General features: G+C 41.0%; 3 protein-coding genes across 6 annotated transcripts in view; 1 reads left to right on the top strand and 2 right to left on the bottom strand.

Annotated features, from left to right (window-relative positions):
- Positions 1–10,549, bottom strand: part of CRY1 (cryptochrome circadian regulator 1) — a 46,910-nt gene extending 36,361 nt beyond the window's left edge. Inside the window, exon 1 of the mRNA XM_042468837.1 lies at positions 10,216–10,549. Coding sequence (XP_042324771.1) covers positions 10,216–10,373 — 158 coding nt within the window. The 5' untranslated portion in view covers positions 10,374–10,549. The remainder of the gene's footprint in view (positions 1–10,215) is intronic.
- Positions 10,550–23,204: 12,655 nt separating this feature from the next.
- MTERF2 (mitochondrial transcription termination factor 2) lies at positions 23,205–35,678 on the top strand. Of its 3 annotated transcripts, XM_042468682.1 has the most exons (3): positions 23,205–23,390; positions 32,045–32,101; positions 34,181–35,678. In XM_042468682.1, exon 3 carries the CDS (start codon positions 34,216–34,218, stop codon positions 35,395–35,397), a length of 1,182 nt encoding a protein of 393 aa, XP_042324616.1. In that variant the 5' UTR covers positions 23,205–23,390; positions 32,045–32,101; positions 34,181–34,215; the 3' UTR covers positions 35,398–35,678. The 3 variants fall into 3 exon arrangements, with proteins under 3 accessions (XP_042324616.1, XP_042324614.1, XP_042324615.1); XM_042468680.1 differs by lacking the exon at positions 32,045–32,101 and having other exon boundaries at positions 23,254–23,390; XM_042468681.1 differs by lacking the exons at positions 23,205–23,390; positions 32,045–32,101 and adding an exon at positions 33,072–33,599.
- Positions 35,679–38,065: 2,387 nt separating this feature from the next.
- TMEM263 (transmembrane protein 263) lies at positions 38,066–50,245 on the bottom strand. 2 transcript variants are annotated; one of them, XM_042468683.1, is made up of 3 exons: positions 50,113–50,245; positions 40,740–40,806; positions 38,066–39,883 (listed from the first exon to the last, which is right to left on the bottom strand). In XM_042468683.1, exons 2-3 carry the CDS (start codon positions 40,798–40,800, stop codon positions 39,597–39,599), a joined length of 348 nt encoding a protein of 115 aa, XP_042324617.1. In that variant the 5' UTR covers positions 40,801–40,806; positions 50,113–50,245; the 3' UTR covers positions 38,066–39,596. The 2 variants fall into 2 exon arrangements, with proteins under 2 accessions (XP_042324617.1, XP_042324618.1); XM_042468684.1 differs by having other exon boundaries at positions 50,104–50,230.
- Between the last annotated feature and the right edge of the window lie 21,844 nt (positions 50,246–72,089).

Below are 72,089 nucleotides of genomic sequence, written 5' to 3'. Positions count from 1 at the left end.
TTCATGCAAAATGCTGTGTGGCTGTTCTCCCACAGCCAAAATCTAAAAATCCTCTTTTAGCACGACTCCATTTCTTCCTGCAGGGTTCCTGGCCATTGATTCCTTGTTCAGTTGTATCTCCCACACTATTTAACATATATACAAAACTGAAAGGACAAGTTGTCCGGAGTTTATGAGACTTGGGCTACCAGTATGCTGAAGACATTCAATTCTAGTTCTCCTTTCCACATAAATCCCATGAAGCTGCTTCAGATCTAAGCCAGTATCTGTCTTTTTAAAAGATTGGATGTGAGTCAACAAACTGAAACTTAATCCAAAGAAGGGAGAAGTGTTTTTTGTCTGCTGAAAGGCAAACCAGGGTATAGGGACTCAACCTGTGCTGGATGGCACAGGTTTGTAGTCTGGGTGCAGTCCTGCACTCCAACGTAAATGATGCTGCTTAGGGTTCTGCAGTGGCCAGAGTGTTTTCACACACTTAAAGTTCGTGTGACAATGGCACACTTTCCTGGAGATGACCCATCTGGCCATGGTGTCACAGCTTAGTTACAGCCTGTTTGGATTACTGCAACACACTCTACATAGTGCTTGACTTTTCAAAGTGCTCAGAAACTTCAGTTGTTTCAAAAGGGATATATGCAGATCAGAGTTAGTTATAGAAAACATATGACTGTATTTCTACAAGACCTCCAACTACTACTCATTTGTGGGCTCAGTTTGAAGTGCTGATTATTACCTGCATTGTCCTTTATGGCTTGGGTCCAGATTGTCTGAAGGACCATATCCACCCATACATGAATGCCTGAGTTTCAGTTCTTGAAGAGTAGGTTTCTTTCAGGCCTGCTACATCTACAGGCACCTCTGGTGGGAACATGGAAGATGGGCTTCTTCATGGCTGCTCCCAGGCTCTGAAACTCCCTTCTAAGGGAGGGCTGGCCGACAACATCCTTGTTGTCCTTCGACAGATAGCAGATGATGTTTTCATTCCGATAGGTGTTTGGGAACTGACTGTTTATAAGGAAAGGGCTTTTAATGATATGCTGTGTTCTTTGAGGCCTTGCCTTTTTATTAGTATGTTTCTAATTTTTTTTTGTAACTCTGCAACTAATCAAATTTTAACAATAACTTTTTTGTATATTTTTATCAATATGTGTTTTTATATGTACAGTATTGCCTTTAGTTTCTGTAAGTCACCTTGAATACAAGTTGTGGGGAATGAGCAGGATATAAATAATAATAAATAAACTTTTTATTTGTATCCCGCTCCTTCCCAAGATCAGGGAAGGAGCGGGATACAATAATACAGACTTATTGTATACTTTAATCTAGGACATGGGTTTTCTAGATAGCTCTTGATCAGTTTGTTTCTGCCCACCATTACAGAAAGAGCATCAACTCACAGGTATTTTGGGACTGAAGTTTGTGCCACGAACTAAGAGACTAAAGGCCACTGAGAGCTGCATTTTTCAGCCTCTTAAGAAGAACATCATAGCAAGGAATAAAATAATCTGAGCCCATTGGTCAGTGAAAGTATAAATGATGTAATGCATGCTTGCTTCCTCCTCTTGCAGTTTTATTTTTTATATATATTGTATGTGTAACATTGTGAGCTTGTGAGTGAATTTCCTATATTTAGTGTCTACACAGTACAATTTGAGAGAAGGGTTTATAGCTGTTCAAAAACTACCGAACAAAACAACCACAAAAACAAAAAACCACACAACCACAAACCAAATAGCATAGAAGAACATAGGAGAAAAAAAGTTGGTTGATATTTGGTACAGAATTTACTACACAGAATCATAGAGTTGGAAGAGACCCCAAGGACCACCCAGTTCAACCCTCTGCCATGCAGGAATCCACAATCCAAGCACCCCCAACAGATGGCCATCCAGCCCCTGTTTGAAAATCTCCAAAGGAGACTCTACCACATTCTGAGGAAGTGTGTTCCACTGCTGAACAGCTCTTACTGTCAGGAAGTTCTTCCTAATGTTGAGGTGGAACATCTTCTCCTGTAGTATGCATCCATTGCTCCATGTCCTAGTCTTTGGAGCACGAGATAACAAGCTTGCTCCATCATCAACATGACATCCTTTCAAATATTTAAAGAGGGATATTCAATCACCTCTTAACCTTCTCATTTCCAGGCTAAACATACCCAGCTCCCTAAGCTGCTCCTCATAGGTTATGGTTTCCAGACCCTTCACTATTTTGGTGGCCCTCTTCTGGAGACACTCCAGTTTGTCAACATCCTTTTTGAATTGTGGTGCCCAGAACTGGACACTATTCCAGGTGAGGCATGATCAATGCAGAACACAGAGGCACTATTACTTCACTTAATCTAGACACTATACTTCTATTGATGAAGCACAAAATCATATTGGCCTTTTTAGCTGCCACATCACACTATTGACTCATGTTCAACTTGTAGTCTACTAGGACACCTAGATTCCTTTCACAGAGTATCTCTGAACCCAAATTTATGCCACAGATTTAAAATATGAATTAAAAGGAAGCTCACAAGCAACCTAATTCTGGGAGACTTCAAGTCAGACATTTTTTGCTTGTTGCAATTGTTGGGCAAATGGGAGTTGTATACCTTTGCTGCTCTACCAGTGGATCCAGACGTACCTTCTATTCACCACTGCCATAAAGCCCTTTAGTAAAGTGTGTTAAGATTATTTGATCATCTCAATCCGTCTATCCATACCCTAACCTTCTCCACAAATGTGCTGCTTTGTGTAACCCTGCAAAAAAAAATGAAGCAAAGTGAACACTAAGGAGATGACTTTCAGGAAGGCTTCAAAATGGCTTTTTCAAATCCCTGTCTAGCACTCCCTTCGTAGTCTTTTAAGCCCCAGATGAATGTCTTTTTATTCACAGAGGTCTTTTAAATAAACTTTAAGTAAAATTGTTTCAGTGTTGTTTTTGACCTGAGCAGCTAACTACTTTGTCTTTGCTAGAAGGAATGTTATTCAGTCTTTATTGCTTACTGTTTTGAATTATTTTAAAGTATTTTTTAACATGGTATTGGTCTTACCTTTTCCACCATAGGCTACTCAGAGTATAATGATGGACATCCACATTTTAATAAAGAATGCTGAAAATAATATTTTTCAAAGATTAGAATATAAGTGAAAGTCACATAAATATGTTTATTGCATGGCTCATTACCATGTGCATGAGCCCCATTCATTTAAATGGGGCTCAAGCATAGGTGGAATTCCCTTTACATGAGGGGGGAATGTCCGGAACAGATCCCCCGCATAAAGGAAGGGTAGACTGTACTTGATATTGCTACTGCTAGTTGACTAGGTTTACTCAGCAAGATTTGTTCAGAGGAGGTTTGTCATTGCCTTCCTGAGTCTGAGAGTATGTGACTTCCCCAAGGGCCAGTGGGTTTTATTGCTGACCTGGGAATCGAACTATGGGCTTAAGAGTAGTAGTCCAACACTCAAACCACCACACCACGTGGCTTACCACCACAAAACTATATCTTATCTCAGAAAGATGGCTGGATGCTGCAATGAGGGTGATCTTGAAGTTACAATAGCAGGGCAGATGTCAGGACTAACAAAACTGAAGCACATGAAGAAACAGCACAATACTTAGAGGTAGGTGCAGAGTATAAGGTGGACAATATTGGACAACAGTGGGTAAACACAGTAGTCAGTTCCAAAATTGATTTTGAAACCCCCAATACAGTGCTGTGATGTATGGGAGATGGATATCTGAGCCATGGTGGAGACAAGGACATACTGTATATACTCATGTATAAGTCTAGAAATTTTAGTCAAAAAAGTGACCCTAAAAAACTAGGTCAACTTATCCATGGGTCAATGTAAATACTATACTTTAACTTATTTAAAAAGGGAACCATCCCCTGGTGAAAGGCAAGAATGCAATCTGTTCTGGAAGTAATGACCTCCCTCTACTTTCTCTTCCATACAGCCTTTTCTGTTAGCCAAAATAGTTATGCCTGCCAAATTTTGTAAGTTCTTTGACATGGTTTTCCTTTGCTTCATCATTTAGATCTTGTGTTGCATGTCCTTACATTTTACTCTCGACTTATCCAAGGGTCATAGCAAAATCCATAATTTTGCCCCCAGAACCTGCCCTCGACTTATACATGAGGTCAAGTTATAGTCAAATATATATGGTATTTCAACACTTATGGTGCCAAGGAGTGATTAGATGGCTATGCTCCAGACATTTGTGATAATGATGGTATCTGTCTCTGTACAAAAGGGAGTAAGACAGATAGGATCTTAGAGGCTCCGCCCATTCAGGTTCATAGTGCTACTGATCATAGTATAATACTGAGATATAGGGGAAGTCATCTCTATAGTGATCTCTGCAAGAGAGATGAAAACTCACACAGGAGTGCTTCCAACAGAAAGAAGATTAGTGGGATGTCTGAAAGGACACATTAGTAAAAAGAAACCCAAGCCAGATGAAGCATATTAAACATTAAGATCTGAGCAATGCTGCAGGCTGGTGGTCTACCTTCATTCTTTACTGCAAGGCTCTCAGTGCCAAGGTTTCCTACAGTCGGCATAGAAGCAGCTGTCACCAGAGGAGTTTTTGACACAGGCAGGTCATGACACTTCTTATCCTTTGGCATTTATCTTTATATTTCTTCTTTGTATTATTTTCTTTGAAATATTAAGTATGAGTTCCCTTTTTTCAACATGAAGATGGTACAATAGGAGAAAGATTATCCTGGAGTCAGAGCTAGGTGTAGAGTTCCATGTCAAGGAAGCCACAAGCACTACAGGGACAGAATATATTCTCTCCTATGGGGCTGCAACTAGGGCAGAGATGGAAAAGGTCAATGCCACTAATTAAGTCATCAGTAGCAATGTGGATACCAATAATGAGTTCACTAGCAATCAAGTGGATTCTTGGACTACTTGTGCTGAAGAAGTAATTCTTGTAGTCCAGTTTGTTTTGGGCTGCATGATCAGCATCTTGGAGGGATACCTCCCAGCAATGAAGATACAGATGAGAAGTGTAATCCTTCAGACCCTCAGAATAAAGCTATAGGAGATCTAACAAGCTCAATTATGTTTCTTTCCCAAACAATATACACAAAAGGAATGTCCACTACAGGGAAATACAGTTGTCCCTCCTCATTCTGTATATACTGTATATACTCATGTATATACTCATTGTATACTGTATATACTCATGTATAAGTCTAGAAAATGTAGTCAGAAAAACTGACCCCAAAAACCTGGGTCGACTTATCCATGGGTCAAAGTGAGTACTGAACTTTAAGTCTTATTTAAAAAAAGAACCATCCCCTGGAAGAACTGACCCGCCCCCCATTCTCTCATCCATCCAGCTTTTAGTATGAGCACACACAGTTATACTTGCTGAATTTTTTAAAAGTTGTTTGGCATTGTTTTCCTTAGCTTCATCTTTCAGATCCTTTGTTATATGCCCCTATATTTTACCCTCAGGTTACCCTTAGGCCATATCAAAATCCATAATTTTGGCCCCCAAACTTTCCCTCGACTTATACATGAGGCCAACTTATAGTCGAGTATATACAGTATATGTCCGCCTGATTTTCAGGTATCCTCTGAACTGAGCCTCACTCTATTCAGTAGGTTCCCCAAATATCTGTGTAGCATTGAGGGCTGGAAGGACTATGTGAGGGAGAGGAAGCCAACTTCCACCACTCCAGCTCTACCTCTATTTCCCCCTATTTTTCCAGCTTTACCCCTATTTTCCCACAAACTGTAAGTTGAGAAACGTATGCCCCAAAATTTACCCTAAAATCAGGGGTTGACTTGTATATGGGCTGAGTTGGACTGGAGGGCAGTTAACAACAACAACAACAAACTGTAACCGTGCTCATAAAGCTCCTTTAAAAAGCAGCCCTGATGCCCCACTCTCCATGCCTCGACAGTGATTGGTGAAAGAGGTGTGAGGCACCAGTGTGTGCGTGTGTGGTGATTCCCTTCTCAATCCCATCTCCAGACCTTTCCTTCTCCTCCTCACATTTCCCCTCGATTTGCAGTCCAATCTCCAAAACTTTCTTTCTCCTCCTCCTTGCATTTCCCCATTTTCCCTTCATCTTCAAGCCGATTTTAAAACCTTTGCTTCTCCTCCTTTTCCTCCACCTTGCATTTCTCTATTTAAGGTCATGTCATTAAGGTTCTGATCTAATATTTTATCCAATGGCACTGCAATGGGTTTCCCAAATTCAAAATATGACTACCACCATCAGGTAAGTCTAACATCTAGATTGGATAACAAATGGGGACAGTTATAACTGTTGTTTACTAAGATGGTATGATTTTTAATGAATGCACTCATACCCGCTGTCAGGTTTGTTTTGGTAAATGTCTTCCCATTTTGGTTGTATGAAAAGATAGATTTTTTAAAACTGGAGTAAAAACTCTACAGAAAAGCAACTCTGAGAGTCAAGAAAGCTATGTGGATCTCCAGCATTACTTTTATCAGGATAAAACAAAGTAGTGCTGAACAATAAAGCCTGATTGTTATTTTGTGACTTTTTGTTGATTCTAATGCCCAACTATAAATTTTAGGAGAGAGATACTGATAACTCTTAGGAACTCTTAGCAGGGATGAAGGGTCATTGCTGACAAGTCAAAATAGCTTGAAACTATAACATTAAAAATGTAATGCATTTCAAGGCTATGGATTTCACATGAATAATACTGCTCTTGAAAATTTAATTGCCAATCTCTGACCTGTTGAATCCTTTATGCAATCAATTGACTAGCATTTTAGTACTACAGAATCAAAAAGCCAAAGTACTTCATGATTACCTTCATCTACTCATTCTAACCATTTAAAACTATAAGGATAAAAGCATATAAAAGCTTATAAAGCACTACTAAGATCATAAAAATTAAGATAACCCAATAATGCAGAGCATTCAAGCTTACACACGTTCAACGTACAGAGACTGCTCTAGTTCCCAGGACCATCTTAGTGTCATCTTATTCCTGGGATACAGGCTCTTTTCCTACCACATAAACTTTTTCCTAATGGCCTCTGGGCCCTGCTTCACCCGGTCCATACATATTCTTAGAAAAGGGAAGAAAAAGAGTGGAGTGTTTGCTTTCCAGTACACTTATAAATGGTCTTTAATAAGGGAGAAAGAACAGGAAATGTCAAGACGCCCCGTTTTCAGAAAGAAAGTTGGTGATACTCGCAGACCTACCCTGCTCCTAATCAGCAACCCCTCCCCATCTACAGCCATCTAGGCATCAACCATCCCACTCCTTCCACAACACCATAGCAACACATATGTTCACACTTTCCATGCAAACACCCAAGTAAAATATGCACACACAAATCTGACAATACCCTCCCCCCCAGAATTTCACCCTTCTTTCCTGAGTCCTTTTCAAGCTTATTAGGCAATGGTAAGTGCATATTTCAAACATGTGGTTTGGTAGTTGGGCCTCACACAAACCTATGCCTTCCACTCCTTTCTCTAGGAAAAATTATGTGCAGTATTTTGCAACCAGCCAGACAGCCTCAGCAGTCTTCTTTAGTACTCCCCAGAGCAGATGCTCAAATTTTGAAGACTGTCAATGGCCACTAAAAGGACTGGAAACCCCAATGTAATGTCAAGAACAGTCACATTTTACCGGTAACCACTTTACATATTGCTGAGGAATTCAGTCTCTCTTTCTAGTAAATCAAAAAATTTCATTTGAATAACTCCCTCGAAAATTATAGCTAGACACTGAAAACAAAATGTAAAGAAGCCTTAAAACAAAAATCTGCCACAGACTGAAATTAGGAAGGATCTCCTGCCTCTTGTGTTCTGATCCTCTTCTTTTTTTATCCTTTGGCAAGTTAAGGAAGTGCAGTCAAAAGCAAAGTTATACAATGATAAGCTTGAGTCAACTTTAAAGCTTTAATATCATGAACACTGTGTAACAAGTGCTCAAGGAATAGGGCCAAGAGAAAGGAGGGCAGTGATGCCATGTGACAAGTCTGACTAGCAATTATACATGACATGTCAGTAGGACAACTATAGATAAAACTCATGCAAGAGCTTAACATGCATTTCCCACACATCTCATTGCAACAGGCCCAACACATGTGTCATTTTAAGCATCCTTACTTGCATTTCCTTGCATTCATAGCCTAGTGCTACTATATTTTCTCCAAGATTCTTTCACTGCATCCTCTTTATTCCTTCAAAGTTTTTAAATCTTAAATAGGTTTCACATTAATGACAACATTCTTTATGAGCTTAAATCCAGACACCAAAGGGCCCCAGCAGAAAGATTTTCTAGCTATCATGACTAGGAAACTGCTACCGAACATACATGAGAATGCACAGTTCATGCTAAGCAAATCAGAAGAAGGGTCTGCTCCTGCCAAACTGGGAGCCAGGCATTCTTGAAGAAATTAATAACCTCTTATGTATGTTAAACACTATAAAGATCACTTCAATTGCCTAGAAACTGCATTGAGGCCACTCACCTATCTACTACCCCAATACTGTCTGTACTGATTAGCTCTCTAAGGTCCAGAAGGCATTGCAGAAATAACCCAGTTTGAGACCACTTTAACTGCCCTGGCTAAGTGCTAGGGAATCCTGGGAATTGTAGTTTTCTGAGACATTTAGCTTCCTCTGTCTGAGAGCTCTGGTGCCACAATAAACTATAATTCCCAGGATTCCATAGCACTTAGCCAGGGCAGTGAAATTGGTCTCAAACTCAAACATTTCTGCAGTGTGTTTTGGACCGAAGATTTCAGGCAGGAATCTGCCAATCCTGGAAGTGAAGGGAATAAAACGTGGGGCTTTATGTACATCAAGCAAGTACTTTTTAAAACTAGGCTCCAACCCTCCACTTGGATACCAGCTCCCAACGTTACAGAAGTCTACAATTCTTCACTCAGCAACATAAATCATTCGTATAGTTTACACTGCCCAAGTGTTCAGTATTCATTTGGTAATAAACACAACCAGATCCAGACAGGAAACGCCAAAACTTTATTCTATGAGCAGCTTCTAGCAAGTGCCTTTCGCTCAGACATTGGAAAATGAGTTTGGTGCTGACTCTGAAGCATCCAAGCGAAGTGAGCTCTTGCTGATTTTTGCACAGCAGCAGAAGGGATTGTGACTCTAATGCTTCTGTGCTGTGCCTCAGGAAGAGGCTGGAAAGGGTCCAACTGAGAACAAGCCATAGCAAGAAAAAGGGGATGGGTCGGTCAGCAGCATGACCGTATATATAACCAGCTGATGACTAAGTGTCTCTGGCACAGCGAGGGGAGTGGCCTGAAACAAAGATCTCATCCTTGAAGTCCCTCCGTCTCAACCAAGATCCAGAAACCCTTGGGACCTGTGGCTAATATTGCTTGCCCAAATGCACTCAGGGACAACTGACTCTGCATCCACACTGCAGAAATAATCCGATTTGACACTTTTAAATGCCATGTCTCAATGCTATGGAATTCTGGGAGGCTAACTGAAAGAAAGAAATTGGCAGCATGAGCTTTTGTAGATTACAGTCTACTTCCTCAGATGCATTTAGTGGAGTGGAAACCAGGGACTGTAGAAACCAATGACATATATATGTATGTTTGTCCCTGGTTTGCACTCCACTAAATGCATCTGAGGAAGTAAACTTAAGCCTGCGAAGGCTCTAACTAGGGACAATGGAAACCAATGGCATATATATTTCAGTCCCTGGCTTCCACTCCACTAAATGCACCTGAGTAAGTAGACTGTTGTCTAAGGAAAGCTCATGCTGAACATTTCTTCCTTTCAGTGAGTCTCAAAGGTGCTAGAACGCCTCTCTCTATATATATTATATCATTATAAAACATCTGAGGAAGTAGACGCTGAAGTCTATGAAGGCTTATCCTGCCAACTTCTTCCTTTCAGTGAGTCTCAAAGGTGCTGCAATACTCAATCTAGAGAGACTGACCCGGCTATACCTTTGCATTCAGCAGCAACAAATGCCACTTCTAGGCTTGGTTACGGAGTGCCTGCATCGCTATTGTATAACCAGGCTGCCAGCGCGCATGCGCAGAGGGCCCTCGGCTGCATCCAGGAGTGGAGGAATAACCCGGTTTGGTACCGCTTTAACTCGATGTCTGGGCCCACAACGAACTCCAACTCCCAGAATTCCATAGCAAAGACCCAGACAACGAGTTAAAGCGGTACCAAACCGGGTTATCTGCCCAGTCTGGACGCAGACTGAGGCAACTCACCTCCAGCGGTTGATGCCCACGTTGGAAGAGCCGGCGAACCAAGGGTCGAGGATGTAGACGCAGCGGACGGAGTCTGCTCCTTGGATGACCTCCCTGAGGGCCGGGTTGTCGTGGAGCCGGAGCCCTTTGCGGAACCAGTGCACCGCGTTCACCCCCATCGCGACCCAGACCCCAAAGCCCACACCAGGTCCGGAAAGGTCGACTAGGATCCGGTGGGAGCAGCGGCGGGGGAGGCAGTCGGAGGGAACCGCATCCCGGGCTCCGCTGGGTTATTTGTTTGTTCCTCTTCAGTCGCTGCTATTGCTGCGCGCGCACCCAGAGGAGAGAAGGAAGGAAGAAGCCGGGCTGGCGCGCGTGGGTGGGCCCCGCCTCGCCTTCCTCCCAAAGGCAACGCCGCCCGCCCTGTGACTAGTCTACGCAGCAACTTCGGCACAGACTCCGCCCCCAGGCCCCGCCCCTCCGTCCCGATTGGCTCCCCGCCAGCCACGTGACCGGCATGGACGTGGTTTCCCTTCTCCTCACGTTTCTGAAATGTGTTTTCTGAGGGAATCCAAACACTTGTACTGTATAGCCCCGTGATATAGTCTGTAGACTCACATATAGTATGTAGAATTATATAGTATGGAATCATTGAGGTGGAAGAGACCACAAGGGCCACCTTTGAGGCTAGAAAGAAAGAAGTAGACAGCGCGAGCTTTCCTAGATCTGTCTACTTCCATACATGCTTTATAGTAATATAATATAATGTATAGAGTTATCTTGTGGCACCTTTGAGACTCACTGGAAGAAAGAAATGGCAGCATGAGCTTTCCTTAGACTTCAGTCTACTTCCTCTGATGCTTTATAAGTAATATAATGTATAGTAGAGAGATCATGTAGCACCTTTGAAACTAACAGAAGGAAAGAAGTTGGCGCTGTACATACAAACAATAAAATAGATACAGTAAACCTGCCCATGGCGTACTTCAGTCTAGGAAAGCTCATGCTGCCAACTCCTTTATTTCTAGTTAGTCTCAAAGGTGCTATAAGACGACCTCTCTGCATACTTAAAAGAAAGAAATTGGCAGTGTGAGTTTTTGAATTCACAGAATCCTAGAGCTGGAAGAGACCACAAGGGCCACCCAGTCTCACTCCCTGCCATGCAGGAACTCTCAATCAAAGCCTATCCGACAGATGGCCATCCAGCCTCTGTTTAAAGACCTCCAAGGAGGGGGACTCCTTCCTATCTACTCTATGCATCTGAGGAAGTAGACCGAAGTCTACAAGAGCTCACGTTGCTTTCTTTTCAGTATGTAGAGAGATCTTTGTAGCACCTTTGAGACTAACTAAAAAGAAAGAAGCATGAGCTTTCCTAATCTTAAATCTGAGGAAGTAGAACTGAAGAAGTCTGCTTCCTCAGATGCTTTTTACAGATGTATCTGAGGAAATAGTGAAGTCTACAAAAGCTCAGGCTGCCAACTTCTTTCTTTTCCGTATGTAGACAGGTCTTATAGCACCTTTGAGACCGACTGAAATAGAGGAGTTGGCAGCATGAGCTTTCCTAGACTTCAGTCTACTTCCTCAGATGCAAGTCTCTTTCTTTCAGTGAGTCTCAAAAGTGCCACAAGATCTCTCTACATACTGGTTCTACAGACTAACACTGCTATGTCTTTGAATTCTTTCAGTTAGTCTCAATGGTGCTACAAGATGGCTCAACGAACTGTTTGTGAGGGAGTTGAGAGGTTCCACAGAACACTATGGAGGGGGAGAGATAACAAGAACCATAAGCTTTGATACATAAATGAACCGTGGCTCTTTATGGGATTGTTTACAAACGAGAAACGGAGGAGAACAACTACTGGGCGGCGGTTGGGCGGGAACTAAGGCCCTCTTAAGCCACGCCCCCCGTCTGCGAGCGCCAGGGACCCGGATGAGCACGGGGCTTCAGTGGAGGTTTTGAGCGCGCGCGCGTGCGTGTTACTCCTTTGATATTAAAAAAGAGGAGGAACGGACTTGGCTGACTGAGCCGGACGCGCGCGCGCACAGGGAAAGAATTCCTCTGGTAGAGGGAGCGAAGTGCGCGCATGCGCGCAGATGTGCGCACGCTATAAGTACAGTTAGAAGCTTAATATCTCTGCCTGTTGACTCGCTACGCAGCTCTTGAGGGCTCGCGCTGAAGCGGTTATGCAACGGAACCGCGTGAGGGCTTTTCTTCAGGCCAGCTCCTGTGTGGGCGCCATTTTCTCACTATTCCGCCTTTCTCCCAACACAGGACTCAAGGCGGCCAACAACAAGCATAAAACAATACAATTTAAAAAAACAGTGCAAGGATATTATATATACAGTATATATATTAAAAAAACAATGTTAACAGTCCATACTTTACAGTGCATATCCCTAAGTAAATAAATAACTATCAGACCAGATGGAATTCAAACACAGAGCTGTGTTAGTCTGGGAAACCAGGACGCAGAGGGTTCTTTTGTAGCGCCTTTAGGGCCCAAACACACTGCAGAAATAACCCAGTTCGAGACCGCTTTAACTGCACTGGCTCAAATGCTAGGGAATTCTGGGTACTGTAGTTTTGTGAGACATTTGGCCTCCTCTGTCAGAGAGCTCTGAAGCCACTATATAAACTACAATTCCCAGGATTCCCACTGAGCCAGGGCAGTTATAGCGGTCTCAAACTGGATTATTTCCACAGTGTGTTTTGGACTTTGAAGAACCAGGTAGAGGCATTTTTCGGGGTGGAGAATCCAGAGACAGGGCTAGGGCTGCATCCAACCGCACTGCTGAAATAATCTGGTTTGAACCCACACTTTAGCTGTCATGGATCACTGCTGTGGAATTCTGGGAATTGTAGTTTGTGTCAAAGCCATGGTGCTCTTCAAGGCTGATAGTTTTTTAGCCCCTTTAATTCTAATGAAAATGTTCAATCCAATCTCTACCTTTCGCTTTCAACCAATTACAGTATTAGCAATTATTATTCAATTTATTAGCATTTATTATTCAGCTGTAATTATTATTAGATATCTGGCATAGCGTAGTCGTTTGAACTTTGGACTACGATTCTGAAGGCCAGGATTCAAATCCCAGCTTGGCCGTGGAAACCAGTGGGTCACACACTCTCAGCCTCATAGGATGGCAATGGCAACACACACACCCTGAAGTAATCTTGTCAAGAAAACCCCATGATAAGTTTGCCATAAGTCAGAAACAACATGAAGGCACACAACAACAATTATTAGCATGCATGAGTTTTTGAAAGATGACAGCTAAGAGCAGCTCTTCCGCACTAATCCAGCAATACTATTGTCTCAGAAGCTTCCCTGACAAAATTTAAAGGGTAGCCCTTTATGTGGTTTACTTCAGATTAAACATAACGGATCACACTTGAAAAATAAATATGGCATTTGGGTTTTGGCACGCAGTCCTTAAAGGTACAGAGCCTCTCACAAAACAGGTGGCCAGTCCTAAGAGGGTTACATTGCAGCTGCCTGCCTGTGCCACTAGCAGATGCTCATAACATAAAAGAGTGCAGTTCCTCACGTAGGCCTTATATCTTCAAGCAACAGCACTTAAATTATACCAAAAGCATCTGAGAAAGTAGTCTATGAAAACTCATGCTGTCAATGTCTTTCTTTCAGTTAGTCTCCAAGGTGCTACAAGATCTCCCTGCATACTGATTCTACAGACTAACACGGCTATGTCTTTGAATTCTACCACTTAAATTTGAGTTTGAGTGTAGAGAAATCTGGGACTGTATAGCTGTGACATTGCATGATAAAAGAGTGGAACAAGAAGCAACCAGGGAGAACCCTGTCATCGCTTAGGTCCCAAACACACTGCAGAAATAATTTTTATTTATTTATTTATTTATTTATTTATATCCCGCTCTTTTCCCAGGACTGGGACTCAGAGCGGCTTCACAGCAATTAAAAAACAAACAAACAAACAAAAAGTACAATTAAAACATTTTAAAAATAAATAGATAAATGACATGCATTAAACAGAATGATTAAACTAGTCCAGCAGTTTGAGACTGCTTCAGCTGCCCTGGTTCAATGCTAGGAAATTCTGGGAACTGTAATTTTGTGAGACATTTAGCCTTCTCTGTCAGAGAGCTCTGGTACCACAATAAACTACAGTTCCCAGAATTCCGTAGCACTGAGCCAGGGCAAGTCTCAAACTGGATTATTTCCACAGTGTGTTTGGGACCTTAGCCTGCAATTTTATAACCAGGTACTGGGAAAAGGTCCTTTTGAAATCAGTGTGCCTTACCTCTGAATAAACATGTATATGATCACTGTGTGATGAGATTAATAGGAAGCAGCAACATGTACAGTACAAGCAGTTTTAGACTGTTGTGCTATAAAATCAAGAAAGCTACCCTGCAATAAAAATTAATTTTTAAAAACATCTTTCGTTTGATAATTAGGCATATTTCAGAGCCATCCCTAATATGGCTCTGGGATTGTCTTTAATTGTGAATTTTTATTTTTATAATATTTTATTATTATACTTTTGCTGTAATCCGCCTTGATTCCCTTGGGAAAAGGCGGAATATAAATAAATAAATAAATAAATAAATAAATAAATAATAATTATTATTATTAAAATATACATTTATCTAAAACATGTTCCCTGCTAGTCTTAAAATAAAAATATCTTCCTTTTTAACAGGTTGCAACACTCGCAGTAAATTTGCCTTTTATAGCATTCAGATTTAATTGATCTCTGTCCTTTGGGAGATTTACTCCTGTACACAACGTTTACTTTCTAAAATGTAAATATGAAATAAAGATAGCCAGGCCTAGCTGTCTCACAGTGCAAACATCATGAAACGTTTTAATCTCTAGAGCGGCACTGTAATACTTTGATTTTAATTTTTAAATTATGGTTTTTTGGCATTATTGTTTTTTAAATGAGTCTTCTGAGTACTTAAACTCTAACACACACACACACATATATATATATATCAGACTTTCACAAATGTCCTGGTTTTAAGATGCCACAAGACTGAATCTGGGAGTGTGCGTTTGTTCGTTCTACAGCAGACTAACTAACCTCTGGAAGTTATTTCTGGTTCTGATATTTATTTATTTATTTATTTATTTATTTTCTCCATTTGTACCTAGTATTGCAAATATTTTTTTCTGGTAAACTGTATTGATTTGCAGCCAGTTTCTGGGGTTGTTACTTCTCTCCACACAATGAAAAGCTCACCACCTAATTTCTACAGTTTTCTGCCAAAGGGAGGAAGCCACATTTTTTTCAGATTAATTGGCAACCCTTGTTTGTAAGCCATTTTCCTCCAATGGGGTTAAAGAACATTTTAGCCTTGAGGCAAACATATGAAATAGGTTAGGTCTGGAAAAGGTCAAGACAGAATTGCCCTTCCTATATCAGTAATACAATTTACGGAGAGTAACATGCTGTCACTTGACAGTTATATTTTCCATTGATCTTCACACCTTTAGGCTGATTTGATATAATAATCTTTCCAGATGACAAGGGGGAAAAACACAGACGTGTATGCACTAAATTAGTTTTAGCAGCACAATATTCTGTCATGGAGAGCCAGCATGGTGCAGTGGTTTGAATGTTGGACTACGAGTCTGGAGACCAGGGTTCGATTCCCAACTCAGTCAGGAAACCCACTGGCTGATCTTGGGCAAGTCACATGCTCCCAGGCTCTGTGGAAAACAATGGCAAACCTCCTCTGGATAAATTTTGCCAAGAAAACCCCATAATAGCTTTGCCTTAGGGTCACCACTCGTCAGAAACTACTTGAATGCACACAACACACAAAAACACATGTATTCTGTCATTGAGAAAAAGGAATATGCAGCCTGGTCCTGGGAGAACCCAGATCTTAGTGCACATTTCCCCTAGAGAAGCAGTGGAGAGCCTTTGACCCTCCAGATATTTTGTACTTCAGTGGCCACAAGAGCAATCCAGCATGGCCAGTAATAAGGGCAATGGATCGTGGGGAGTTTTAGTCCAAACCATCTGGAAGGGATACCCTGCTCTAGAGATATGTTCTAGATGATTGTACCTGAAACACATAGCAGGCTGACAGTCTTTATGAGCATCTTAACAGGCCACAGCACTTACACAATATTCAAAGCGCTATTTGATCTACAGCTCCCAAAGTAGAGCTGCCTCAGGCTTAGGAAAATAATTTCTCCCTGAACTGGAAAGGGAGAGAAGTGGAGCAGATGGCTGATCGTTGGCTGAAAAAGAAGGATTTATTCAAGCTCTTATGAAGCCATGATTACTGTCTGCTGAGATTTCTATTTGTGTTGGCTCACGTTTGCAGGAGGAGCATTCTTGGTTTCTCTTGTCTATATGTCAGTCTCTCCGACCCCCATCCTGGATCCACTAAATTCTTACCATTGCTACCTGCCTGTACAACTACAAAGCCCAGTTACAGTTTTGTTACCGTTACTGTTTCTCATGTGGTTAAATATTTTATACACACATTCTCTAAATATAGGCATCTAAAATGCATTTTCATGTGAAGTAATTTGAAAGTGTGCATCAGTTCATTTGTGTACAGCATCTTTAGGCCAGTGTCTACCCAACTACTAGTAGAGATGCTTCCTACCTCATTCAGTATGTGAATTTTCATCATGTAACAGTATGCTTGGGAGTTGTCATGTTTTCATTTTGCTTCTGAAAAACTGTGTCATACTGAGATATAGTACAATTTTTAAATAAGTGCAATCTGACAACTAGATTACATTTTATTGGTGCATTTATCAGAAATATACCTTGTGCTTTTCTCTCTATCATAAAAAACACAATAGTGAGGCAACAATGACATTCAAATGTAATGAAACAACAAAAGCAGCATTAAATAACCCTTTATAGGGATGCCAGGAGGGGCCCACAGTCCTCTTCCTATCTTCTTTCCACTACCACCAGCCAGTTAACAACCTCCTTAAATAGGAGAAAGATAAGGAATCGGGATAACACAGACATTCCTTCTCCAAAGACTGAGGTCATGCATGACATTGAGTGCTGGACTGAATAGATAACTGACTTTTTCTTGCTACCAGGAAAGGTTGATGCTAACAGGAAGTACCTGCTGTGACAAAGAACATTAGACTGGGCAAGGCTATCCTGTGTTTTCATTCATTCATCTATTTGTCATCAGAATTGGATTGCACCTTGTCATCTCTAGCCACACAGAAGATAAATACATATAATACAAGTGAAAGCAAAATATTTGACAAACAGACACATTTCCCAGATGACATTTACTTTAAGAAATTAATCTGTATAACAGCTCAGAGCTATTGTGAACGCAAGTTTTTGATCTCAGCAGCTTCTGTACCAGTTCAGCAGTGAATATGCTCTACATTTTACTCTGAGCTCTTCAGAGTGTTCAGTGCTTTTTAGGATTGACTTCAATTCCTTACATAATTTCAAACCTGGAAGAGATGCACTGACATGGAAGCCCCCATCTCCTACTGGATGCATTGCCATAGGCACAGTGTTAATCTTATGATAATATGTGAAGGGAGTTGTCTCTTGGGATTTGTGTATTATGATAATGGATTATTGGTTTTGACAGAATGGACCACTTGCCTGGTTTGGGGTAAAGCCATCTTGGAATGTATACTGAATAACTTCTTTTTGTGAGCCTTGCCTGGGCTGATAGCAGTTCCAAGAGGCTTTAGACTTAGAAAGTAAACAGCTTGTCTTTCAGAGTGCTGGGTTGGCTTGGGTTTTATGGGACGTAAATCCTGTCTGATCTTGGAAGCTAAGCAGAGTCAGACCTGGTTAGTACTTGGATGGGAGACTGCAACTGAATTCTAGATACTGTATGTTATATTTCAGTGGTAGGAACTGGCAAAACCAACTCTGAATATTCCTTGCCTAAGAAAACCCTATGACATCCATGGGGTCACCATAAGTCAACAGAAAGCACATATACACGTGAAAGATGCTGCTAGGAATCTGGGGCTACCTGTGTACTTCATTTTGCATCCTCTTGAATCCCTGTGTAAAACCTGTTAATTTGTAATTAAATTTGTTGTTGTGTATCTTCAAGTTGTTTCCAACTTATGGCAACCCCAAGGTGACCCTATCACGGGTTTTCTTGGCAAGATTTGTTCAGAGGAGGTTTGCTATTGCCTTCCCTGATGCTGAGGGAGTGTGACTTAACCAAGGTCACCCAGTGGGTTTCCATCAAGCTGAGACTCAAGCCCTGGTTGTCTCCAGTTCAGAGTCATATCCAACACTCAAACCATTACATCACACGGGTGCTTTGTAATTAAATAGATTGTTTGTTGCAAAGATATCACAAATCTTTATACGTTTCCTTTCCACAGGAAATTGATCCTGCAAAAATTTCCCCATATTCTAAAGAGCTCCCTCCCTCCGTCCCTCCGTCCCTTCTTTCTTTTCTTCCCCTACCCTTCTTCCCTTCTTTCTTTCCATCTCCATTTCTTCGCTTCTTTTATTCTTTCTTTCTTTCTTTCTTTCTTTTTTACTTCCAGAGGAGGAGGAGGAGGATGGGGAAAGAATTGTCCTCCTCCTCTGCTGAGTTGTTCACCTTTAAGCGGCCTGGGGGTTTTGCCAGGAGGGCAGCCTTGCCGCTTGGACGACTCGGCAGAGGAGGAGGAAGACAACGTGGTGGATGGGCGTCCTTGTCTCTTTCCCCCATCCTCTTTTGTCTCTTTCCCCATTGCTGGGAGGGCAGCCTTGTGAGGAGGAGGAGGGGGAGGACGGGAGACAGAGTGGAGGATGCCTGACCACCATGTTGTCCTCTTCCTCCTCTGCCAATTCGTTTGTTTTTGAGTGGCCTTGGGGTTTTGCCAGGGGGCAAACCTCCTAAGCTGCTCAAAAGCGAACGACTCAGCAGAGGAGGAGGACAATGTGGTGGTTGGGCATCCTCTCTTTCTCCCGTCCTCCCCCTCACTCACCAGAAGAAGCCCCCAAGGCTCTCTTGTGATCTCTTGCTGTCTGCTCTCTCTCTCTCTCTTTCTTTCTCTCTGCCCTGCCGGCTGTCTCCTCTGCTTGCCTGCAAAAAGCTCCTCCATCTGGGCCTGCCTGGCCAGTGGGGTGAGAGGAGCTGTAAGCCTGCCCCCAGCAAAAGCTCCCCTGGGAAGCAGAGGCAAACTCTGGGGGAAGAGTCCATTGCTCCCATCCTCCAAAGCCCCATGCGATCAGGTGAGGATTCCCCTCTTCCTTACAATGGGGCCCCGGGCCTCTAGAAATCCTTTGGCGGGCTGCATCCGGCCCCCGAGCCGCATCTTGTGCATCCCTGGTTTAGAGAAATGCCTAAGCAGAATGCATGCAAGTGAAGCAACACTTGAAATCAGTACAGAAACAGGACATATTTATAAAGGCTACTGTATAGACACAATATATAAACACAGAATGGTTCCCCATTGGCAAGGGAATCAGGCAAAGACTGCATGTTATCACTCTATCTATTCTATTTATACACAGAACATATCATAAAGAGAACAGGTTTAGACTCCAAGGATGGGGGTGTGAAAAGTGGGGGAAGGAACATCACTAGCTTAGGCTATGCAGATGATGCCATATTATTTGCAGAAAACAGTAATGGCTTGGAATGTATAATGAGGAAAGTTAAGGAAGAAAGTACAAAAGCAGGGCTACAGTTGAATATTAAGAAAACAAAAATAATGACCACATCTGAAATGCATTTATTTTCTTCTTATCCGCTTTCTTCAGTGTCCATCTTTCACATCTGTACATGGTGATGAGAAATACAATGGCTTGTAGATTCTAACTTTAGTGCTGTGTTGTATATCTTTACCTTCAGGATCTTTCCTAGTTCTTTCATAGCTGCCTTCCCCATTCCTAGTCTTCTTCTGATTTCTTGACTGCAGTCTCTGTTCTGATCAATATTTTATCATAGGTATAGGAACTCTTTTAGTATTTTGATTTCCTCATTGTCTATGTTGAATTTATTTAGCTCTTTTGTGGTAGTTATTTTATTTTATGCTCCACACTAAGCCTGCCTTTGCATTTCCTTTCTTGATCTTTCTTAGTAGTTGTTCCAAATCTATGATGTTTTTTGCTAGTGTTATGGTGTTGTCTTCATATCTATTGATATTCCTTCCTCCTATCTTCACTCGTCTTTCTTCTGTGTCCAAGCCTGCTTTTCTAACATCATAAATACTAGCTTGAAACATCATAAATACTGAACAAGATGTCAGTTAACTTGCCTGAACTGAGGAAGCCAGAGCCCCAAATCTGCAAGATCTAAGCAGGGCTGTTAATAAAAAGGTCTCTTGGGAGTCTCTCTTAGTGTAAGTCAAATCCAATGTGAAAACAAACGACAACAACAAAAATGAAGTAGTAGCAGCAACCACCCCACAACAAAGGAAAATTCCTCATTAGCTGCAAAAAATGTTTATGTTAGAATCCAGTATTTCATGAAGATGAGTGGAAGAAATACAACAGAAAGGATGAAGTGGATAGGAATTAATATCTGATTTTCAGTTTTGCATAAATTCTATTAAAGTTGGAATAAGCAAGGAGCATCATGATGGAAGTGGTCACAAAATAAAATACAGTGTGCCCTTGGCTTACGCGGGGAACCGTTCTGCCCCCCCCCCCCACGTAAGCCAAATACCTCTCATGCTCAAGCCCCATTCAGGTGAATGTGGTGGTGCGGTGGTGAGCGCATGCCATGGGTGCACACCCCATTCATCTGAATGGGACATGCCGCCCCTTGTGCCCCACGTGCTCTTACATGACTCTGCACATAAGCTCAAAGCCGCGTATAGCGCGCCCGCATATAACGTGGGCGCACTGTATTTAAAAAACATTTTAGAAATAGGCACAATTGGTTATGCAAGCGTCTATCAATTTAGAACCAATTTTTAGACATAACTGACCAACAGCAGACAAAACTCTTGAACGTGTATACCAAGCAAGTATGTTAAGGTGTTCCTCTAACAGAACATGATGCCATTATGATAAAGAAAGGAGAGGGGAAAAAATCAAAGCACAACATGTCTTCAAAAGCTGAGAGTACAATGCACCCTATAATTTGCTAATCATATGGTGGCTGTTATGACGTTATTGCAAGGTTGTATCAAAGTTGCATATTTACTTTTAATTGCATGCTTCCACACTTTACTATGCTTGTGTTCTTTTTTAAGTGTACCCCCACTGTAGTCTCCTGCATTTGCCAAACAATTTGCTTTTATAATAATTAGAATCTATATTTGTTGTACAATATTAACACAGTCATGTTATTGATTATATTTGGCCTAAACTGCTAAAAAACTTTTCGCCTCCATTTTAAATCTGGAAGTTTTATATGAAAATGCAGGGTTTTGTATTCAGAAAGGAAACTCTTGTTATTTATTTTAACTTAACCCAGGAGTGAGAATAAAGCAAATGGAGTTAGATCATCATGGTTGGCCCTCAATATCTGTGAAGCATCAGAAGACAGCAAGCCCACATTGTCCCCAATGGCTGCACGTGCACGTGGCCGCACTGCCATTAGGGACATCTCTCGTTGTTCCATGGCAGTATGTGCATGCGACTGCACTGCCATTAAGTTCTGTTGTCCTCAGTGGTGGCATGGATGTGTACATGCACTGCCATTTGGAGACAACGTGGGCTTGATTATCCACAGATTTTGGTACCTGTGGAACTGGTCCCCCACAAATACCGAGGTCTGACTGTAATTGGTTCAAATCACACCACTGCTAACTCCAGCCTGCAATACTCCAGCCTGTCAGCAGGCCTCTAATGGGCTGCAGGAGACTGTGGAAATGCTGCTCTGCTAATAGGTGGCATCAGGCAGGGACGTAGCCAAGGGGGGGGATTCTTGGGGTCCAGACCCCCCTTCCGTTAGATAAAATGAATGGTGCGTGCTGCCGCGCCGCCACACCCAAGCCCCATTATAATGGTGGCACTTAGTCTGGACCCCCCCCTTCCCAAAATCCTGGCTACGTCCCTGCATCAGGTATAGATGTACCACCAATTGGCCTGAAATTATTCCATGGCTGTATTGTGTGTTTGCAGCATATTGAGTGCTGCCTTGTATTCATAAGATCCCCTTCATTCTCCTGTGACCCACAAAAGGTTCAAGAACTACCCCTGCCTTGCAAGGGTGGATTATCAATGGTGCAATCAAAGCAAGTCACTCCAAGGCCTTCAGTGGCTAGGGACTCCATGTTATAAATTTCATAGAGTTTTCTTAGTCATAGTCAGAGGTGGTTTTGCCAGTTCTTTGCTCCATCCTCAATATGACATCCTTTTAAATACCTAAAACAGGCTATCATATCACCTCTTAACCTTCTCTTCTCCAGGCTAAACACACCCAATTCCGTAAGGTTTCCAGACCCTTCACAATTTTGGTAGCCCTCCATCATCATCATCATCATCATCATCATCTGCCTGCTTTATTTTAATAATTTATTTTAATAATTTAATTGTATTGTTTTTATTGCAGGTGGGCGGGTTTGTGGGATATTGTATTTTAATGTTCTTTTAATGTTGTCAGACGCCGCAATCTAATTGGAGGTGGGATATAAATAAAATATTATTACTATAATAATAATAATAATAATAATAATTAATATCCCACTCTTCTCCCAAGACTGGGACTCAGGGTGGCTTACAACATTTAAAAAAATGCCATACAGTTAAAAACATACAAAAACAATACATTATTAAGTTTTATTTATAAAGCGCAGTAAAATGTACGTAGCGCTGTACATGACATACAATCAATTTTTAAGAATGAATAAAATAAAATAAGCCTGCCAGTGGCATACATTCTAGGTGAAACAATTTAGAAACCAATGCATATTATTAACACATATAAAATGCAAAACAGTAGGACAGAGCAGTGTGTGTCCAGCTTGTCCACATCCTTTTGGAACTGTGGGGCCCAGAATGGAGACAGTATTCCAGGTGAGGCCTGAGCAAAGCAGATGGTTTCTTCCACTACCATTAGCTCCCCCTTCCTTGGTCTCTGAGTTGGTACAGCCCAGAAGCCTGGCTAAAATTAGGGCGGGATCCAAAATGGTCGCTGCCTCTAGGACTGTCTGCACTGGAGAGGAAGGCAAGGTCCAAGAGCAACTGGGGAGGGAAAGGCTTGAAGACAGCACACAACCACAGCCTTGCAGCTAAGTACTGTAGTCATCAGTGCCCCTTACTTGAGCTCTGTCTGTTTCCATATGCAGTATGTAAGTATACACATATACAGTAATTCCTTTCCTCTTTCTTTCCCCTATATGCATTGCAGTCAGTTGAACCTAATTAGTCTCCATTAAATAATTCTTCAGGGCTGATTGGCCCAGTGTGATCCCCAAACTTTGGTCCGCCAGGAGTTTTGGACTTCAACTCCCAGAAGCCCCAGGCAGCTTGGCCAACAGTCAGGGATTCTGGGAGCTGGAGTCCACACCAAAACAACCCCCACACATCTCGGGGAACCAACGTTTGGGAACCAAATCTGGAGGTATAATAAAAGTTATATTATTAAATAATGTTATTTTATTAAATATATTATGTTAAAGTTATATTATTAAATTATTGGATGGCCCTTGTGGTCCCTTCTCTTGCAACTCTATGAGACTGCGACTGTAACTGTGATTAAAGTTACAATTTATTTTCCGGCCATTGTGTTGTAGAAAACCAGAATTTTATTTTATAAAGAGTAAGGAGACCTGGAGATTGGAAAGGGAAAAAATGGTGTATTTTGCTGCAGCTGTTCCCAGTAGGAAATTCATCCAAATTGCTGGGACCCAGATTCCCAAAAGAATTGGCCCTTTATAGCTCCTTGAACAAAGAAAACTACAAATCACATTTCATTGCTTACATATGAAATAAACATTTACACCCCTGTATATTCATTGGATGTACAAATATTACACTTAACATACGTCTCTATCCTTCGTGAGATATCCATCAATCACATTGTGATCTCTATGTTTGGTTTCTCTGACCCCAGACTGTCTATGCAGTACTTCCTTTTATTTGGGTCAAAATCTTAAATTAGGAGCCATTTCCAAATTGTTTTACATCCCAGAAGAGACATGACCTGAATTCCATCATCCTGGCCACCTTTGCTCTCCATATATCTTTCAGTACTATAATTTTCAACTCCTGAGCATAGTAAAATTCTCAGTTCTGACCAATCTACTTCAATTGACCAATGTACAACAATAATTTATTTTCTGGTCATTGATCAGCATATAAATAATGAGTACAATATTTAAAACAAGGAACAAGGTTAATCTCTGCCAGCTGACATCAATTGTTATTAACATAGTTTTTGTGGGTTTTTCAGGCTACTTGGCCATGTTCTAGAAGAGTTTATTCCTGACGTTTCGCTGGCATCTGTGACAAACATCTGTGGCAAATGCCAGCAAAACGTCAGGAATAGACTCTTGTAGAACATGGCCACATAGATTGAAAAAAACCCCACAAAAAAAACTATGGCTGCCGGCCATGAAAGCCTTCGACTTCAAATTGTTATTAACCATTGAGTTCTGACTATCCAAGAGATAGCGTAAATAAAGACCATCATAGAATCATAGAATCATAGAGTTGGAAGAGACCACTAGGGCCATCCAGTCCAACCCCCTGCCATGCAGGAAATCCAAATCAAAGCATCCCTGACAGATGGCCATCCAGCCTCTGTTTAAAGACCTCCAAGGAAGGAGACGCTATCACCCTCCGAGGGAGTGCATTCCGCTGTCGAACAGCCCTTACTGTCAGGAAGTTCCTCCTAATGTTCAGGTGGAATCTCTTTTCCTGCAGCTTGCATCCATTGTTCCGGGTCCTGTTCTCTGGAGCAGCAGAAAACAAGCTTGCTCCCTCCTCAATATGACATCCCTTCAAATATTTAAACAGGGCGATCATATCACCTCTTAACCTTCTTTTCTCCAGGCTAAACATCCCCAGCTCCCTAAGTCGTTCCTCATAGGGCATGGTTTCCAGGCCTTTCACCATTTTTGTCGCCCTCCTTTGGACACGCTCCAGTTTCTCAATGTCCTTTCTGAATTGTGGCGCCCAGAACTGGACACAATATTCTAGGTGGGGCCTGACCAAAGCAGAATACAGTGGCACTATTACTTCTCTTGATCTAGACACTATACTTCTATTGATGCAGCCTAAAATAGCATTGGCCTTTTTAGCTGCCGCATCACACTGTTCACTCATGTTCAACTTGTGGTCTACTTGGACTCCTAGATCCCTTTCACACGTAGTTTCATTCAGCCAGGTGTCACCCATCCTATATCTGTGCATTTTATTTTTCCGCCCTAAGTGCAATACCTTACATTTCTCCGTGTTGAATTTCATTTTGTTAGCTTTGGCCCAGCTTTCTAGTCTATTCAGGTCATTTTGAATCTTGATCCTGTCCTCTGGGGTATTAGCTATTCCCCCTAATTTGGTATCATCTGCAAATTTGATAAGTATGCTTCCAATTCTGTCATCCAGGTCATTGATAAAGATGTTGAATAGCACTGGGCCCAGGACAGAGCCCTGTGGGACCCCACTGGTCACTTTTCTCCAGGATGAAAAGGAGCCATTGTTGAGCACCCTTTGGGTTCGGCCGGTCAACCAATTACAGATCCATTTAACAGTTCCTTTGTCTAGCCCACATTTTACAAGCATGTTTGCAAGAATGTCATGGGGAACTTTGTCAAAGGCCTTACTGAAATCAAGATATACTATATCCACAGCATTCCCTTCATCTACCAAGCTGGTAATTTTATCAAAGAAAGAGATCAGGTTTGTCTGGCATGACTTGTTTCTCTGAAACCCATGTTGGCTTTTTGTGATTATGGCATTGCCTTCTAGATGTTCACAGACTCTCTGTTTAATGATCTGCTCCAGAATCTTTCCTAGTACTGATGTCAGACTAACTGGACGATAATTGTTGGGATCCTCTTTTTTCCCCTTTTTGAAGATGGGGACAAAGTTTGCCCTCCGCCAGTCTGCTGGGATCTCTCCTGTTTTCCAGGAGTTTTCAAAGATTATTGCCAATGGCTCCGATATTACTTTTGCCAGTTCTTTTAATACCCTTGGATGGAGTTCATCTGGTCCCGGAGACTTAAATTCATTTAGATTAATAAGGTGTTCCTCTACTATCTCTTTACTTATTCTGTACTGAAATGCCCCTATCCTGTCCTGGACCAAAACACACTGCAGAAACAATCCACTTTGGGACTGCTTTAATTGCCCTGACTCAGTGCTAGGGAATCCTGGGAATTGTAGCTTGTTGTGGCCCCAGAGCTCTGACAGAGAAGGCTCAGTGTCCCACAGAACTACACTTTCTAGAACTCCCTAGCATTGTCAGGGCAGTTAAAGTGGTCTGAAAGTGGATTATTTCTGCTGTGTGTTTTGGACCTTCGTTTAAAAGGGGTTAATCATCTCTTGGTGAATGTCCTTATAAAACTGACAGTACAAAAGTACATGAGCTGTTGTTTCTCTAGTGCCAGCATCACAAGGACAGAATTTTAATTCATAGGGAATTTCCCCATATTTCCTTTCCAGTTCTGATGTTGGGGGAACATTGAATCGAGCTAATGCAACTCAAATATATATCTATATCAATATATATACACACATATGTACATATACATATGCAGATCACTAATCTAATAAATCAAGAAGCTGTAATTACATTTTTTATTTACTTAGTTATTTACTTATGTAATATCTTACTTTTCTTTCACTGTGATTGTAAACACACTGCAGAAATAATCCAGTTCCAAAGTTTCCTCCATTTTAAGCAAGACCAAGAAGCATGAATTTACATTTCTAAGAATGTTTTTAGTTTTTTATTTGGTCATGTCCTCCGTTTCCCCCGGATGTCCTCCATTTTGCAGTACCTTGTCCTCCTCCATGGTTAGGACCTGTAAATCCAAAACACACTGCAGAAATAATCCAGTTTGAGACCACTTTAACTTCCCTGGCTTGGTGCTAGGGAATCCTGGGAATTTTAGTTGTTGTGGCACCAGAGCTCTCTGACAGGGAATGCTAAATGTCTCACAAAAACTACAGTTCCCAAAATTCCATAGCAATAACAACAACAACAACAACAACAACAATAGGATTTATTTATATGCTGCCCAGTCACTGGGAATCCGGGCTGCTTACAACAGAGGGGATAATAGATGCCCTCAGGCTTACAATCTAAAAAAGACATGACACAAAAGGAGAAGGGAATGGTGGTGTGGAAGGGGATCAGGTCCAGAATTCTTCTCTCCCTCTGAGGCCTGGACCAAGGCAGATGGAATAGCATTGAGCCAGGGCACTTAAAAGCAGTGATAACTGGATTATTTCTGCAGTGTGTTTTGGACCTAGATATCCTAACCGTAAAGGAGGACAAGGCACCACAAAAATAAAAAGCTAAAATACTCATAGAATTGTAAATTAATTCTTTCATTCATTTACGGTATTTATATCCCCCTCTTCAGCCCTAAAGGCTCTCAAATTCATGCTTCTTAGTCCTGCCCAAAATGAAGGACATTATGAAATTCCTCCTGGACAGAAGATTGAAATTGATATCATGTCCTGGAAAAGGAGAGTGTCTGGTCACCCTGAATTTATAGTGATTTATGCATATATATTTAACTCTAAAATTAACAGATTAACTTTGACAAATATTCCTTGTTTGAAGGTGTGGCTCAGTATTTCAGCCTTAGGACTAATGCTTTTAAAAAACACAATAAAAATAACCTTAAGATGGTAAACCTGTATTTGGGTTTTCTTGGCAAGTTTCATTAGAGGGGTTTGTATTGCTCTTCATTAGCAATGCAAAAAGAAACTTCCTTTTAGATCCAGGCTGATGAAGAAGTTTGCATCATGTATTTTGTGCATTTTGGTTGGTCCAATAAAGCTATCCATTGTACCACGTTTTTGTGGATTTAGGATGCCATTTTATTTCATTGTAAGCAGTAGGTGGGCCATATTCATGAAAAGTTAAGCCAAAATATAGTGGACTCTTGGTATCCATTGGGGTTTGGTTCAGAAGCACACACACTCCTCTGTGGATAGCAAAATCTGTGGACGCTCAAGTCCCCTTAAATGCAATGGCATAGAAAATAGTGTCCCTTTTATAAAATGACAAAATTTCAGGGTTTGCCTTTTGAAATATATTTATTAAATATTATCAAGCCATGGATGACTGAATCTGTGGATAAAGAATCCGTGGATTTGGAGGACTGGCTGTAAATAGATTTATTCTAAACAGGTCACAAGAATTCTTCCTCTTTTTGACACTGAAACAAACTAAACCTTGACAAGTATCCCTTGTTGAAAGGGGAGGCTCAATATTTGAGCCTTAGGACTAACACTTAAAAAAACACAACCCCCCCCCCCAAAAAAAAAACCACAGAAGGTTGACTTTATAACTCCATCCTATTCTGTTCCAAAAAACCAGATGCCACCATAAATGTAGAAGCTGTTGAGACGCTACAGTGCCCCTTTTTGTCACTGAACATCTGCACTTCCAGTAAGTTTTGCTGGCGTAATAATAGGGAGATTGCTCCTGTTGAATATTTGCCTCTTGTTCTCTTAAAGATACCTAGGGGGTCATTCCCACATACAGTATAGTCTGAATCTCAATCCGGCTCCACTCCATGTTGATAATCGAATTAAAAATAAAAGGTCCGCCGTTCCTGTTATAAAGCAGGTCTTGACTGGGAGCGAAATTGCTTTATTTTGCCCGGAAAGTCATTCCCATTTGTGCCCCTCATCTGTCAATCATCACAGCAGACAGCAGCACAGGGAGGCAGGCAGCAGTGGGGCAAGCGGCGGCGATGCGGGGAGCCAGGCAGCACCGGGGCAAGCCGAGGCCTGGTTCAGAGGAATCAGGGCTGGGGGTCTCTCCTTACAACTAGTTGCTTTGCCAATATATTGCACTTGTGATTAGTTCTATATACAGTCGGCCCTTTTTATATGTGGATTTTTTTACATGGATTCAAGCATCTATGGTTTGAAAATGTTAAAAAAAATAGTATAAATTTCAAATATCAAACCTTGATTTTCCATTTTTTTATAAGGGACGCCATTTTGCTATGCCATTATATTTAATGGGACTTGAGCATCCACGAATTTTGTTATACATGAGGGATCTTGGAACCAAACCCCAGCGTATAACAGGGGTCCACTGTGTGTATATGTATGTATGTGTGTGTGTGTGTGTGTGTGTATATATATATATATATGTGTGTGTGTGTGTGTGTGTGTGTGTGTGTATATATATATTTTAAAAAAAAAACCCAAAAGGCACCCCTGGGGCGTGTGGGTGCCATCTCTGGGGAGGAATGGGACACACATACTCCTCTGCCATTTGTCCCTCCCCTCAGAAAGAATTGATTCTGATCTGGCGTTCCCACTGGTAGGGATCACGTCAGAATCAATTTTTCCCAAAAGAACCTCTAAAAAACTGCTATCAAAATAACCTGGGCTTTTTGTGTTTACTCTGCTTTATTCCCACTGGAATCGATCCGATGAGGATCAGAATCAATTTCCAGTGGGAACTAGAGGCATATAGATCAAATTAAGATGCTGAGCTTATCATAGTGGGAACGAGCCCCTAGTAGGCTTTTTCAGAGGAAAAAAGTTGCAGCTCTCCTTAAAACTAGGATTCCTCCTTTCCCTGCCAAAATCATGTGAAGCTGGCTGGCATAATTCTTCAGGAGTGTTGACATAAATGTGTGGATGCTTAGAAGAGGGTGTGGGCAGCATTTAAGATTTCTGGAGCCAGGTGTTTGTGCAGTGGTACAGTAACATAAATAGTAGTGAAAGATACTTCTAACCCCATGTTTAGCAGCTCAGGCATTGCTTTTCGTTTCTAGAGCAGATCTCTGAAGGGTTTATTCAGACGGTGAAAATAATACAGGTAGAATCTGTGTTGAATCTTTGTTGCCCACCTGCATTTCTAATTCATCCAGTTAAATTGTGAGGGGGCTGGCAAAACCCCCACTTAACCCCAGATAATCGATGTTGGCGTTTTTCTATATTTTTCTAAACATTTGCATTCTCAGTTGTGTGCATAACCAATACGAATAAACCAGGGAAAAACTGGGGTAAACCTCTACATGCCTTGAATGCATGCTTTCGAATGCATCACATTATCAACTCTATCTTTATTTGAGTGCTGATGTGTGAGCAACCAAAGCCAGAACGCATGACTGAGATTATTTGCATCGTTGTGCTAAAAAGTACAGCGTATGAATAGCCTATTAATCTTTTTCAGACGTATGCAGACATACTTAAGTTAAAGCTCCATTTTACAAATGCTTTTATGCCCCCAGTCCCCCTTGCCCTCTGTCTAGCTGGATGGTTTTTAGCAGCATTAGCACTGGGAGGATGGTGCGGGACGGCAGGAGACTTACGGTATCAGGGACACACTGTGTCCAATAAACAATAAAATAAAGGTTGAGCTGAGAAAAATGGGATTCCATTCTAATCATTCCTACAGCTCTATGTTCCTACCTACAACAGGCATGGTAAACAGCAGCTGCTGCCACAATCCATTTCTGAGCATGCACGAAGAGCAAAACAGAGAAAAGGGGAGAGTAGATAAGCTTGCTTAACCAACTGTCCCCAGCATCTTAAAAAAGCATGGCTGCAATTCTATTCTGCAGTCTACGTTGCATAACTTTATGCATACTTAGCAACATAGTGAATTATGAAGATGTGTCTTAGAACAGTAGCAAGAGTGTTCTGATGCGTATCAGTACTTCCTTGTCAGTGTTCTGATGCACATCAGGAGCACATCAGACCCAATTTGCAACAGTCATTTCCCTGACTCCCTTAGATACTATCAGCATAACAGCTCCTTGTTGAATATGGATGTTGTGAAACTGTTTAATTTTATTTCCCACAGATGCTAGTCTCCTTAAGTAGAAGTAAGTCCCATACTGAATTCCCGCCCCCAACTCTATGAGTTTGGACACCAAGTTTGGAAATTGGAAGAAAAGTGGAGGGTGCTGAAACAAAGCTATCCCTGGATGCATTTTGGAAGATCTTTTTAAATGGTCTTTAAAAGCTTTGAAATGCTTTTATTGAACTATGTAAGGCTTGGCTGACCTAATGATTTCATTTCACATGTGCATATTGTTAGTTTTGGTCAGGGAGAACCTTTGCTGAAGCATGTTGGGGTTTCTCTTTTCTGTGCTGTATGGAACTATCCCTCTGCTTTCTGTATTTCTGTCTCAGGTACCGAATTTTCTGTTAAAGAAATTATGTCCAGGAACACATCTATTTAATTCATAGAGACGTACCTGTAATTGCACAGTTTCCCATTCAACTCCCACCTCTAGTATTTCAGCAGATATTTAGTTCACATTGTTGTTAAACAGGTGGAAGTCAGAAATCTTTGCTATCAGCTGCAAGTGACCCAGAGATCTACCAGTAGATGCCAGTTTACCTTTTATTCACCCTGGCTCCTTGTCTTAAGGGTTAGACTAGGGATAGGAATTGTGCAAGCCATGGGGGTTCAAGGTAGCCCATAGGAGTCCCATTGATTCTCCAAGTCCCCTCCCAAAAAAGCCTTTCCAAACCAAAACAATGGATCACAAAGCTGAAAAAACAGTCCCAGTACTTCTGTGTGCCATCTGTCATTTTCCTTCTTTTTCCTCGAACAATAAAACCAACCAACCCCAAATAGCTTCAAAAAGCAACTGAAAGTGATGCTTTTGGTCATTCCAAAGCAGTGGTCACGATGGCATTCACCAGCCTTCTTCAGTGCCCACTCCTGAGTTAAACCCCCTGCCTCTCAGCCGCTGCTCCAAATAGTCTTAGAAGGCTTGTTGAGAACAATTTTCTCTCTTTCTCTCCATCTGTCTATCTGCCTGTATTTGTTTTCCCTCTGACTCAGGCGTCATCTGCAGGAGCTGGTGCTTGGATTATGTCTGGCTTCATAGGAGTTGCCTTGGTAGGTGTCTTTGCAATATATGGGCTTCTCTAGACCATAAGTTTGTGGGCAGCAAATGATATCTATGATCCTCATCATCATGCCATCCCAACTGCAGATAGCTTGGGATGGGAGGATTTGAGACCAACATTTTAGTCTTCTACTGCTAGACTAGCACCTGTCACTGCAAACAGGTTCCTTTGGCTAAATCCCAGGTCCGATCAAACCGCTCTCTGCATTGCTAGGATGACTGATGATACAAAAAACAAACAAAAAACCACAGGGGGGCTGAGGTAGAAGGGAAGCCTGCTAGTACAGTTGTGGATTTGCTTATTCACAGATTTGATTAATATGTTCTTTCTAGATTCTAGGTCCTCCAGATCAACTCTGCAACGTCTGCAGAAATCATGCTGGAGAACCTAGAGATTCCTAGAGAGAACACTTCTCTAGGCATTTGTAGCTCTTCCAGTGCAATTCTATGGTCAATGTCTGGCAGATTTTGACTATAGAGGTGCACTGGAGGAATTGTAAATCCCCAGAGAAGTATTCTTTCATGTAACAAAAAATAGTGTTTTTAATTTGCAGTTTTCCCACTTTCATCAGGGTCTTATGCCCCTAACCTCGGTGAATGTGGATGGCTCATTGTACAGTACAGCATCTTTCCTGATGAGCCCCCCCCCCCCCCCGGTTGAGAAGGCCAACACTTATTGAATGTGCTTTTGACGAGGCAGAAGCTTTATTCCTTTTGCCACAGATGCATTTGGCATATCTCAAAGTGGACCAGCTGTTCCTTTGACAGTGGGAAGGCTGAGAGCTAACAAAATACAGTGGACCCCTGTTATACGCTGGGGTTTGGTTCCAAGATCCCCCATGTATAACAAAATCCGTGGATGCTCAAGTCCCATTAAATATAATGACATAGCAAAATGGTGTCCCTTATAAAAAATGGAAAAATCAAGGTTTGATATTTGAAATTTATACTTTTTTTGAACATTTTCAAAATGTGTATACTTGAATCCGTCTATTAAAAAACATGTATAAGGGCTGACTGTATGAAGATGTAGGTGTAAAAATGGTAACCTGAGAGGATGAAACAGCTTTCAGAATCCTGTATACAGAGAAAGGCAGGATATACATTAAAATAAAATAGTTTGTTTGCGAAGGGAGATCTGCCAGACTGCCAAGATAAATACCTTTCCTTTTGACAGTGTTGATACAGCAGGAAGGGTTACCACTACTGTACTTCCTTCCCGTTCATGCCTAGGTTCTGTTGCTTAACTTATCTGGTTGCTGAACCATGGATGAGTTTACTTATGCCACACATGAGGTCACTGAGAAGACATGTGGGACTCAAGAAGTTATGGAGTAGGAGATACAGGCTGGACAAGAAGTCACCCAGTTCCTTATTGATTAGTTGAGTTATGCTCCTTGTGGCAAAATGAAACACATCTGCTGCTGTTGACTACTAACACATTTTCTGCTAGTGCTCGATGCTTATCTAATCTGAATGAAACAGAAGGTGAGGAATTCTTCACAATGCATCCATATAGAGGGATTTGCATAACAATTGCCAGAAAGGGAAGCTTGATTCTATTCTAAAAAAATCAGGTTGAACAGGAGCAGGGATATGTCAATTTCTGCTAAAAATGAAAAAGTGTTTCTTAAAGCAACATGGGCTGCTTTTAGACATGTCTTTTATTGTAGAATTCCCCTGCCTCATTTGTATAATTGCATGGAGCAGGGTTACCCCCTTGGGCTTCTAGCCCTCCTGAATTTCCCACTTCCCCCCTGCCTTTTTCCTTTCAATAAACTCTGTTGTGAAAAGAATTGAATAGTTGCACAATGTCTTTTGACCGATAGTGTTCAAATAATAATAATAAGCCATCCATCTACAACAGGTGGGGATTTTTTAGCCTTTTAGGTGTTCTTGGACTGCAAAACACAGCAGCCATAACCAGCACAATCATTGGTGGGGAATGCTAGGAGTTGTAGTTCAGCAACACCAGGATTCTTATCCTGGAGCTAGAAGCACCCAGACTGGATATTTTGTTTTCTTGCATTTGCTTAACATTACATTCTTAATATGTTTTGTTGTTACAGGCCTTTTCCAATATAATGCTGAACCACAAAGTGAAATGGCTAATGCTCCTTCAAATTTATGTATGAATTTCTTGGCAAGATTTCAGCCCATCATATTAATGCCAGGCCTTTCAGCCTTAGAGAAACACAGAAAGAATGGAAGGTTTTTACAGCATTTCAGATATGCAACTCATTTCATTTCAGGAAAGGAGAACAAAGCCACTGTAGAAAGTCTGTCTGAGTTATCTGTGGATATCAAGAAGATCCGTAGGCTGAAGCCATGGGTGCTCTCAAAAGAGCTGACATATGTCAAAGAAACGGCTAAGATTTTACAAAAAATGGGAGCTGATGAGAGTTCTGTAGCATATATTTTTGAATGCTGTCCTGAGGGGATCCTTTGCAGTCCTACAGATGTGAGCTGTCAAAGAGACCTGTGGTTGTCTGTCTGTCAAAATGAAAAACGATTAGTTGAATTAATAAAACGGTTCCCAGACTCTTTTTTTACAGTTGGACACTATGAAAACCAGAAAGCCAATGTTGAATTCTTTAAAGACCTGGGACTAAGGAATATAATTATCAGTAGGCTTCTAACAAGTGCATCAAATATTTTTCATAATCCTGTTGCAAAGAACAAGCAGATGGTAGAAACCTTGCAGAGTATCTACTTAAGGCTAGGAGGTTCACAGGAGAATATGAAGAACTGGCTACTAAAATTACTGAGTCAAAATCCATTTATTCTGTTAAATATCTCTTCCACTATCCAAGAAAACTTGGAGTTCCTTCAGAAGAACAAATTTACTGATTCAGAAGTTTTAAGTCTTGTGTCCAAGCTGAAGGGTTTTATTGTTCAGCTTCACCCTGCCACTATGCAGAACAGCCTGTTATTTTCAAAGAACATTTTCAAGTGCACTGATCAAGAATTAAAAGAACTAATATTAAAATGTCCTGCCCTTCTTTACCATTCAGTTCCAGTCCTGGAAGACAGACTGAAGGAACTACTGAAGGCTGGAATTTCTGTAGACCAAATTAAAGAAACACCTGCAGTATTAGAACTGTCAACAGAAATAGTACAATACAGGATTAAAAAATTAAACGCCATAGGATTCAGTTTAAAAACTGGCACTCTGGAATACCTGAATGGAACAAAAAAGGATTTTGAAACTACTTACGGAAAGATACAAGCAAAAAGTGAGAGACCTATATTTAATCCTGTTGCTCCTTTACATATTGATGATTAAATTCCAGAACCTGCTTAAATAATGCTGTAGGGAAGGGAGGAGGCAGAAAAAGGCAATTGATTCACCTTTTACACCTGAAGTAAATTGGACATAATGGTAACTCAGTGGTTTTTTATTCAGACATGCTTCCTTCATTCTAAATATTTTTTATGAACAATATGTAATGGAATTACAAGCTTCCTCACCTAACTGGAAACCAGCAAGAGCTCTATTGTATTGTCCTGAGCAGTATTGCTGATACTGAATGTATACCAAACAGAAAAATAAAGCAGCTAGAACATTTTGTTTTATTTCATTTAAAACAGCATCTTCTGGCAATACTTGGCTTCTATAACCATTTTCCTATTAGGATTGTCACATTCCTTAGTATACTGGAGCAGGAGTGGTCTTTCAAATGCAAGGGATTTCAGCTGTTGTTAAGGGCCTATACAGGCAGGCCAAAATAAAGCTACTTCGGGTCACTTTGGAGGAGTGCTGTCCGCATGCATCATTTAAACAGCACACCTCCAAAGTGACCCGAAGCAGCTTTATTTTGGCCTGTCTGTATGGGGCCTATTGTCTATATGGGGCCTAAGTCATCCTGAAGGTTTCCAGCTTTTGTAGTTGCAGATTTTAAACAGTGAACAAAACCACAAGCAAGTCCACCACTTTATTGCTTGACTGTGATAGTGCTATGATTCTAAGCACTAAGTTTTTTGGTGTATGTTCACATCCTGGATATCAGGTTCTGCATATCTAAGGGGCTACTAGTAGTTTTTTCTTGGCTATATATTTGTGTGTTGAGACATGTAAGTGTATCATTTTTAATCATTTGGGTTGGGATAGATTTTAATGAATGTGTGTATAGTATGTACAGTTGGCCCACCATATCGATGGATTTGAATATCCACAGCTTGAAAATATCTTAATGGGACTTGAACATCCATGGCTTTTGATATCCAGGGCGGTGGGGATCTGGAACCAAACCCAGTGGATACCAAGGGCCCACTACAATTTTGAATCAGTAATTTGGGTGGAGCCTGTCACAGTTTCCACATTTTTCAAAACAACAACCCCAAACTTTACTTCAACATCTGTAATTCAGCCTTAAGACAACATTAGGCCACCTGCATTTACATTTATGTTCTTCTCTTTTTCAACAATATTTATGACTACAGTCTTATGTACTGTGGGAACAGAGCATGTCCAAACAGACCTGTTTAAGTATTTGAAGGGGTGTAATACTGAGGATGGAGCATGCTTATTTGCTGCTGCTCCACAGAATAGGACCCATAGCAATGGATTTGAACTAGAGGAAGAGATTCCAGCTATAAAAGCATTAGGAAGAACTTCCTGACAGTAAGAGCTGTTTGGCAGTGGAACATACTCCCTCGGAGAGTGGTGGAGTCTCCTTCTTTGGAGGTTTTTAAACAGAGGCTGGATGGCCATCTGTCGGGGAGTGCTTTGATTGTGAGTTCCTGCATAGCAGAATGGGTTTGGAATGAATGGTCCTTGTGGTCTCTTCCAACTCTGATTCTAGGTTCTAGGATGTGGTGAGAAACTTTTTGCTTTCCCAGTGTTGTTGTACTCTACGTCTCAGACAGGATGGACTCATCAGGATGATGGGAGCTGCTGTCGGAAAACAACAGGTAAATCTGTAACAGCATTTCTTGTGTTACCTTTAAACTAACTGGCATGGAGACAACATAAATTGAGGGGGAAGCCAATTTTACAACTTCTCATTTATACAGTTTAAGAGTAACTTTAGTGGCACTGTGCACCTTAAAATAGTAATTAATTCCTACAATAATGTTAAATCTAAATTATAAATACAAACTACAATTAAAATCAATTGTTCTTTCCAAAGGACGGTTAGGGAACTTTGGAAAGGACAGTTAGGGAATGTGTTTCTAATAAAAGAGTAAAATGCTCTTGTTTTAATATATGCTATGAGGAATCTAAAATATCATGAGAAATGGTTGAATAACAAAATTATGTGAATATTCACATGCTGGTCAAGGCACATTATATTACAAGCTCTTAGTTACATTCATGCCCTTATTTCAGCCCTTTAGTGCCTGATTTAATGGTGGGCTGGAATCCATAAAAGCTTATGCCAAATAAAACTAGTTAGTCTTTAAGTGGCTACAAGACTCTTATTTTTTTCTGTAACAGTCTAACACTGCTACCTTTCTCTTCAAACAAAATAAAATACCTTACTCAAATAATAGGAGTGACAAAATTAGAGTGCTGGGGTGGTTTAAAAACTTGTCTTCTATTTCATCTTTTACAAAAGATTACATAGAAAAAGTCATAAATAAAAGGGTGCTGTTATGAGCATATAAAGCTGTCTTGTCTTGGTGTGTCTAGCCCAGTATTTTCTACTGGCAACAGCTTTTCAAGGCCTTGAGCATAGTTTTCATGCTTGCTACCTAATATCTTTTCTAAACTAGAGACAGGCACCTCAGACCTAACAAATGCGTAACATGTTCTTTTGCCAGTGAATTATGATTTTACCTTAGCAACTGACATAGAAGTAGCAACACTACAATCACTTGTATCAGATTGCCTAATTTACAAAACTTTAGTAGTAATCCTAGACAAATTATACCTTTTAGTAATAAGTTTTACAAAATGATGCCCCCCATTGATTTATTGTTTATAATCAAAATCAATCTGACCAAACACATTTTTCTTCCCTTTTATTTTAACACACACATTTTAGGAAATACTGCATACAGAATATTCATGTGAACTTCAGCCATCTTTTACAAAGTACAAAAATGCTACAAAGTCAACAAGAACATGCTGAAGAGCTTCCGAATGAAATCTCTAAAGGCATAAATCCATTTATTCCACAGTATATCCCTCTAATTTCAGCAGGACTACTTTGGAGTTAATGGATTGTAGATCTGAGGCAAGAGAGGATATTATACTTCACATCTTGCTCAAAAAACCTTGGAAATGTATGTGTTAAACTGAGTTTTATGCATTTCACCTAGTTATCTTAAAAAAATCATCATTGTCAGTTGGGTTGCATTTTGTTTTTTTCAAAGCCTATTAAATGAATGGAAAGTTCTTCATGTTCTCATACTGAAAATGATAAGAAGTCTAATTCCTTAACCGCTGCTACTTCACAGTCTCTAAATATTCAGCACCTAACAATGAAACAGATGATGTGCAAGAACAGCACTTGCTGCTTTATGCCCTGTGTTCAAGGAACAGATTTTAGTCATTTCTTTTGTGAGGTGGGTGGGGGAATAACCCACAAAGAAGTATTTTTACTCTATATAGTACAGACTGTAAATTTGGACTTATATTTCACTTTATGCAACCAAACAGCACAAGGGACTTTCATTTTGCAGGTGAGAAGGAGATAACAATAAGCTACACCTGAGATTTAGCAGTCTTTCTTCAGTTGGTACCAACAGGTTTTTGTTTTTTGTTAGTGTAAAGCTTCTTCATAGACTGCATTGAAATGAGGGACATTACAAAATCCTTATAGATTCACTAAGTAAAAATAGATTGTTTCTCACTATAAGGCATGAATGATTTGTTGATATATGTCTTTATACACACACACACACACACACTTTATGACAGCAGTCACCATTCAAAGAATTAGTGTATAAAAATATTTTCAAAAAGCAAAGCTATATGAAGACCTTTCAGGCAGTTCAATGATTCCTTGTCCAAGATAATACAGAAGCCAAAGACTTGTACTTAGAACATCAATATATTTATAGTACTGCAGAGGCTACCAACTACTGGTGCAATCTACTCAAAACATAAGCACTCTAATATTCAACAGATTTCAAAGGGAGAGTTAACCATGTATTTAAAATGCCTCCCGTTGGAACCACTAGGACTTCAAAGTGCTTAATCTTTTGCTTTATTACTTTTTCCATTTTTATTTCACATTTTTAGTTTCTAGACTGCAAAAAGTTCTACAGTGAATTATTATTTAAACAGGAGCCATCCCTTCAGATCTGTGCACTTGATTACATGTGTTTCAAGTGTAACATTTCACCAGATGACTGCTTGAAAAAAAATGTTTTAGACACTTTGAAACAAAGCTGCTTCTGTCCCTTTGAGGTGAAAGTTACTCATACAGCTTTCTAGATATGTCTTGCAACCTGTGGCTTTGTAGCAGTCCAAAGATTTGCAGATTTCAAAGCCATGCAGGCAATGTCCTTGACAAACAGGTCTCAGTCTCTTGCTTAGTCAGACTTATCCTTTTTCTTCCCTGTTAAAGGCACTTTGCTTGAGATAGCAGATCCTACAGCTGTAACGCCTCCTGTCACAGCAGAAACACTTCCTTTAACCAATCCTACTCCCATTGAAGGCACAGCTGTTACTGCCGTTTTGGTCACTTCGAAACTTTTTCCTCCTATCCATGCTACACCACCAATTGTGGCACCAACAGCTCCCTTGGTTATGCTGAAGAGGCCACCAGTCACCCGTGAAAGCATACCAGGCTGTTGCTGTGGATGATCTTTTAACAAATCTAAGGAGAGAGAACAAAGTATTTAGGAACTTCAAAGCCAGCATCTCTGGCTGGCATCAAGGCACAGAACAATGCTCATTTAAAAGTCATCAATATATTTTAAAAACTGTGAGTGGTGCATAAATTTTCAAATAAGAAACAAACAAAAACTATAGTACAGAAAATTAGCCAAACCAGTCAACTGAGCATTCTTCCAAATGACAATAGCTCAGATTGGGGCTGTGAACAGTCAAACATATTTTAAATGATTCAGTCTTTTTTCTAAGCATTTTCTTCACTAGAGTCACTGTTTCCAACTTTGGCTGCTTGTCTGGCACCAGTTCACCTGTTGTATTTGCTTTCTTAATAGCTACCAGTTTATTATGGTTTCTACATGGGGGACAGCAGACTTCAGGCCTATGAGATCTACTTTATTTTCATACTGGAACTCTGAGAATTTGGTCCAAAAGATATACATTTCTCTGACTCTTCAAATTTAGATCAGTTCAGAAAGAGAAAATAATGAACACTTTAGTAATTTCTATGAACAGAAAATTTTTCAGTCCCCACACTGCATGATTTGGCTCCTAGGAATTACAGTCACCCCTCCAAGACTTGAAAATCCTCAGAGGGGTGATCGCCATTAAAGTCAATGGGGGCGTGCGCCCACATGCATGCTCCCCATTCAAGCCTATGGGGCTTGAATATGACCGAGTTTTGGAACTCGTGGGGGTGGTCTGGAACAGATCCCCTGCGAGTTCCAAGGGCCAACTGTACTAACAATCAAAATCAAAAATCTATTTAGAGAAGTAAATTTGAAAAAGTACTCATGCACATATTTTATCTGACAAAACTTAATATATTTATTAAAATTTACCTTCTGGTGGCTGATCACTGAGATATGGTGGGACATCTTCATTTTTGTCTGTTTGGTTCATTGTTGCCTAAAAAAGAGAAAGAAACAAATGGACGTCTCACATGCTATACAGATACATATACATCTGTTAATGATGATATTAGAACAGGTCTGTGTGCTATTTTGAGATGCTAAGGAGTAAGGGTCACTATTGTCAGGTCACATCCTCAGTATCACTAAGCTCACTGGGAAGAGGACAAGTAATAAGAGCAATAAAAATAGTTTCCCACTAGAAGTGGGGGGAATAAACCTGTGTCTAAGCAATGCAAAGCTTCCAAGGCCCCACTACAGAAAGAAAGTAGCGCGCTAATAATAATCATTGTAAATATACAGTACTCTGTAATTAGTTTTTCTCTGACTTCTCTGACTACAGTCTCACTCCTATGTATACTGTATATAGACATCTGAAATTATGGCTCATACTTCACACACCAGATGAAGTGGCCTATAATCTACAAAATTAATGCTATAAAATATTTGCTAAACATTATTGTTGTTAAATGCTGCCAAGTCAATGTCAACCCATGAATGAGCCCTCCAAGTCATGCTGTGCCATCAAGAGCCCTGCTCAGGTCTTCCATTTGTCAGGTCTGTGGCTTCCTTGATGGAGTCCATCCAGCTGGAATGTTGTCTTCCTCTTTCCTACTGCCTTCTTCCCTACCAAACATTATTTTTTCCAGTCAGTCATGTCTTCTCATGATATGGCCAAAATACAACAGTCTCAGTTTAGTCATTTTGGCTTCTAGGGAGAGTTAAGGCTTGATTTGCTCTAGGCCCCATTCATTTCTTTTCTTTAGCAGTCCATTGTATCAAGTAGAACTCTTTTTCTAGCACTGCATTTCAAATGAGTTCATTTTCTTCCTATTCACTTTCTTCACTGACCATCTTTTACAACCTACTGTATATACTCATGTATAAGTCTAGAAATTTTAGCCAAAAAAATTATCCCAAAAACACCTGGGTTGACTTATCCTTGGGCCATATATATGTATGTAAATACTATACTTTAACTCTTAATTTAAAAAGAAACCATCCCATTCTTTGAATAGAGTGGCAAAAAGCAAGAGCTGCCTTAGTCTGTCCTGGAGGCATCTAAAAGAAACACTGAGCCCCCTTCTACTGTCTCATCCACCCAGACTTAAGGGTGAACAGTTATGCCTGCCAGAATTTTGTAAGTTATTTGACATCATTTTCCTTTGCTTCATCTTTTACACCCTTTGTTACATACCCCTAGGTTTTACCCCGACTTATCCATAGGTCATATCAAAATCCATAATTTTGCTCCCCAAACCTGCCTTTGACTTAAACATGTGATCAGCCTAATAGTCAAGTATATATGGTATATAAAAACTGGAAATACAATGGCATGGACAATCCTAACTAATATTCAATAATATATACTCGTACACTTCAGGATATTGCCTTGTTCCTTCATAGCTGCTTTTCCAAGTCCTAGTCTTCTGATTTCTTGAATGCAATCTTTATTCTATTTAATGGCTGACACAAGGTATGGAAAATCTTACTATTTCAATGTCTTCATTGTCTACTTTGAAGTCATCATTAAATTATCTATGGTCATTATTTTTGTTTTAATAATGTTCCACTGTAAACCTGCAATTGCACTTTCTTCAGTAATAGTTCTGTCTTTGCTACTTTCTACTATTATGGTGTCCCATGCAAATTGCTGATGTTCCTTCCTCCAATTTTTATGCCCCCTTCCTTGAAGTCTAGTCCTGCTTTACGTATATGTTCAGCAAAAAAGTGAAACAGGATGATATAATACAGCCTTGCCTGACCCCCTTTCCAATTGCAAATGATTATATTTCTAATTTTTCTGTCCTAACAATAGCCTCTTCTCCTAAATGCAGGTTATGTATCAGGAAAATCAAATGTTGTGCACATCAATTTCTTTAAGTGCAATCCATAGTTTCCATGATCTAAACAAGCGGTTCCCAAACTTTGGTCCTTCAGATGTTTTGGACTTCATCTCCCATAATTCCAGAGCAGCCAGAGACATCACTTAGGAACGGACAGGGTCAAGGAAGGAAGTAAACAGAAACCTTTCAACTGCTCCTCACAGAAAGCATTCTTTATCCCTTTTTTATTAAGCAAACAGAGAAGTATGATGAATTCAGGGCATGAAAGTAGAGGAATTCTGCCCAGGTTAGAATATGGAAGTGCCTTAATATCATTGCATACTTTGGCCAAGTGTTCCTAGCAGTAATGCATGAAGCCTTGGAGCAACTGTGACAGCCAGTTTCAGAAGGAACTATTTTGTAATTGGAGTAGAAAATTATCCCATGACACCATTAATACAAGATCTTCCTGCAAAATATAAAAAATGTTTTCCTTCTTAGGATATGCATTTCCCAATTGTGTGTGTACAAAAAAGGTTTTTTTTTCCCCTTAGATGGAAAATAACAATAACATTTGCAGGGTCCAGAAATGTTGCTTATGTTCCACTGCCCCAGAAAAGGAGATCTGTCATCCACTCAAAACAAATATTTCACCTCATATGAACATGTGTTTTCTGGCTTTAGCTATTGTGTGATGCCCTTGATTCTAATCACACAAACACACAAATGGATATGGGACATTTTTTTAATCTCCTGAAATGCACTGGTGGTTATTTTCATGTGGATAAGGGTTAAAATAATGAAATAAAGCAGGTGACATTAAGCCTAAATGTCTTTTCTTAATGTCTTTTCCAAAATCTTCTGCAGTCTTACAGAATTAAATAACCAATACAGTCAAATATATTATACCTAGCATATAACATACATATCTATACAAAGTCCTGCTGTATATCATCATCACCATCACTACTACTACTACTACTACTACTACTACTATACTATATTTATTTATATCCCGCCCTTCTCCCAAAATTGGGACTCGGGGTGGCTTTAAGATTTCAAGTTTAAATTCTCTTCTTTTTTCTTATAATTAAATGGCAGCATCTACAATAATAGAACAGTTGTAGATGGTATAGATCAGTATCTACAACAATATCTCAATTTAACAAATAAGTAGCATATGGCCCCATACAGACAGCGCTCTAGTCCTTAGGACTGCATCGTGGCTTTGGCACGGCTTCAGGACTCTTAGTACGCATGCATAATTGAAACAGCATACCTCCAAAGTGACCCGAAGCAGCCTTATTTTGGCCTGTCTGTATAGGGCCATATGTCTATTATGATTCATTATCACAGAGAATCTTCTAGAGAGGGAAAAAGAAAAGCAAGATTGCTGAACCCATTCAAGATATGTATCCTAGACTATGTGGAGCCTTGACAATGTGTTTCCTAATGAGGCAACGGTTCTGCTACTATTTTTATCTTAGATGCTAAGTGGATGACTTTCCTCATCTCTGGGCACCATTCATTGTGTTTACAAAAAGAGACAGCAAGCCATTTTTGCTGGATGATACACACAACATATGCGAATATATATTGTTACGCAGCCTCAGATAGCAATTGTTACTGCAGATACCAAATTGTAAACAGAAAGAAAGGGACTTAAACATAAATAAATAAATCACTGAAGATTCACACAAATTCTGTACTGTAATTAGCAAATAAATAAATAAATAAATAAATAAATAAGCAAGCCAGCCAAGGCTCTTGCAGAAAAGGAACAATTTTGCAACTGGTCAGAGATCTACCTGAATATATGCACTGCCTGTGCAAATGCACAAGGTGGAAGGCTGCAGCAAAAGCTATACAGTGGTACCTCGGGTTACGAAATTAATTCGTTCCGCCATTCCTTTCGTAACCCGAAAATTTCGTAACCCGAAAAACTTTTCCGTTAGCACTGGAAAGCCTATAGCTGCACTTTGCAGCATTTGATTTCGCGCCGAAATGAATTTCGTAACCCGAAAAATATTTCGTAACCCGAAACAGTTTTTGCCAATCCAACTTTTTCGTATCCCGGAAATTTCGTAACCCGATCATTTCGTATCCCGAGGCACCACTGTATTCTCACATTATCCTGCACATAAATTTCCCACATGTAATATTCCTACATAGAAAGCTGCATGCAACCTGTCTGTATATCACCATATGAAACAAATGCCTATTTTACGTCAGTTATAGGTTACTGTGTACAGTCATCCCTCCATATTTGCGGCTTTGATTATTCACGGATTTCATTAATATGTTCTCTCTAAGACTGTCTAGGTCCTCCAGTGCAACTCTGTGGTCAACTTTAACTAAAAGTTGCACTGAAAGACCATTTGTAGCTACTCCAGTGCCATTCTATGGTCAGTGTATGTTGGACATTGACCACAGAGTTGCACTGGAGGACCTAGAGATTCCTAGAGAAGTGTCCTCTCAGGTAAAAACAGTGTTTTTGTTATTTGTGGTTTTTCCATATTCACAGGGGTCTTGTTCCCCTAACCTTAGTGAATATGGAAGGACAACTGTATACTATTGTACACACCATATCTAGATGCATGTGCATGGTAATGTAAAAGCATATAGAATGGAATTTCTTCCACGTCATTAATTAACTGAAGACAGTCTTTCATTCGTTTTATTTAAATGGGATTTCAATCATATCAGTTAACTGTGTCTTCACAAACAGTCCCTCATTAGGTGCCAATAGGCACAAGTCATCATCTCTGTCTAAGGTCTTCCCTCATCTACAATATCCACAATATATGGATATTACAAAAATCCTATAAAGTAGGTTAGAAAAGCAAATGTGAGCTGTTCAGATAACTGAACGACCACATAAATATTATTACTACTTTAAGTAGTACGTAATTACTATTTTAAGTAGCCAGACATTTTAATGTCCAACACTGGCAGTATTTTTTTTTTCCATATAAGATGAATACACAGTTGTCCCTCCTTCCTTGTGGACTTGAGATCCGTGCTGTTGAATATTCAAGGAGGGGCGACCTCTGTTATTTTCAAAGGGGTGTGCCCCCGCAGCATGTGCCCCACGCACACTCACATACATGCGTCCCATTCAAGCCTATAGAACTTGAATATCTGCGATTTTCCATTTTTGCAAGGGGCAGAACAGAAGGCCGACTGTAATGCCATCCAATAACACAAACTATTGTGACTGACATACATAAGTGTTCCAAAAAAATTGCTTACTCTTCCACTGCAAGCCACTACAGCAGAAGACCACACAGCTAGACCATATACATGAAAATTAATGTTTCATTTTCCCATAAAGATTCATTTCATATTTACATGTGAAAATTTACTAAGAGCCTGCAAACAAGATTTCAAAACGATGTGACACTGTTTTAAATCCAGTAGTATCAAATGGGGGAGGGTGCTGAAGATACATATGGAAGTGCTATGCTTTGTGCCAGCTACAGCACTGAACCCTGGCAATGCTCTTTATACATTCTGGTGGCTGAGAGGAGCACCCATTTCCAGCTCTCCTATCAGGCCAGTTTTGCAAAGGAGAATCAGGGTTGTTGTTGCTCTTCCCAATATTTTTCTTTAAGGCAGGTAGTCTTTGCCATTGCAAAGGCCCCTCTCTGGCTTCATCTTCCTAGACTCCATTTAGTCTCTTTCATATGCTGTAGAATCACTTTACTAATATACACATATTTAAGAGAGAAACATCTACCAACTATTATTGCATTCACAATTCTCACTGTAATTTTCTATATAAAGCCTAAGGAAAAAACATGCTTATTACCACTTATGTACAGCACACTTCTCAGAGTGCTAGTGTAAATTAAACCTCAGCTGCAGCACACAATCAGCTGAAATTTTATTTATGTGTTCTATAAATAATCCTAATTAATGTAACACTTTGAACACTCTAAGAATTGTCATTCAACAACAGACCAACACACAGATTAACATGTAAATTGCTTCCTCTCAACCAAGAGTCACACAGTATATATACCCAGCTCACTTCCATGGCAGCACTCTCTGACGATGCCAGCCACAAAGGCTGGCAAAATGTCAGGGAATAAACTCTTCCAGAACACAGCCACATAGCGCAAAAAAAACCACACACATATAACTTTAGGAATATCTTGCCACTTCACTACAATTTAATATGTTCTGACTGTTGTTGCTTTGACAAATACACTCCACCTCAGCAGGCACCTATAAAACAACCCGTTTAACTATGGACAGGCACCTGTAGGTCAGTCCTTAGTGTAGTACTTACCTATAGCACAAGCCAAGAAAATCAAGAGGCAAATAGAAACTGCTGAACAACTACTGTAAAGTTCATGTAACGGGGGTGGAATGGAGGAAAAGCTAAATGGATAAGGGCTGGATGGGTGGCCCTCTTCAATATTCAGCAGTGAAAATCTAGATACGCATACCTCCCACAGCGCTGACTGCAAGGGGAAAAAGAGCAAGGCTGTGTGTCTTGCCATCTTTTGCATCATATTTGTGATAATCAAGGCTTTGAATGATACAGCTGAAGAATATTTTTAGATAATATCTGTTACTACTGTACAGAAAAGAGATTTTCTGCAAGGAAAGTTAAGGGACATCCTGTTATCTAAGAGAAGACCTCAAAACCACACATCTGCCAAACAAACAGATCCCCCACATGGGTCCAAAACACACTGCAGAAATAATGCAATTTAAGACCAGTTTAACTGCCCTGACTCAGTGCTAGGGAATCCTGGGAATTGTAGTTAATTGTGGCACCAGAGCTCTCTGACAGAGAAGGCTAAATGTCTCACAAAACTACAGTTCCCAGCATTCCCTAGCATTCCTCCATGAGTGGCCAGATACCACCAAAGAATGGAGCATATACAGTTGCCCCTCCTTTCTCGCAGAAGTGAGTTCCATGATGTTGAATATTCACATCCATTTATTTTTTTATAATGCATACAAAGATCAAACTGAGCTGAAATATTAACGTTTTAGAACAACAATGTCCTGAATTTTATTCTCTGCCATCCCCACCCCCAAACTAATCACTCTTTAACATGGAGAACAGCTATGACCTTCCCAAAGGAAACTGGGACAAAGCAGTCTGAATAAGACAAATGCCCAGCAGATCTATAAGCAGCGGTTGGGGCATAACTCCTTCTGTTAAACAAAGCTGTAAATAGGCACCCTGGAGACACAAAGGGTGAGTTGATCTGGAGTGACGTGGCAGGGATGTAACCTGGAGGCATAGGGCTGTTGACGTGCTGCCTTGGATTCATTTCCCCACCCCCTCAAGGGAGCTCCCACGTTGAACATAATGCTCCTTTTTAACAGAACGTACTCAACATCTCCTGCTCGAAAGCACCAGCCACGCCTACCGTCACAACCTACACGGCTCCTTCTCCACCTCCATTTGTAGGTTCTCATAGGTTTGCACTTCAGAGTCATATAGGAAGCTAGCTATCCAGTTGCTTTTATTCTAAGGAGTAAATTAAATGGGAAACAACAAGGACTCAGAGTCATTGCCTTTCCCCTGCCTCCGCCATGCCTGCTTTGCGCCATCAGAGATGCACGAGTGCTGCAGAAAATAGCCTCCCAGGGGAAGAGGAAGGGTGGCGTATACTTATTTCTTTGCTGGATGTGTACAGATGTAGCAACATTGCTGTGGGACCCCTTAATTATTACTATATATTGATTTAACTCACATCAGGCTGCACAATTCTATGCTGATATGCAGATTTGGGCCACTTTCAGGTTTATGCTGTAAGAATGCCATCCTATGAATACCTTTCCTGGCAGTAAAGCCCAGCTGAACAGAGTCGGGTTTACTTCTGGGAATTGACAGGCAGAAGGTTGCTCTATCAGTCAGGTGAGGCGCAGGGAAGAAAAACAGCAGCTCCTCTTGGGCAAACCTGCGTTTACTTCAAAGTCCAACAACATCCCAATTCCACCAAAACAGTGATACCTGTGTGGAGCCAACCAAAATGCACCAAATACACAATGTAAACTTTAAGAGCGCCACTGGCTTCTTCCTCAAAGGTGATAAAAAATAATATCGGAAGGAATTACACTTATCCCTCCATATTTGCAGTTTTGATTATTCACGGATTTGATTAATATGTTCTCTCTAGGAAACTCTAGGTCCTCCAGTGCAACTCTATGGTCAACTTTAACTGAAAGTTGCACTGAAAGACCTAGAGATTATTCCTAGAGAGAATACTCCACTGGGCCTTTGTAGCTCCTCCAGGGCAGTTCTATGGTCAGTGTCTGTTGGATGTTGACCACAGAGTCATATATACACACTTGTCCCTCCATATTCGCTAGGGTTAGGGGCACAAGACCCCCGTGAATATGGAAAAACCGCAAATAACAAAAACACCATGTTTTTACCTGAGAGGACACCTCTCTAGGAATCTCTAGGTCCTCCAGTGCAACTCTGTGGTCAACATCCAACAGACACTGACCATAGAATGGCACTGGAGGAGCTACAAATGCCTAGTAGAGTATCCTCTCTAGGAATCTCTAGGCCCTAAGCTAAAAAAAGCAACCCCTCGTAGAAATAGAAATCCATGCTTCTTAGTCCTCCTCAAAATGGAGGGCAAGAAGACAAGAAAGTTGGAATGTAGGCCATGTCCTGGAAAAGGAGGACATGTCTGGTCAGCCTGTCCGCAGTTCCTCTCAAACAGACATCTTTCCTGCCCCACTTTATCTCCCTCAAACATGATGTCCAGAGGCCCCAACTGCAAAGGAGGACAAGATGCCGCCAAATGGAGGACGTTCAAGGGGGAAAGAAATGTAGAAATGCCTTACAAAATAAAAGCTAAAAACACTCCTAGAAATGTAGATTCATGCAACTTGGTCCTGCTCAAAATGGAAGGCATTTTGGAATTCCTCCTGGACGAAAAGGCTGGAATGGAGGACATGTCCTGCAAAAGGAGGGCGTCTCTGGCCACCCAGTATATAATAAAGCAAAGCGAATCCACAAAACAGCTACTGTATCTCTTTCATGGGGGCTAAACGGGGGCTGGCCAGTTGTCCTAACCGCAAAGGAGGGCAAGGCAGCTCCAAATGGAGGACCCTGGAGGGAGAAAGTGGAGGCCATGCCCAAACAGAGGGTGAAACACCCATTTAAATGTAAACTCGTGCCTCTTAGTCTTGCTCAAAATGGAGGACCTTTTGGAACTCCTCCTGGACAGGAAGGCTGGAAATAGAGGACGCCTCCTGGAAAAGGAGGACGCTTGGCCACCCTGGCTAGAAAATGGAGGACTTCGGGGGAATTCCTCCTGGACAGGAAGGCTGCAATGGAGGACGAAGGGTCACCCTGGCTACGGAAATGGAGGACCGTTTGGAACTCCTCCTGGACAGGAAGGCTAGAAATGGAGGACGCGTGGCCGCAATGCCCAGGGGAAGAAGGAGAGGAGGAGGATGCGGGGGTTTGGGGGCTTAGGACGCACAGGCCTCACCTCCCCGGCTCCTCGGAGGGCAGGCTCCGTCCCTGCTGGGCAGCAACAGCCTCCCGAAGCCTCTTCCCTTCCCTCTCTCTGTCTTCTGGTGCCGCTTCGTTGCCTGCCGACGTGGCGCCCGCCGACGCTCCTCGCCCAGTCCCCGCCCGAAGAGCCCGCCTCGATCGCTCCCTCCCTCCCTCCGCGCCCCCCGCCGAGCAGAGGGAGCCGGAGCGGAGAGGGTCGCTCCCTCCTCGCGCAGGCGCTGCTCCTCCGCCACGCCAGGCCCAGGCCTCCCCCGGAGCCCCTCCGCCTCCATGGCTCCTCAAGGCCCCAGGAAGGAAGGAAGGAGGGCGGCAGGCCCCTACACCTCACACCACACACACCCACAACAACCCTCCACAACTCCCCTCTCTCTCACACACACACATCCCCATCATCCACTCACAATTCCCCTCACACAATCTCACACATCGTCAACAGCCCTCCACAACTCAACATCCACCCACAATTTCCTCAACATCCACCCACAATTTCCTCACACACACACATCCCCAACATCCACTTACAATTTCCTCACACACATCCTCAACATCCCCAACATCCATCCACAATTCCCCTCACACAATCTCACACATCGTCAGCAGCCACAACAGCCCTCCACAATTCCTCTCTCTCACACATCCGCAACATCCACCCACAATTTCCTCACACACATCCTCAACATCCACAACATCCTCTGGCACTCACTCACTTCCTCAGCACCCACGACAGCCATTCACAATCCCTGTCACACATTTTACACACAGATCCTCTCTGCCCCGCTTTATCTCCCTCATCATCCTCCATCCAACATATATCCAAGGGGAGCTGTGTTGGCCATGTTGTGTGTGTGTGTGTTGTGTGCCTTCAAGTTGTTCCCGACTTATGGCAACCCTAAGGCTACCCTACCCAGAGTTTTCTGGGCAAGTTTCATCAGAGGGGTTTGACATTGCCATCCTCTGAGGCTGAGAGAGTGTGACTTGCCCCAGGGCTCCCATTGGTTCACATGGCTGAGATCCCTCATATAGAGCAAAGCACAATAACATCCCAAATCCACAAAACAGCTATACCTTTAATAGGGCCAGCCCAAGGTGACCTGATGTGATGTCCTAATTGCAAAGGAGGACAAAGCACCACCAAATGGAGGACGCTCAAGAAAAAATGGACCAAAGAAAAGCTTTTTAAAAACACTCATAAGTAAATTCTTGCTTCTTGGACAGATTGAAGTGGAGGACATGTCCTGGAAAAGGAGGACGCCTGGTCATCCTGCATGAGGAAGCATGAGGAGACCGAGGAGCAAAACATCAGGTGAGGTTGTCAACAGCCATCTACAATTCCTCTCACACTCACACAACCTCCTTGTCCCTCTTTATCTCCCTCATTCCTACTCAAACATATATTCGGGGGAGCCATGTTGTCCAAATAGACTAGAGGCTTAGAGCAAAGTACAATATCATCCAAAATCCACAAAACCATGCCATGACATCTTTAATGAGGCCAATGGAAAGCAAAGTACCAAAATCCACAAAACAGCAATACCTTTAATGGGGCCAATGGAGAGCAAAGCGCAATAACATCTGAAATTCACAAAGTAGCAATATCTTTGATGGGGCCAGCCTAGGGTGACCAGATATCCTAACCACAAAGGAGGACAATGCACCACCAAATGTAGGACATTAAAGAAAAAACAGCTCATGACCAAAAAAACCCTATTAATATAAAAGTAAATTCATGCTTCTTAGTCATGCTTAATATGGAGGACATTTTGGAATTCCTCCTGGACAGGTTGAAATGTATGACATGTCCTGGAAAGGAGGATGTTTGGTCACCCTATCCACAATTCCTCTCACATTCATATCCTCCTCGCCTGGCTTTATAATCCTCATTCTCCCTCAAATATATCCAGTGGCAGGGTGATCAGATGCCCTAATTGCAAAATGTAGGGCATTCAAGACATTACAAAATAAAAGCTAAAAACACAGGACCTCTGAGGACCCCACCAACATACAGAGGCAGTGCGGCACCCACACCGGAGGAGAAAGTGTAAAGTTATACAGTTGCACACCATTGTCCAAGCTCTTTTAATCCCCATTACCATGTACAGATGTGAGAGCTGGACAGTGAAGAAAGCAGAAAGGAAGAAAATCAACTCATTTGTTTTGTGGTGCTGGAGAAGAGTGGCAAGGATCAAAAAACAAACCAATGGGTCCTAGAACAGATTAAGCCTGAATTCTGCCTGGAAGTCAAGATGACTAAATCGAGGCTGTCATATTTTGGCTGCATCATGGGACTCATTAGAAAAGATGATGGTGGAGAAGGGAGAGGCAGTAAAAAGAGAGGAAGACTGCATCCCATGTGGATGGACTCAGTCAGGGGGGCCATAGATCTGAACCTGCAGGACATGAACAGAGTGGGTGATGATAGGGAAACATGGAGAGGTCTCATTCACAGGGTCCCCATGGACTTTATCACACGGGGAAAATTGGAAGGTTAACCAAATCTGGGGTCATCCAAGGTATTTCTCGTAATTTTGCAAAAGATTTTCAAATGACGTCGCATGCAAATGGAAGGCAATCCAAACGCAATCATGAGACATTCCAGGAATAGCTGAATTCGGGGGAAAATGGTGAATTTATAAATCCTTTTCCACTGTATATTCGCAGTCAACATTAGTTGAAATGCATCTCGTTTGGCCATGGGATTACTGTCGGCAATGGGATCTTGTCCTCCCTGCGCATGCGCAAACACACTAATTCGAAATCAAGAAGCTGATGGGTACGTACCCATGTGATGAGTTCATTCGCGTTTGCACTGCTTTTTCTTTTGGATAGACAGTGTATGTTTGTTTGTGTGATAATGTAATTTCTTGCATTTTCGGATTCCCCCCTCCCCTTCTTCTTTTTTCAGGACAGTGATACATTCCTCCGTGTGAAAAAGTCCCATGACTTGAAGCTGGCTAGAAGATGGCTAACAACAACAAAGCTATTCTCAGTTAAGGTGATGTGGAGCAGTAGTTCCCAAGCTGTGGTGCTCCAGATGTTTGGGACTTCAGCCGAACACCTGGAGGACCAACATTTGGGAATCATTGGTGGGGGAACATTTATGCAGGCAGGCCTTCCTTCTTCTGGTCATGCCGCTACTCCAGGAGGTTCCATTAGCAAGGGAAAGAGATGCTCTTCTTGAGATCCAAGCTGCCCTGGAATACCTTCCTGCGTGAATGTCCTTCCACATGACCTGAACTGAGAACAGCTGTATCTTAACAAAATGCAGGCTTGTGACTAACATCACACATTCAAACTACAGGAAAAGAGATTCCAATTTCCCATTAGGAAGAAGTTCCTGACAGTAAGAGCTGTTTGACAGTGGAACATGCTACTTCGGCGAGTGGTGGAGTCTCCTTGGCAGGGGGTTGGATTGGATGATCTTGTTTCTTCCAACCCTTGTCTCTTCTATGATCATTGTAATTTTTTTCTCCTATATGATTTTTAACACCTTTGCCTGATGAAGAAGCCAGTGGAGCTTTGAAAGCTTGCAACATGTAATTTGTGCATTTTAGTTAGTCCAATAAAGATATCACTCTTCTGTGGATTTTGGATGTTATTGTGATTCTCACTCAGTACCTAATACTCGCTGTAGGGGCACAAGGGGAAGAAATTGTCTGCAAATCGGTTTATAACAGTTGCCAACTTTCTTCTTAGATACGGCTTGTTGGAGAGACAATTTAACTGCCACACTGTTTATGCATCTACACTAGAAATAAAGCAATTTAATACCATTTTAACTGCCATGGCGCTGTCTTACAGAATCCTGGGATTTTTGGCTTTGTGAGGCACCAGCACTCTTGGCAGAGAAGCCCTTGTGAAACTACACATCCCAGGATTCCATAGGATGGTGCTACAGCACTTAAAATGGCCTCAGACTGCTTTATTTCTACAGTGTAGATGTGCTCACGGTACTGATCTACAGTACAAACAGTAGTACTGTACCTGGTGAATTTATGCCTACAGATGTTAAAGGTGACCAAAGCCATCTGAACAGAAGAAAGAACGAAGCTGACAATATATTTATAGCATTCTGGCTAGGGTTTGAAAATGGCATTATTGTCATAAATCTGTTCAAATAATCATCAAAGAACGTAGAGGATACTGAAAGATCTCATGTTCTAAGAAAAAAAAACTAGTGGTACCTTAAAGGCTAACATGTTTTATTTGGCACAAGCTTTTGTGGACTGTAGGACTAGTTGATGTTCCTACTTTTTACTGAGATTGGCTACCTTCCTGCAGTTTAGAAAGGAAACTGGGCCCAATAGCATTTCCACATTCAAAATGGCGGATACTGTATATACTTGACTATAAGTCTACCTCATGTATAAGCCGAGGACAAAGTTTGGAGCCAGAACTGTGGCTTTGGATATGACCAGTGGATAAGTTGAGGGTAAAACTTAGGGGTATATAAAAAAGGATGTAAAAATGAAGCAAAGGGAAACGATGCCAAACAGATTACAGAATTCAAGCAGACATCACTGCTTCTGCTTACACTAAAGGCTGGATGGATGAGAGAATACACAACTTTTACACTATTCTGATATTTTAAGTTAATTTTTGGCCCAGTACACACTGCCAGGAAGCGGTGTCCTGATGGCGATAGTAGGGCTCGGGACCGCACACCAACCGCACGGCCCTGAGCCTTACTACGTGCGGGTGGTGGCCTAATGGCAGTCTCCCGTTCACATGGGGGCCGCCATCTTTACGTAAGGGACGTGTAGCGTCTGGACGTCACTGCATGTCACTTACACACTTGCAACATAAGCTGGGCATCACAAAAAGAACCCAGAAGAACCAGGTTCTTTTTACTCCAGGGGGACGTTGCATGGTTTGGTGGCTGCGGCGTCCCTCTGGAGTTAAAACGGGCACCTGAAGACCGCCATTTTGGGGCGGTCTGTACCACGCCTTTGTTCTTATTTTGGTGTGTTGTTTTTACTGCTATCGAATTGTTTTTATCTGAGTTGTTAACTGCTTCAAAGATTCTATTAGTAGAAGCAAAATATTGACTACAGATATGCATGGAGAGAGAGAGCATTTAGCGCATTGATCAAGTATATGAATCACTTAAACATCTATACCTCAGTCCTTAGTTAGCATTTTTTAAAACTCAAAGCCAGTGTGTAAATGTTTAGTCCTTCTAATGTCCAATTTCTGCTTGGTTTATGTAACTTTTACTTAAGAAAAGGGACTAAGATTTCTTTTACTGAGTGGCAGCTTTATTTTGGATGCCTTATGGGATGCTACAATCCAGTTTTCAGAGCAGCAAATTTAGATATGGTCAAGATCTACATATTTCTTTTGGTATAATTAAAGGTTACGGAATCCTATTTTTGCTCCTTAAGTAATAGGTTAGAAACAAATCTCCTCTGAACTGTATACATTATAAACTTGCCATATATTTTATTTTAGAAAAATTACAGGAATCTAGGCTGAAATCATCCCAATAGACAGTAAAATGTATTGTTCAAATTGATGTGGTGGGTTGTAGATTTAGTACTTTCAGGAATATATTTGCCCGTTGCTGTGAATGGTAATTTTATTCTTGGTCACATGTAGTTAAATCTCTTTGCAATCAGAGGAAGTTAAAATTGGAAGCAGGGAACAATGAAGAAATCCTGGGAAGCCCAGTTTAAGCCAAAACAACATTGATGCAAGAAAAAATATACACAAACAACAGTAGCTTTATTACATTGCCTTCAACTTTCTGACAGAAGCCACTGCCCATCTCTGTCCTAAATTAGAAAGAACCTAGCAATTTCCCATTTGAGACTATGGCTATTTTCTGAAATGCAGTGCTTTTCTGATGAAGGCAGATGGCATTGTTGCAACTAAGCCTGCATAGTGCAATGCTGTTAGTCCAGTTGACTTAAATGGATGTAATGCATTATTTGACTTTGGGGCAAATACTTTTTTAGAAGAAGCACAAACAAACAAAAACAATTGGGACTCAGGACAGCCAACTCAGAAAATATTTAAACAGGTATTTAAACCATGCAAGATGGTTTCTTTGCTCTTTGCCTTGGTTACAGATTCATTATGAGCTCCAACCAAGAGCTCATAATGGGCCCACAGTCTGTAATTTTCAGTTCTAGGTTCACTGGGCATCCTACAATGCACCCTAAGACAAAATAGCCTGCAGAATTTTAAATGGAAGTTTCTCAGATTTGATGTAGCCCTTGCTCTAAGGGATGGGAACATCCCCTTCTCTGTGTGAAAAATATTATAATGGTTGGTTCCAAAGGAAATGTCTCTGTCTAGAAGCAGCATATATTTTATTAGAAGAGGCCTAGCAACAAGCTTTTCCTCTTCCTCTTTCTTCAGCCTTGCTGGGAGTGGCTGGAAGTATTGGATACAGAATATTTGACTCAATAGATCTATGGTTTTACGTCATTGTGAGGCACATTGGGTCTCACCCCATGAGAAGGAGGCATTTCAGTCAGTCGGTCGGTCGGTCAAACAAACAAACGGTTTGTTCCAGCAGTAAAGTTCTTATGCTCAAATGGAAGAACACATATTTGATGCTCAGGAACTAAAGATGCTAAGGAACATAAAAAGCTGCCCTATAAAATATCAGACATTCCCTTTAGTTCAGTGTTGATCACACTGACTGGCAGCCATTCTCCTGTCCTTAAATTTGGCTGTCCTTTGTCTTGGTCCCCACATGGCTAAGAGGAGAGTGGCTTCTGCTTGCACTGAGATCCCTCCAAACCAACTGAACTATACATCACTACAAAATGTAGCCTATGACTCCAGCACCATTACTTTTTCTTCTTTTCACCCACACAGACAGAATCAACTGTAGTGTTAAATAATATATGCTAGCATATATGGAAAACAAAGCAGTGGTCAACAGACTTGAAGTGATCAATATACATCCCTATCCACAAAAAGAGGAGACAGAAAATACTGGAGCAATGATAGGACCATGGCATTAATTTCCCACACAAGCAAAACTATGCTCAAAATTCTGCACAGACTCCAATCATATAAGGAGAGAGAAATCCTAGAGGTGCAACTAGAGTTCAGGAAAGGAAGAGGCACTAGGGACCACATGGCAAACATAAGATGGTTAATGGAGTGCACCAGGGAATTCCAGGGGGGGGGGGACAGCAGTAAAGTCTTTGACTGATCATGAAAAGCTGTGAATGGCTCTTAAAGACATGGAAGTGCCACTACATTTGACAGACCTGATGAGAAATATTTAGGGCAAGAAGCTACTGCTAAAACAGAATATGGAGAAACAGAATGATTCCTAATTGGCAAAGGGGTCAGGCAAGGCTGCATTCTGTCACCCTACTTGCTAAACTTGTATGCAGAAAATAATCATATAAAGAGCAGGTTTAGACTTAGAAAAAGGAGGAATATAGCAGGAAGAAACATTCACAATCTTAAAATATACAGATGACACCATACTACTAATGGAAAGCATCACAGACATGGAACAATTACTAAGGAAGATCAAAGAAGAAAGTGCAAAGGCAAGCTTACTGCTGAACATAAAACAAAAATAATGACCAGAGAGGGTCTACATAAATTCACCCTAGACAATGAGGAAATTGAAATAAAGATTTCCCATACCTTGTATCAGAACAGAGACTACAGATAAGACATCAGAAGAAGACTAGGAATGGGAAGGGCAACTATGAAACTAGACAATATCCTAAAGAGTAAAGATATACAACTGTGCACTAAAGTTAACCATCCAAGCCATTGTATTCTCCATCACCATGTATGGATGTGAGAGCTGGAAGTGAAGAAAGAGGATAAGAAGAAAATCAACTCATTTGAGATGTTGTGCTGAAGAAGAGTACTGTGGATACCATGGACAGCCAAAAAGGCAATGGCCCTTATCACACGTGAAAATTGGAACTCTAATCCGAAGCCATTCCGAAGTGAAGCGGAAGCAGAGTCAATTCGAATCCAGGCAATTCACATCATTAATTATCTCACGTGAAGAGTGAAATTCTGGTCATTCTTGAGGCAAAGCGGAACAAGTGCAAATTAAATTACCACACCAGACAGATTCAACGATTCAAATTGGCACCCTTGCGCATGCTCGGTGGGGCTCTGGATGCTGTCATCCTTCCCTGCTACCTCCGCTTGCCCCCTTTGAATTATTTCATGATGTGTTTTGTGCATTTTGGTTGACCAAGAAAGGTATCACTCTTTTGTGCATTGGGCATTTTGTATTTTGTTTTATTATGCTGTATAGCCAGCATGGCAACCAGGAATATGTTTCTCAGTTCTCCTGGTTTCAGTTTGATCCCAAGCCTGCTTGGAAATGCAGAGGACTGGAGCATGCAGATCATACGCTTTTATCACAGAACTGCAGCCCTTTTTCCTGGTAGTTTGCATCCGCTAGATGAACAAGCTTGAGGAAAGACATGTTTATAATGTATGTAATGTCCTATACTGTAACCTTTCTAAATGTGCTATATACATGCTGAACAGTACAGTATAAGCACATTTGTTTGCCAAGTCTGTCTCTAAAGGTTTTGGCTCAGTGGCAGAGCACATGCTTTGCATGTGAAAGGACCAGCTTCATTCTCTGGCGCCACTAGTCAAAAGTAAATGATGGCGAAAGTGACCTCTGCCTGAGACCCTGGATTATTGCTGACATTTGGAATACAGACCAAACTCTCCCAATCTGGTGCCTTCCTTGGCTGGAGATGATGGGAGTTATAGTCCAGTACATTTGGCTATGGGAGGCTAGTAAAGACAATACTGGGCTGAATGGGCAAATAGTCTGTTCTTATAATAGTCTGTTCTTATAATAGTCTGTTCTTATAATTCAGCATACTGGAAGTAGGTGCATTTATACACTTTGTTGGTTTTAGACTGCCTAATGCTATACGTAAGATGATTTTACTGTTGGGCATGGGTGCTCTGCTTTAGGCCTTTGCTGTTGCTGCTGTTTGGTTTTGTTCTGTGGAGTATTCTCTTGCTGCTGCTTTATATTTTAAAAGCAGCATAAGTTATTTGGAGAGGCAGGATCAAAAAAGGTCAAAGAAACAGATACAGTATGTGCATCTCAAAGGGGAAGCACAGTAGAACTTTACCACTAGATGGCAGTAAGAGCACAGCCAAATAGCAGGCTTTATAGATGGGTTTGCCTCCCCCAATTCTTTAGATAAAAATGAGAGTAGATTTGATTGTGAATTCACCATACAGTACCAACATTTCTGTTCTTTCTGCATGGCTGGCACTGTGATACACATCCAGCAGGTCAGAGTTGCAATTCCCTAGCTAGAATTCAAGGACATATCTATGTTAGTCTGATCAGTATGCAAACTGATATTGTAGTACTTTTAAGACTAAATGAGAAATAGAAAGTAGTAGCATTTTGTTGACTGAGTCTACTTCATCATCAGGTGTCTGATGTTGTAGTCTCATAAAACTACAAATCCCAGAATTCCATAGGATTGAGTCATGGCAGTTAAAGTTATATAGTAAAGCCTAGAGCAGCTTCTTTTTTGTGGTGTCGTAAGGGCTGCAACGCAGCCCTATGACGCCGCTTGCTCTAAAAGACGTGTGGGTGCTCAGACGCCCACACAACATAGGCACGCCCCCCATGTGGGTGGTGCCACGCAATAATGGTGCTACCTGCACATAGTAGGGCTCAGGAGCATGTGGTTGGTGCGCACTTCCATTGTCACAAGAGGTGTGCTTAAAATCTCAATTGAATCAATACTTGTATTGATGTGTGTGTGTGTGTGTGTGTGTGTGTGTCTCAATTGTTATGTGCCTTCAAGTCGTTTCTGACTTACCCTAAGACAAACCTATCACAGGGTTTTCTTGGCATAATTTGTTTAGAGGGGATTTGCCTCTGCCATTGCCATCCTCTGAGGCTGAGAGAATATGACTTGCCTAAGGTCACTCAGGCAGTTTCCATGTCTAATTCAGGATTAGAACCCTGTTCTCCAGAGCCCAAGTCCAACACTCAAACCACTGTGCCACGTGCACCCCCCCCACACACACGTATAAATATATATATGCAGATAGATATAGACTTATGTATAAAATAATTTCCTTTTCATATTGATAACACATTTGAATACTGATGCTTTTGTATCAATTAAATACATAAAATAAAATTGTGTCTTATTTTTAAAAGAAAAATATTTAACTACATTTAGTGGTAATATAGTTAGACAATTAGAGGCACCTAATTTTGCCAGGATCTCGTTAAAATCGATCACATTCAGGTCCAATTATCTTCTGCTGTACAGCTTGTTCTTCTCATTTTATTCCTGAGTGCTAATACATACCAAGTGTTTTCCTGGGAAGTTTAGGAATTATTCTCAATCTAAGGCTTTTCTGCAACAGAAAGAAAGGGTAATATGAAGTTTCACATATGGCAGAACAATTCAACAAACATTAGTCACAAAACTAATGGAATGGGATTAGTCCAAATTACTTTCTACTAGTTTATGACCATTCTCTTCTTTCCTCTCCCCTATGTACTTCTGTTATTCTAAAAGATTTTTTAAAAATGAAACCTTGACTGGAAGTTAAAAGCCTGTGTACCAATGGAGGCTATGAATTTAAGGCCGGCTGTAATGAGATTACTGTAAATCCAAAAAGATGCTCACCCCTGGTGGTCTGTGAGTGGCACAAAGCAATAAAATATTGTTCTGCAGGATTGGGGACAATTCAACTGAAAGCAGGGAATGCAAACAACAAAAAAATCTTAAAATCTTATAGCTCCTGGAGGGGGAGGTCATTAGGAATTGTTTACCATCCAATAACACCCCAACAATTAAAGGCATATAAAACTCTGCAAACATGCAAGTAATTCTATAACTTAATTTATTGCAAGAGGAAAAGAGAGAAGGAAATCGATAATAGGGATCATATCTGGAAATAAAACATGGTTGCACTTCTTTAGAAAAGAGAAAAGAAAGCAACAATGCTCTTTAGATTACCAATGATCTCCTCCCTCCCACCTTTTTAAATTAGCAATTCCAATATATTCACTTTCCAAAGTGCTGGGGAGTGTTGCTATGTGTCTGGGCTCAAGATGTTTAAACTTTGCTTGGCCCATGCTAAACTAATTTGAGTCAATTTGTCTACATCATCTCAACAATCATTCCATGCGTTTTGAATCGTACAAACAACAGTACACGATAAAGGCCTACCGAGCAGATTCCGACTGCTCACTCTGCCGTGGTTGGGCTGTTGCTAGTTCTTCACCATGGTTTCTCCATATCCTAGTGACAATGTTAGTTTTTCTGACGGCTGGGTTAAGTCTCTGCCTGGCTAGTTAGGACTTTCTTTGCTCCTATACAACTGCCAGCTCTCAGCCTGACCTTTCAAAATGAAAATAGGGGAGGGTCAACCTCAGTAGCTGCTAGAAAACAATCTCCCTGGGGGTGCAAAACAAAACAAAAACACCAAGGAGATTTTGCAAAGAGGGTGGATGCATGAATAAGAACAAGGCACTGATATCAGATACACAACTTCCCATCTGTGTGTGTGTGGTTGGCTTAACCATTAGTGAAATAAATAGGCAGACACCTGTAATGCTGCTGCTCTAAACTAATTGATCCTTTATACAGAACTCAGAGCAATCCTGCTATTGAGAAGAAGAAAGTCTCATGGTGTGCTAAATTCATATCCAAATACAAATACAACCCTTTTCATGTTGCAGAACTTTAGCACTTTGATTCCACTTTAAGGAATGGAATTACCAGCTTCATCTTGTTCTGGGAAACTCCTGTGGGCATTAAAGAGCTTTGGGCTTTGTGGATCCACAGTGTCTCCCAGCATTTTGGGGAACTTTTCTTGTCTGATCCACCTCTTTTTTGTGCTCTTTAACAAGAAAGTGCAGATGTCAGCTACAGACTTTTCTGCAGTTCACTGGGTGGCATATGAAGTCAGGTCTCCCTCTTCTTGGGTAGAACTCTCTGTCTATTCTCACAGATTTAAAATAAATAAATAAATAAATAAATAAATAATCAATCAATCAATCAATCAATCAATAGCTTTAGGAATACTCCCAGAGAGAGAACAGTATTGCAGCCTTAGTGTGCACTTAGAGTTGCCACTCATCCTGGAAAACAAGAAAAAATCATGGATGAAGGGACTAAAAACAATGTCCCGGCCACCTGAGAGAGTTGAAGCAGCCAATCATGGATTTCTTTTTCATTACAGGCTGCAGGAACAGTTAAAACAGAGGTAGGCAACCTGCGGCCCGTGGGCCGGATGCGGCCCAGCGAGGCCTTGGGACCGGCCCCAGCCCGGTCCTGCCACCGATTGCTGCCGGGGCCTTTGGCCTATCAGGAGGAGGCGGGGAAGGGGGGAAGCGGCGGGCAAGGAGGGCAAGGGGGGGCAATTGTCTATAGAAGCCTCAGAAACATGCATTTATATTAACATTTTTTAAAAAAATCAGCAAATTTATTCGTGTGTACTGAATTTTTTTTTTTAAAAAAAGGTGTCCTCAATTAGAAAATTTTGTCCTACATTTGGTCTGGGTTATTTATTTATATAATTTTGAAAAAAATTATTTAATTAAATTTTTTTTTTTTTTGGCTTCGGCCCCCCAGTTGTCTGAGGGACAGCAACCCAGCCCCCAGCTCAAAAATGTTGCCTACCCCTGAGTTAAAAGGTGGCAGTGAATATGTCACTGGCATCAGCGATGATGACGACGATGCAGAAAGTCATGTGAGAAGATTGGTACTGATACTGGGGGGGAATCTCATCCTGCATTAGAGTGGTTCTGTGTGCTACTGCCCAGGCATGCTGAAACCAGAGGGCGAGCATGCCAAGTGTGAGAGGAGAGCCCAGAAGGCTGGGAAGAAAAGGAGGCAAGCAAAAAATTCTGGGCCCAAGAAGCCTTGTGTTATGAGCATGTCAACTGCTTGAGCCTACGGCTAGACAGCATGGTGGAACTTCGCTTCCAAGCAGCACTAGGAATGGAAGAGAATCCCTTGTAGGCTGTGCACACCGGCCATAAAGGCCGGCTGGGGGGGGGCAGAGTTGGGGCGTGGTGTCTACATGATGCATACCCTGACTCCGTCCCTAGGGCAGCCTGATGCTGCATGCCACTCCACACACCACGTGGTGTCACAGTGCTTCTCTGGTGCTGCGTCCAAAGGAGCCCCTTAAAGCTGCGTCGCCACAGCTATCGTGCCCATTCCAGGGTGCAAAAAGGAGCTGCTTTTTGTGCCGTGGAAAGCCCAGATCAGGGCCGTAGCGTGTAGTTGCCATGGCCCCGATCTGGCACAGCTGACCATCCCTCTGGTCTGCTTAGAAGCGAAGAGCTCTTTTTTCTTTTCTTTCTTATTTTTTCTTCTAACTTCTGCTGATTCATGTTTCTCACATTCCATGTTCCTATAATAAGTGTTGTTCAGCTTTGGACTTTCCTTTCTGATCATGTCAATAGCTGAGCATCCATTTTGCTTGGTTACAGTTGTATCATTAATCACAGTGCTACTCGCACTTGTCCCCTACTATACCCCAGTAGTTCGCTAAGCGTCTTCCAACTTGGGAATGTCAAATTCTGGTACTATCTCTTGTTTCATTTTGGATTGCCTCATCACAGAGATTTCAATGTAGAAGCCTGCAGGAATGGTTTACTTTCTGCACTGTTCCTTGCTTCGTGGTGATTGTTAGAAAAGGGGACTGTATGAGAATTTATTTACTTGTGAACACATGACCTTAGCAAATGCTGGAAGAATCACATAATTGGTTCACCATACTAAATTCCACCCCCCCCAAAAAAAAAAATCAAGCAGTGATGATGCCACCATGTTAATAATGATATTATGACTCAGCCCTTGCATTCATGTCAACAAAAGAGCTGCTGGAAAAAAATCCATCATGTGTCAAAGCAGCACTGTGTGGTGCCTGACTTTTCTATCGCCAGCTCACAACATTATTTGATTTGCTGTTTTACATGGGAATAATTTAACAGCAGCATCTCCTATGTGAGACCTATTGAAAAGAATGAGATATTTGCAGGAGCTGAAATGCTTGAAAGGACTTGAGTAGGCAGTGCTTGGGTAATTTGTTCCCATAGCTAAATGATTTTGGAGAAATTACTAAATACAAGCTGCATTAATTTGACACAAGCAGTTTATCAGTTCTAATACACCACACTTCCAGATGGGATCTGATCTTCAGACAATTCATACATTTTAAAAGATTTGCTAAGAAGTCTACTTTTATATTTAGTTGGCATGAACTGCACAGAGCCACACAAAATTATTGTTTTGTGTCACTTGATCAGTAGGGCAAAATCTTTTGGAATATTATTGGGCATCTTCCTCCACAATTAATTAGTACACTTTGCTTAAGGGTCTACATCTTACATCATCACCTTCTGACCCACCTTTCTCTGATTTCTTTATGGGAATAGCAGGTACACTCTTGTCAAAAACCTTACTCAAGTTAAGATGGATTATTCCTAATTTTCTTGATCCACTAAAACAAACACAACTTTGTCTGAACAAACCCAGTCAAATAAAGAAACATGTTTGCATTGCTATCTTTTGTTCCAAAGGCTTGTGTGCTCTGAGGAACCATGCCATTTTCTCTCCAGTTTATTTATTTATTTATTTATTTATTTATTTACATGCAGACTTTCTCCTGGAGTAGGTCCCAAGGTGGCTCACAGAGGAAATCCTTATAGTACAATTTTAAAAACAATTAATCTAATTTAAAACAGTATAAAAATTTTAAAGGATACAAAAGTTAAAAAATAACAGCACACGGCCCAATAAGAAGCCTCCCTGAGAGCATTACCTGTTAAAAAGCCTGCTTAAATAGAAAGGTTTTTATCTGCCAGAAAAAGGAAATCTGGAAGGGGGCCAGTATAGCTTCCTATAGAAGGGAAGTCAAGAGGCTGGGAACAGCCACTGAGAAGGCTTTTGTGTCTTCAGCAACTAGACCTGTGATGGTGGCAGGACCAAGATAAAGCTTTCTTACAAAGTGATTGTTTTATTATTTTCTGCCAAAGGACTCTTTGTTAATCATTACTGTTATGGTAACTATCAATGTTTGTACCCTAGTTTCATTTCATTTCATTTCCCTCCCACCCCACTCCCACCAATGCATATGAATAAATAGCTGCCCATGGAACAGCACTCCATGCATCTGATGAAGTGGGCTGCAATTCACAAAAGCTTATTCCAAATAAAACTGGTTAGTCTTTATAAGTTGCCATTGGACTCTTTCTTTGCTTTTGTTTTGCTGAGCAGAGCTTGAAGATTAGTGATAGTTTCTGCTCCTGTCTGTGAAATCAGTTCCAGAGAGTGGTATTGGCGGACTCCTGTTCAGTCCCATGACGAAGGTCCCACAGCATTCCCAAGCTGTTCATGATCTACATGAAGCTGCTGGAGGAGGGAAGTATGGGTTTTGCTAATAACATTCAGCTCTGATTCCCCTTGCTGGAGTTGGCTAAGGCTGTGTGGGTGCTTGAGCTGGATCCTGATAAGATGGATTTGTGGTTCTCATGCCCAGGAATTGGGTAAGCTACCTGCCCTGGATGGGGTTGTGCTCTCCTTAAGGAAGTGGGTATACAACGAGGGTATAACTGATGTTATTGTATGTTGCCCTGAGATCCTCAGAGTGGGTAATAAACAGTTTAAACAAACAAACAAGTAAAGGTAGACAGACTTCACTCAAAACAGTTTAACTAGAAACATTGCCTAGAATTTTTAAAACATTATTTGCTTGTATAGTTATGTGCATTGAGCCAGAGGCTCAGCACTCTACCTAGGCACATTCATTATTGTTCAAAAAGACACCAGGGCATGTCTTTCTGTATAACACAAACACTCAGGGGACTTTATTCTTCAACACTCAATTCAGGCAAGGCAAAGATGCCAAGCCAGTGTGCTGTTTCATTTCACTGCTGCATCCTAGAAAAACATTCCTAGATTTTATGCGCTCACAGCAGACTGACCCTGGCACATTTAATACACAGCAAAATGATCTCAGGTGGGGTCCATCTGCTGTGAGCATGGCTGCTGCTCTTCCTGTTCCCCACTTGATAGGTGACTAAAAGAGGCACAAATGCATCCTTGAGCCAATCGAGCCAGAAAACTCCCTGGAAACCAAGATGGTCAAACCGAGGCTGTCGTACTTTGGATACATCATGTGAAGGCAAAACTCATTAGAAAAGACAATAATGCTAGGAAAGGTGGAGAACAGTAGAAAGAAGAAGACCATATGCCAGATGGATAGACTCAATCAGGGAGGTCACAGGACCTAAACAGAGCAGTAGAGGACGGGGTCTTATCCATAAGGCCATCATGAGTTGGGGATGACTTTAGAGCAGTTAACAACAATATGAGGAGGTCTATTTAAGGCCTACCTCAAATTTCATGAGTGGAGGACCTCTAATTAGATTTATGGCTTCCTATGAGATTTCATAACTCATGAGAGCTTGGAGCTCTTGCAAGATGTCCCTCTCTCACAAAATTTGAGGCAGGCTTGACATATGCCTACCTCATGTACTGTGCACTGGCCAGTCTTGAGCTGGCTGGTTAACAGAAGAGGTTCTCCTGTGTCAGAGTCAGAAAAACCTAGCAACCCTACTTCAAACAAAGAGGCCTGTTCTGAGAGTCCTTCAGTTCTTTGCCTTTTGTAGAGACATGGCTACCTTTCCTAGCCATGGTGCTTTCCTTTGGTCATGCTGGTGAAGGATGATAGTAATTGTTGGGCACCAAGTTGTTGTTGTTATATATATTTATGTCTCTCCTTTTTCCCAGATTGGGACTCAAAATGGACTCAATTTTTAAAAATATATATATATTTTAAACTCTTGTTTTGTGCCAATATTTAACAATCAAACAATGAGAAAAAAAGTCCAGGTTATAACATATATTGAAATGCACACACATTCATTAACCGAATCCAGCACACTGTGTAAGATGGGCCTTATATCGTTATCCATCAAATGCCTGTTGGAATAGAAAATTCTTTGCTTTTCAGTGAAAAGAAAGTAGGAAGGGTGCCAGTCTAAGTTATCTGGGAAGGGAGTCCCAGAGCCTGGGGGCAGCCACTGAAAAGGTCCATTTTGTGAAAAGTTGTGAAAGACTGTCCTGGAATATGTGGCAGAGATGATAACACTAAAGGGCACTACTAACAGATGTGTAGTAGTTCTTCAGCAGTAGGTAGGAAGTTATATTGTTAAAAAATACTGCTGTAGCAAGGATTACCGGTACTCCATGGTCTAAATGCTGGTGTTACCTCCAACTAGAGTAGGCCCATTTAATCAGTAGAATTTATCTATGTGTTGACTCACTCATTTAGCAATTGATTTAATGGATCTACTTGGGTTGGAATTAATCTATAGGCTCCTAGCCAAAGTAATTCTCCTTCCTCTACTCCTTGCATCAGGCAAACCAAAGGACAGTTGTTGAGCTGCTTACCCCTCCTCTACAATTCAAAAACATCATGTTTCCTAAGGCTCAAAATTTTAATTCTTTTTGTCCTTGGGACCAAACTAAACAAAGCCACCTATATCTCTTTTCTCCTAAGGTGCAAAAGTCATCCATAGCCTCTCTGCATATAAACTGTATTCTCTCCAATCCCCAGGGATAATACACTCCAGATGATTTGGGACTGCAATATATTTTTCAGGATAGGCCTTTGTGTTCTTGCTGAGTTGTCCCTCTCAGCTCTTGTGTTCAGTTTGGCTCATTTCTCTTGTAAGCTGTCTGGAAGGGGAGAAAGGCTTTCGTTTTAAGCAGTTCTCTTTTTCAGTCTCCCTTTTATTGAATTCCAACCTCCACTTTCCTTTTTTTAAAACATCATTTATCTTGGACTTTAAGTTGCAGAGGCCTTCAAGGGGCTTCTTTTTTCTTTCCCAGCTGCATTTGTTGACACACACACAGTCAATCTGGGCTTCCCCTTCCATTATGCCCCTCTGCAAGAGAAAGCCATAAAGAATCTACAGCTGTGCCCTTTATTAGCATAGACATTCTAAACCCGAGGAGGAGGAGGAGAAACAGGCTAAATATATTGCAGCCATTACTGCTGTCAAAAAGTGACCATTTTAAAACATTTTAGCTTTCACTGGGAAAGGTGGGAGCACAAAAGCAAGCGCTATAATTTTATTATAAATGCTTTTTAAATGTGCATCATTTTGTGTATCATAGAGGAAAAGGATGGGAAAGATTAGAGCTTGAGAAGAGCAGTGTCAGATATTAGTTATTTTTAAAAATTAGCTAAACAAGTGGGCTTGGTAACATGGTAATTGGAAGAATAAAATAGGCAACACTGAGATGTAAGAAACCCATAAGATATGGTTTCATTGGCTCCATTCAAGTTGATACCATCATGTAATGTGTATTTGTTGTTGCAATTTGAAATGAAGAAATTAGTTTTTTCCAGTTACTTCTCTAGCCTGGATTCCCTAAATGAAGAAATTGTTATTTTCCAGTAACTTCTCTAGTCTGGATTCCCTCAGGAATTACAGTTGGTTAGATACTAATATAAGATACTAATAAAATATACACACACACATATATAAAGGGCAACTATACACACACACACACACACACAGAGAGAGAGAGAGAGAGAGAGAGAGAGAGAGAGAGAGAGTTGCTTTTAAAGATGTTTGCATTTAAATCTTGTATGATATACACACACACACACGCAGTGTGTGTGTGTGTGTGGTCAACATTTCTCTTACATCTCTCTGTTAAACTCTATATATTTCTCATTTAGGGATGGCTTGTTAAAAAGTGGCTAGTGTGAATCACTCATCTTTACAGTTCACTGAAATCCCCAGGAACATTACAAGTTAACATCACACTCCTGCATTTGGAAGTGCGGATTTATTGGCAGGACTTTGATAAGTCCTATTTGGGTTTGTAGAATTTACTACCAGGTAAACATAAGGACTGCAGCTTTTGTTCCTGAATATGACTGAATGCATGCAGTCAGTGTATAATGGGAAATGTGTGGCCCTCCAAGTGTTGCTGGACTACAATTTCCATCATTACCAAGTGGTGTGTTTGCTTATCATTTGCTCTGTGGTGGGGGCCAATAGAAGTTCCAATCCAACTATATGTAGAAGGACTTACATTTCCACTAGTGAACAGGCCTATAAATTCATATGTATGAACACTAAAATGCCACAGTGCCCAGCTTGTTATTTCACACCAAGTGCCTGCATTTTAACTGTTAGCAGTGTGCTATTGGAAAGGCATAGGTTTACAGTAAATCTACTTAACCACCTCTGAAATTAGGCAAAATAAAAATATTTGGGAACAATTAGTCAAGTTGAGAGCATGACTAACTTTGTTCAGTGAGTTAAATATGTCTAGATCAAAATCATTGCATTTTTAACTTTATAAGACCAGAAATGTTCTCTCTCTCTCTCTCTCTTTAAAGATACGCTAAAGGAACTGAAGCATCAACGTTTTAAATTTATAGGGTAATTATGATCATCCCAGCTGTATGACCTCTTTTGTCCAAACTCTGGATTTTATTTTTCTCCTTTCAAATGTATGGACTAGAAACATTCTGCTTTTGAAAGCTTTAATCCTGCAGGAAGTGAATCATAAAACTTTGATTTGTTGTGGGGTTGTGGTCCTTCTAGATGTGCATTCTTTTTATAGTAATATAGAACATTTAGTTGTTGAAATAATGTTTTCCACGATGGTGTGAGAATCATAAGGTTACAAATGTGTCTCCATTTTCTTCAGTAAAACATAGGAGATTGTGTGACCAGGTGTTGGCTTAGAATTACAAGGTAAAATATGAGAGGATTTATGGAAAAGTATAAGAGATTTACTGTCAAGAAATTAGTAAAGGTGAAAATTATTTTGCATTATTTCCATAGATTTATTGAAACTAGAGTCCTAAGAGGTGCTATGGAGTACAGTGTCATCTACCCCCCTTATGCCCATTTCAGTCAGATAAAAAAATCATACTTTAATCAATAGGAATTCTGTGCTGAATTTCTGCTACATATGGAAAGTTAGTTGCCTACTGAATCTGTTTTGACTGGTATAGTATAATCATATTTGATTTATATGGGTAATTCACAGTCTTGATAGTGTATACAGAATTTTGTGAAGGATGTGTATTCTTAAAACGTATTGTGGCAAAGGTATTGTAACTCAGTTTGATCATGTGAAAACTGTACATTTTGATAAAGTCTTTTGATGGATAGTAATGTCCAATAAGAGGAGAGACAACATTATAGAAAAAGAAGGATGATGGCAGTCACACAGTTTATACTAGAGAAACATGAGTGATGGTGGCAGCAATTTGCCTTCTGACCCATTAAGATATGGATATTAACAGAATACATGGTGTCAATGAGAATCTTTAAGACTTCCATTTAGCATCTTGGACACTATGGCCTTAGGGCGTTGTAACAGAATGAAATGGAAGGAAGCATGTGTGTGTGCACACGCATGCACATGCCTTCAAGTCTCCTGTCGACTTATGGCAACCGTATGAATTTCATGAGAATGAATTTTATGAGAGCCAGCATGGTGTAGTGGTTTTAGTATTGGACTTTGACCCTGGGGAGCAGGGTTCAGTTCCCACCTCGGCCATGTAAACCCACAGGGTGACCTTGGGCAAGTCACACTCTCTCTCTCGGCCTCAGGGGAGGCAATGGGAAACCTCTGAACAAATCTTGCCAAGAAAACTCTGTGATAGGGTCGCCTTTAGGGTCGCCAAAAGTTGGAAATGACTTGAAACAAAACATGAATACGGTTTTCATAGGTAAGAAATACTCACAGGTGGTTTTGTTGTTGTGTGCCGTAGTTTCTGATTTATGATGATCCTAAGGCTGTGATAAAGAGTTTTCTGGGTTTCTGTGGCTGAGGGGGATTTGAACCCTGGTCTCCAGTATTGTAGTCTAGCACTCTAATCACTACACCATGTTGGTTCTCCAGAGAAGAACCTCTGAAAATTTCTCAATTTGTTTGCTAAATGTATCGTGTTAACGTGACTTTATCATATTATTGGAAACAATGTGTATATGACTTCCGATGCCTGAAATATCTCAAATTTATATTCTGTTTTATATTGAAGTCGGATTTTCAAATAGTTCACATTATAAAAATGTTACAACGGTTGTATCCCCTACTCTTTAGGGAGGTTTATTTTTTTAGAGGCCTAACTCTAGGCAAGAATGTTATCCCATTTATGATGAATAGTGAGGAGGAGGAATTATGGTTAAATATCTGGTCCTTGTCTTCCTTCACAAGAGTAAAGCGCAGCTAAAGCTGAAATATGGTTACAGGAGCAGAAATAAACATTTTGCTAAGAGAAACCATGGCTTCTAGCTTGGTACTTCAATGACTGGCATGCACTGTCTAGAATTTTAACAGGAGTCTTTCTCAACTTATAACTGGGGATGCTGGGCAATGAACTTGGAGTCTACTTGTGCCAAAAAGCATGGATTCTATTACAAAGTTATGGTCCACTCCAAATTGTCTCAGTAGCAGCAGCAGCAGCAAGGACAAGAGGAATTTCAGAAGAACGTAAAAATTACTGATCCAAACTTTGCTTAGTTATTGATGCTCTACATGAGGCTACCTTTGTACCAAGTTCGGAAGCTTCAGTTGATCCAAAATGCTGCAGCCAGACTGGTCACAGGAACATCAAGATCAGACCATATTACCCCAATATTAAAATCTCTTCATTGGCTGCCGATCAGCTTCCGGGCGCAATACAAAGTGTTGGTCATTACCTTTAAAGCCCTACATGGCTTGGGCCCAAGTTACTTAAGGGAATGCCTCTCTCTTCACAATCCGTCCCACACTCTTAGAACATCAGGGAAGAAATTATTGGAATATACGAAAACTAGACTAATTACAACTTCCCATAAAGCGTTTACAGCCGCAGCCCCTAAACTATGGAACGATTTGTCTTACTACCACCTTAGCAGCCTTTAAGAAGGCACTTAAGACAGAGCTCTTCCTGCGGACCTATCCA

This window comes from Sceloporus undulatus, chromosome 5 (assembly GCF_019175285.1).
Source record: "Sceloporus undulatus isolate JIND9_A2432 ecotype Alabama chromosome 5, SceUnd_v1.1, whole genome shotgun sequence".
In the NCBI taxonomy this organism is placed as follows: domain Eukaryota; kingdom Metazoa; phylum Chordata; class Lepidosauria; order Squamata; family Phrynosomatidae; genus Sceloporus; species Sceloporus undulatus.
This window is presented reverse-complemented; position numbering and strand designations above follow the sequence as displayed.

What these genes read in the sequence shown, in the direction of transcription:
- MTERF2 (XM_042468682.1), top strand. Translation starts at nt 34,216, where the DNA reads ATGGCTAATGCTCCTTCAAATTTATGTATGAATTTCTTGGCAAGATTT.
- TMEM263 (XM_042468683.1), bottom strand. Translation starts at nt 40,800, where the DNA reads ATGAACCAAACAGACAAAAATGAAGATGTCCCACCATATCTCAGTGAT. An exon ending in CAGTGATCAGCCACCAGAAG is followed by an intron (nt 39,884 to 40,739) that starts GTAAATTTTAAT and finishes CTCTCTCCTTAG; the next exon opens with ATTTGTTAAAAGATCATCCA.